General features: G+C 37.2%; 1 protein-coding gene across 1 annotated transcript; it reads left to right on the top strand.

Moving 5' to 3' along the window:
* Nucleotides 1-13,038: 13,038 nt before the first annotated feature.
* Nucleotides 13,039-48,868, top strand: LOC139129583 (E3 ubiquitin-protein ligase TRIM71-like). The gene is made up of 7 exons (XM_070695226.1): nucleotides 13,039-13,408; nucleotides 15,086-16,368; nucleotides 17,834-17,920; nucleotides 18,096-18,482; nucleotides 19,159-19,404; nucleotides 19,847-20,215; nucleotides 45,889-48,868. The coding sequence occupies exons 2-7, from the start codon at nucleotides 15,927-15,929 to the stop codon at nucleotides 46,680-46,682; spliced, it is 2,325 nt and encodes a 774-aa protein (XP_070551327.1). The 5' UTR covers nucleotides 13,039-13,408; nucleotides 15,086-15,926; the 3' UTR covers nucleotides 46,683-48,868.
* Nucleotides 48,869-64,411: the final 15,543 nt, after the last annotated feature.

The following is a 64,411-nucleotide window of genomic DNA, read 5'->3' as shown; positions in this document are numbered from 1 at the left end:
ATGTATAAGGCCAAGATAAATAAAAATTTAGTTTCTCATTGATTCATATTGCAAAAAGGATGCAGTGACAGAGTTTTTAGTCCCCACAGATAAAGTCCAGGGGGCTCATAGATTGGGTCATGTCAGTCCGTGAGTCCATCCGTTCATGCAGATATCTCAGACACTTTGACAAAATGTCATGTGACCTTGGTGACCTTTGACCTCGAATATACATATTTGTCCATAACTCAGTAACCACAAGTGGTAAACCTTTCATATATGGTCTGATGGGACACCCTATGACGCCACATATTGTACCTCATTAATTATGTGCATATCTAATTTTGAGCGAGCCAATAGAGCTAGAGGTCTGATTTTTGGTATATATGGATAACTTAGCAATACAATTTTTTTGACAAAATGTCACGTGACCTTGGTGACCTTTAACCTCAATATACATACGGTATTTGTCCATAACTCAGTAATCACTAATGCTACACCCTTCATATTTGGTATGATGGGAGACCTTATGACACCACATATTGTACCTCATTAATTATGTGCATATCTAATTTTGAGCGAGCCAATAGAGCCAGAGGTCTGATTTTTGGTATGTAGGGATAACTTAGCAATACAATTTTTTGACAAAATGTCAAGTGATCTCAATGACCTTTGACCTCAAATATACATATTGTGCATAACTCAGTAACCACAAGTGCTACACTCTTCATATTTGGTATGATGGGACACCTTATGACGCCACATATTGTACCTCATTAATTATGCACATATGTAATTTTGAGCGAGCCAATAGAGCTAGAGGTCTGATTTTTGGTATATAGGGATAACTTAGCAATACAATTATTTTGAAAAAATGTAATGTGACCTCAATGACCTTTGACCTCAAATATACATATTTGTCCAAAACTCAGTAACCACAAATGCTACACCCTTCATATTTGGTATGATGGGACACCTTATGACGCCACATATTGTACCTCATTAATTATGTGCATATCTAATTTTGAGTGAGCGAATAGAGCTAGAGGTCTGATTTTTGGTATATAGGGATAACTTAGCAATACAATTTTTTTGACAAAATGTCACGTGACCTCGGTGACCTTTGACCTCAAATATACATATTTGTCCATAACTCAGGAACCACAAGTGCTACACCCTTCATATTTGGTATGATGGGACACCTTATGACGCCACATATTGTACCTCATTCATTATGTGCATATCTAATTTTGAGCAAGCCAATAGAGGTAAATGTATGATTTTTGCTCACGTGTGAACACGTGAGCATATGTCGCAGCGATGTCTGTCTGTCTGTGTGTCTGTCTGTCTGTCTGTCTGTCTGTCTGTCTGTCTGTCTGTCTGTCTGTCTGTTGGTCCATTTTCTCAAAAACGGCTGAACGTATTTCAGTCAAATTTGGTAGACATCTTCAGAATTCAAATGGCTAGAACTGAAAAGGTTTTGGTGGGCGTGGCTTGGATATTAATGAAGTTATGAAAGTTTAATTTTCTGTTACGCCGCGTATGACAAGTGAAAACAATCGACTGTTTGAGGGCGCTGTGAAATGTGCTTGTCCAGGTGGCTACAGCTGGATAGCACTGGTTTCAACCACGGTCCCTCCGTGTTTCAACCTCGTATTGAACATTAAAAATATGATATTTTATTACTCATTCAACTCACTATTCAAGATAAAATATCGTTTAGCAAATTAGCTTTATCCTTGGTAATTGATTGTTTCCCTCGCTGTTCGATCGCCAGAAATGAGTACATACGTTCTCTACCTAGCCTCATGGCATGGAAGTGCTGATGAATAATAACTTTGGGTCAAAGGTATTGAAGTGTCCAATCAGGTTCGTGCACAGAGTCCAAGGCCATGACCTACTTCATGTACTTCTGCACTGTTTTGAATTTGCTTCGCCAAGAAACGTGTTCGTCACTGTCCATAGAAGTATGTTTGCTCTCCTTTGAGGTTGTTTGTGAAACAAATTCCGGGATAGGCCTTGGAATGCATACGATCGGCATCGTGGCAGTGCATGTAGCTAGCCCTACGAGTATGACGAGAGTGTCCGGCTTTGGCTACGCCGCCTCCCACCTCCGGTAGGCGGCGTAGCCAAAGCCGGACACTGTCGCCACACTCGTAGGGCTATGCATGTAGCGTACCATGCTTGTGTAACTGCCGAGCTCAACGTGCATTCACGGTTGATACTCGTGTACAATCATGATGTGTTCAATCTGATGAAGATTCATAAGTCTTACTTTTGCAGTCTTTTTTCCGTACGATAATCCCGACAATACGTGTTACTGTTAGACGAGGTGGCCATTTTATGATAAGTTTCAATACTGCACAGCTACATAGCGTCACTATCGTGTGATCGAGGTACAGCGTTGTTGAACGGGATACAGAAACTCTGCAGAGGGAGAAACGATCGTTGACATGAACAGTCAATGTACTTCAGCACGTAGTCCGCAGATAGCGGATCGAGAAAATAAACGTGTCCCAGTAAAATAACGGAATATTTATGTACATTAACTCGATATTAATCAAATTTCCAGCTCATCGCAAAAAAATGTATTGCAAAGATTAATTTGTCACTGACAAATACTGCACTGTATGGAAAAAACAACTTCAAGTGGTATTACCCGAGACAAACACTTGTGTTGTCAATTTTGATTTCATTTCATAAACTTCATACTTCATCGAGTATCGTGTATTTCAGCCTTTGTGAAGCCATTTTATTGATATTTTCAATTTTTGTCTTGGCTTTGTTGTGGAACATGTTGAATCGTCTCCGTGGACATGTAGGCAAAAGTGTGACGGGGTCGAAGTGACTTGGGTACCTGGGGCCGACCAAAACCAGTGTGAATTACTGGGGTCAAAGCGGACAGCGGCCGGGATGACGTGTTCCCCAAGCGAGCTACCTTCAGAAGTCTGTTTCATCGCAAAAAACGTCAACTTTTAAAACCCGTCATTTATTTACTGATGTTATTCTCAGCATCACAAACATATACGCCTCTGCTATGTATCAGCAAATAGTTATATTTGAGCGCCCCGTAAATGGGATCCTCGTTTTTTGCGAACCCGGAAGTGTGTTGCTCAATGCATTTCCTACCCACAGCGAGGGAAACTGCCCGCGTTCCCATGCTCCCATGCACCCTTTTCAATGCCAGTGCAACGCCATCTGTGCAAAATTTGTGGTGGTATGCTCCCGTGTGATGGAAAACCTCTCTTATTCTAACAATGACGTAGTTGACTTTGGACTTCGATTTCGTAAATGTGATGTCCATGCAGTGAGTTTGGGTTGGCGCGCTTATAATGCAATCTTCGCCCGCCTGCGGTCCGATATCCCGCATTTATTAGCGATATTTATCTGTTTTGACTTGACCAAAGTTGGCAAAACTTGCTATGTATATTAAAGATACTATGATACAAGATTATTGAAAGTCATTTGACATTTTTTTCAGCCAATTCCCAATATGCATATTTAATGAACCTTCCAAATTAGGGATATATACTGGCATTTACTTGATAAAATTTGGCGAAACATGCTGTGTACATTGATCATTATACCAGGTTATAACAGTATTGAAAGTCATTTTGCATTTTCATGTCAGCTAATTCATAATTTGCATAAATGGCTAACAAGCTTTCACGGTTTGGCATATAGAGCTTGAAGGACTTGACCAAAGGTAATTACACATGCTATATTGTGATACAATGACAGTACTCAAAGAAATTAATTATTTTTATTTCAGCTAATTACATATTTGAATACTTAATGACCTTTAGAATTGATCTGTGGTGAAATTCATTGTGTTGATCATAACACTTTAAATGTAGCAAAGCATGTAGCAAAGGTTCAAACTTGCACATAAATGCAATATATAATGAAACACGTGAGCATTTTCAGTTCATATCTGGTTAGTATATAGGGACAGACTATAGGATAGAAATTTTTTGACAAAATGTCATGTGACCTCGATAACCTTTTACCTAAAATACACGATTATGTCAATAAATAAGTAACCACAAGTGCTATGTCCTTTATATTTAGTAGGATGGGAGACCTTATGACAACACATGCTTTACCTCGTTAATTATGCCCATATATAATTGTGGGCAAGCCAATAGAGCTAGAGGTCTGAATTTTGGCATATATGGATTAATTAGCAATACAATGGGTTTTTTTTTCAAAATGTCACGTGACCTTGATGACCTTTGACCTTGAATATGCATATATATGCATAACTCAGTAATCACAAGTTCTTTACGCTTCAATTTTGATAGGATAATAGACCTTAAGATGTCACATCTTGTACCTCATTTATTATGCACATATGTATTTCTTGGCTGGCCAATACAGCTAGAGGTTTGATCTTTTTTCCCGATTTAGAACCATAACTTAGACATGCCTCTTGTCACAAATTGGGAACAACGACATAGACCTATGTGCCCATAGATCTCAACATGTACACTCCTGTGATACTTCTTAATGACCACATTTCCCTGCCCCATCAAGACTAATACTCCTATTACAAGTGGGGACTATGTCATTGTCAATGACTTGTTATAGGTTCCTCTGGATGACCTTACTATATGTCCCTGGAGATGAAATTATTAGAGGCCCCTAGAGACGACCTTATATATTAATACCCAAGAGATGACCTTACTGTAGGTCACTAGAGGTGACCTTATTATATATCCTTTGAGATGACCTAATTTATTTATGTAAACTATACCAATATTTCTACACTTTGTTTAAAACATGTTTTTCAAAAAAGTTCAGGTCACTTACCTTTCAAATTTGTGATGTAAATTCATGGGGATGATTTGAATCCGCCTTGTCCAAATAATGATGAAATTTACAATTTCCCCTTTAGGTCAAAACATCTTTTTTCTGGGAAGTCCCTTGCTTGAAAGTTGCTTCTGCTACCAAGGGATGACCTACTTAATTTTTGTTCAACAATGAAGTTTGCATATGTAACATGACAAAAACAGTATATATCTGTATTTGTTAGAGAGTTTTGTTAAAGATATGTGTAAATCAGTAACTTCAGCATAGAGGGGCCAATTGAAAATTAAAGAGCAAGTAGCGTTTGATTTTTCACAACATTTGTTTTACACCTCGATTGGCAAGTTCTTTTTCTACTCCCCAAAGCATGTTGAAACACTAGTGTATTTAGTTTGTCAACACAGTGTCTTTATATGTGAGATGCACTCACTGTTATTTTTGCATTTTGATTCTGCTTCGGACCAGAATTCACTGAGTTGACAAGCTGAATACGATGCAGTAAATGTCAACATGCTTTGAGGAGGGAAACTTAAGTGAGACTGAATACAACAGTGAGAAAAAAATCATCAAAAGGTACAGCTACAAGTCCACTGATTGTTGAAAATGTTTATGCTTACATGAACAATGCTTAGGCTCAGTAAATTCTCTGTTTTGCTAAATCCCTACCCTAAGACAGATATGAACTGAAAATGCTCGCATGTTTCATTATATATTGCAGTTATGTCTAAATTTGACTTTTGCCACATGTTTGCAACTTCATCGAAAGTATTAAGATCAACATCATAAACAATATTCACCACAGATCAATTCTAAAGCCATATAGTATATAATATGTAATAAGCTGAATTAGAAATACTAAAGGTCTTTGAAAGCTGTCCTTGTATCATCACTTTATATAGCAAGTGTAATTGCCTTTAAGCTATATATGTCAAACTGTGAAAGCTCGTTATGTATACAAATTATAAACTAGCTAACATGAAAATGCAAAATATCTTTCACTAATACAACAGAATTGTCTCATCAATATACATAGCAAGTTTCATAAGCTTTTTAGAGTGCTAACAGTCTTATATCGCTTATTGGGAAAGTTTATAAATATGCAAATTAGCAACTTTCATTAATATTTAATCATATTCCTCAATTTTCATAGCAAATTTCATCGACTTTCATCAAGTCAGTCCAGGTAAATCCCTAAATAGAAAAGTTCATTTTACAGGATCAAAACTGACGTATGGTAATATTATATCATAGCATCTACAATGTAAATAGCAAAATTAAACTTTGGTCAACTTTCAAGTCAATCCCGATATAGAAAGAGAGACAGACTGACAGACAGAGACAGACAGGGGGAGAGGGGCCAACTTACAAACATGTTGAATTTGTGGAGTCTGACTGCTTTACTTTCTATGTTCATCGACTATTGAAAACGAAATGAAAAACAATAAATGTTGTATTGACATTGACTGCAAGTTCCCTGTCAAGGTTACTGAAGAGGTCAGTATGTGTCATGCCGTGATATCTAAATGTTTATGAACACTTTCTCTGGAAAGGAAGATATGCCATCCTCTGTAGCTTACATTCTACAAATTCTACAATTACTTACAATGAAAGTTGGATTTTTAACGGACTACTGTGTCGTCATTCTTTTTTCTGACCTAGAAACTTGCGTCACATGTTGTATTGTATTGTGTATATGTTGTGAAAGACACCCGGGCAATTTCGCGCAACAAATATATTTTCCCTCAAAGTCTCTTCATCAGTACTGTGCATTTTCACCCTTGTCACCTTTGCGGACAAAATCTAGTCCACAATGCTTAACTCATTTATAGAGCTTAATATTACGCACAGGTCACGAACAAGGTGCAATATCCTCACATAATTGTGAGCCTGGTAAACTAGTTGTTGGCATATGACGTATGCGTTCATTAATCAATAGGATTTTGACCAAGTTATGCAATTCCAACATCTGTAATTGTAAAATGAAAAGTATGACGTACCAGGTGAATACGTGGATTAGATGTACCAATAATTGATGGAAAAAAGTTGCATTGTCCCTGTGAGAGAAACACTGGCAGTAAAGAATGGCCAGACTATAATATGGGTAACATACAATAATATCACAATCAATTAATCAATCAATCAAGTATTTATAAAGCGCCGGTATCCTATGTATCCATAGTACAGCGGCGCTTAACAGTTACGAAGCAATCAATGCTTGGTATTGGCTGCATGGGGATTATCTCAGAAGGCAAGACAGCTGGTTAGAGGACACCCTTATCAGCAAAGTCTTTGTCTACGAAATAACATGTTGATTAGGCCCTACATAAATCACATGCATTGCGACATCTACGCTTGGGATGATCCTGGTTTGATGGCGAGCTTTTGACGTGGTAACTGTGTGGGTAGGTGTTTTTTGGATGGAGTCAGTCGCTATCCGCTTCAATGGCGTTGAGAAAAAATTGTAAAATCAGGGTGATTAAAAGTTTAGAAATTGTTACGGGTAATTAATGTGGAGAACAATATTTCGTAGTCTTATATCACTATGCGGAGTGTAGTTGTGTGCTCGATATTTTGATTCTTTACTTTGTTTGGACATATACTCTTGGGATTTTGTGAAAAGGGTGGGTTTTTAAGCGGCAAAATACCACAAGGTATATAACTAAAGTGCGAGCACGTCTCCGAGGTGATGTTCTCAAGCTTTGAACGCTCCTATAGCCTATTATGAGAACGTTGCATGCAAGGCACATATCTTTAATGTCAATGCATGCCCTTCATTAAACCAAAGTCCAGCTGAGTAGAAGCAGAGGCAGTCCAATGACGTCAACGCAAACACAGCATGACCTCACAAGACCTGTGCCCTTAATCAGTGGTACTGATAACGTGGACATGCAACTGTTGCCAAACTACCTTATCATAAAAACGGAACATCATAATTTACATATAACCATTCTTTGTCGATACTTTGTCTCTCATGATTTTATAGTGAGCTGTTTTACAGAATTGTACGTACTGGCTTCCTTAGTCAACGCCAGAAATCCCTTTTTTGATGTTGTTTTCATTTAAATATGATAAAAGTACTTTATCAACCGCAGGTTGTCATATTTTCGACTTAAATATATATAAACAGAGAGTCAGGGCGACAGACAGAAAGAGAATAACATGTTGTCGTAAAATAGTTTTACATAAATTTTCAACATTTCAGGGTTACCTTGTTTTCGAGAGTTTGTATGGGGGTCAGGGAGAAAATCACCACTTTTTCAGTATTTTCCATGAGGGTGTTACACATAGTTACACACTTTATGATGCCTGCAAAAATAAGTGCCGCCCGAAGGCCGAAAAAACTGACCAGTCACCTTGTGCTATCCAAAATACTTACTTAAGTGTTTATTGAGGACAACATGTACCGGTATAGCAGTGTGCACGTCGCCATTGGCAATAATCCAACTCTACGCAGGGTCTATTGATGACGTGATAAACAGAGCTATGTGTCAATAGTTTGTTGGCTTTACTATCGATCCGCTCGTAGATATTCCATACTTATCGTTTGCATTGCGATTCTGTTGTCGTTAAAGTACATCAGCTACGGACCACGAAATACAAGCAGCTCTTTGTGTAGTGAGTTGCTACATCACATGAATACTTACAGCTTGGGATCAATCGAAGTGCTTGTAATACATTCATTATGCAAATTGTATGAGTGTGCATTAGTATGCAAATTTTATGATGACGAATCATATCAATCGAATTGTATCATTTGCACTATGTGAAACATTCGCTGTAATTAACCATGTTTGAACTGTTGAGAATTTTAACTGTAATTAAGACGTTTGAACTGTGAGAGAATTATAAAGCTATAGTCGCACTTTCAATTTGGACATACACCGAATACAGCATTTTTTTTTCAAGAGTTCGATTTAAAAGGGCATACAGGAATGACATAGAGCTGCTGCTAACAAAACTTAAGTACAATATGTATATGTTTCGATGTTTATTTAACAATAATAAAAATGCGTTTTATTGTGTTTTTTTTGTTTCACTTTTTTATGAGCATCGCCGGAATAGGACAATCATTAACGTTGTATGGCATACAAAAAGGCACATCGGTCGGTTCAATAGAAGTCAAATCAATTTCCAAGGAGACTACGGAAGAAAATTTATAATAAACAACTAACATTGTGGTTGACTCTATCGTACATTTGTTTGTAACTTTATCTTGCTCACTTTGTTATTTCTTAAACATATAGAGTTCTCGTATGTGTTTTTTTTATTTTATCGTACTTTGCAATTTATTATCAAACTTGTGTGAAAGAGTGACTGAACATAAGTGAAATAAAAATAGGTAATGTCCAGGCCAAACCGGCGTAAGACAACCTGTGACAATTGACACAGTAATTTGCATTTTCACAAGGGCTCTAATACCGCAATGTGTTGCTTTATTTCGCACCCTTGGGATTTTTCATGCAATGCAGGCCATAAAAACTGCATTTTGTGTATTTTGATTTTCATTAAGATATCACCAACCATGCTGTCAGATAGCTGCAGTACAGTAGGTCGAGGTTTTGCCTGAGTGTTTGGTTTTGCTGTCCGACCCAAACACCCAGGCAAAACCTCGACCTACTGTACTGCAGCTAGGCGCCAGAGTACCTGGGACAGGCTACTTGTGGAATGCATTCATGAATGCTCATTGTTCAAATGTAAACCGCCCCAGACGCGAGTCATGTGGACCGGCTTCAATGTGACTCGGAACATTTTGTTTTCTGGAGAATTCATCAACATTGAAGGGAATTCATTTCACAAAGTCTATCACATTGTCCTCATGCACATGGAGCACAGTTGCATACCACGTGTTGGTATATCTTTCTTAATTAATCAAGTCCTCGTAGTTTTCAGTCACCTCTCCTCACGTATTTAACACCCCTATTATGAAATGGATGAGACTGATATGTTAAAGGTTGAAACCTGGCAATCTACCGGTTGTCGATCGTCATATGAGCACGAGAATCAGGTTTATCTACCCCTTGCTGTTCTTCTTATTTGCCTTTTAAAAATCGACTTGTCCGTTCTCATATTGACGCTAAAATACCAAGTACATCTCGGTTAACAAATCGATTTCAAATGAGTGTTACCTTGCAATCATTTCAAATTCGTAAATACGATGGATGCACTTTACTCTGATGAATTCTCACAAATGTGTCACAAGTCTCTGCAGACTGGTATGTAGTAACCATACGAAGATGTATGCATGCTTGGATCTGTGTCAGGAGCCAATGATAGCAGTTGATTCTGCTGATTAATTGCCGTTTGCCGATCCGAGTGAATATCAGAGCTCGAATAAAGGGACGGTTCTCTCGGACAGGGAAGGAATGCCCTGTCATCGGAAAGATTCTCCTGGAGACTGGCCAAAGACAAAGTGAAGATTGTCCTACATACACTAAAACACGTTCTTTGTAAGATAACAGTTCTTAACAGAGCATCTGTGGTCCATATTTCAAAAAACACAACAACGTTATTGAATCCGAAATCAACGAGAAAATCTATAAACACACAAGTATAGTAATAATACTGCACATCATATATCTACTTGTCATATTTGTCTACTTCTCCCTTTCTAATCGAACCCTGAACAAAATTTTTCCCCATCTATCGGAGACACATGCTTGAAAGGCAATTAATTATTTAATGACAGAAAAACACACCAAAGGCAATGGTGGGATCTTTGATTTCCTGTTTAACATCGCTCAAATGTAAGAAATGTTTGCCTTGCGTCTATATGACAAGACATCTAGGAAATACGATGACTAATGAGCGAAGATTTGAGTAAGGTTTCACGCTTTCAAAGTTTTTACAACGGTTGTAACGTACAGGCAGATCAGCCAGGGAGTATAGCCATTCACCAGCGAAGTCTTTTTGTCAAATTTGGTATAGTAGTCACTTCCATCCTACATAATTCTGGTAAAAGCCCGGACTAAAACATCTACCACCTATACAAAACCAGGCACTTGCACATCCTGCAACAAATGCAGAGCATGTCCCACATGCTGAAAACAAAACAAAAGTCCATAACCAACCAACTCACTGGAAAATCTCAACCTCTTGCCGGACATGTAACATGTAATACACGTAATATCATCTACGTCCTTATATGTGTAAAGTGTGAAAAAGTATACATTGGCGAAACGAATCGCACTCCATATCAGAATTTATGAACATTTATACAGTTTCAGAACTCATAAACTCTAGTGGCCCACCACTTTCATCAACCCGATCAATCATTTTCGTTTCTCTGGTCTCTGCAAAATTTAATTTATTCCAAAGCAGATAAAATCTGAAAACAACTTGGACTTCAGTTTATTCATAATCTTGGTACCCCCACCTGTCAGCCAACGGTATTAATAAAAGTAAAAAAGTTCCCATAGCTTAACACATCGATATCCGTTTCACATACAGCTAGGAGTTTAATCTTCATGTCTGTAAGTTGTTTTACCAGGCAGCCCTCCCTTTGTTTTGTTTCGCCATTGGCTTTGTAAGATCACGCCAGTCAACATCGCCACTTTTAGCCAGGGCAATTAATGGTTATATGTTCTGTAAGTTCATTTTTTTGTTTTTGTAAACTTGCTTTTTAGATCTCTGATTCCTTTTATCGACCGTCACTTCAGGTTTTTTAAACGTGTTTACTCCTTCACTCATTTTCTTTGTTACTAGTCCAATCTTTGCTGTAATTGTGTTGTTTTTTAGATTCCTGATGAAGATTTCCTGTCACTATAGAGAAAAAGTGCGTGACTAGAGCGAGAAACTGACGCTTTCTCGAAATTGGTGAGAATCTGTTCTTATTCTCACTGCTGTTGGTGAGAAAATTTTAATCTCCACTGGAGATTGGTGAGAAATGCACTCCGTGGCGAGAATCAACTGTGAGAACAAATTCTCACCGGTGAGAATGGAAATTCTCACTAAGTACGGCGAGAATTGAAATTCACTGGCGAGAATCATCAAGACTCGCCGTTCGGAGTCTTTATGATTCTCGCCAATGAACGGCGAGTTGTGATGATTCTCGCCAGTGAATTTCAATCTCGCTGTACTTAGTGAGAATTTCCATTCTCACCGGTGAGAATTTGTTCTCACAGTTGATTCTCGCCACGGAGTGCATTTCTCACCAATCTCCAGTGGAGATTAAAATTTTCTCACCGACAGCAGTGAGAATAAGAACAGATTCTCACCGATTGCGAGAAAGCGTCAATTTCTCGCTCTAGTCACGCACTTTTTCCCTATAGTGTGTGTGGAATCGACACGTCAAAGTGTTAGAAACAAACTATATTTGAAACAGAGTCTAGTTTTTATCAGCTTGTTACTTATGGCGAGCGAACATTTTCAGGAAATACTTAGGGCAGGAGATATTCCACTCTCATCAGTCCTCTCGCCTACGATGACAATCTCTTTACCCATTAAGTAAAGCCAACAACAACAACAACAACAACAACAACAACAATTACTAGCACCTTAACCACCACCACATCATCATCTGACATCATCATCATCATCATCATCATCATCATCATCAGTAGCAGCAGTTGCTACAGGATCAACTTGTTTCGAAGTGTACATTTTGATTGTGCTAGACGTTGTTAAGGAATTTGTTCGCCTATTTAGACCATTTCATCCCTTCAGCTTTCATGTTTGTTTGTCCATGCCGTCAATATAGTAAAACAGTACCTGTAGTTTCGTTCTGCATAATACATAATACGGCTATAATGGGGTTCGAACTCACAACATACGGCAGCCAGTCGCCTAGCGGAGAGGCAAAAGACGCTCGGCCAAATCCCACACTCTCAAAAGCAGTGGTTCAATAACCGGGCTAAGTTTTTACATTAAGGTAGAGAATAAGAATAATGTCGTAGTGTGGTCTTTTTGTACTTTTGTCATCGAGATATAGAGCTAAAAAGATAAAAGCTTGTCGACAAGTAGTGAACTGCAAAGACTGCCAGACACGGCGATTTGAATGAGCATTTACGTTTCATTCGAGTTACACGCTTTCCAATTATAACAGGTAGTATTGCGAATGAAAAGCGACCATACGGCACGGAACCACCTCTCTTATAATATTTTTACTTACAATTGCAAGTTTTATTTTTATTTAATATACTTGAGCCAAGCTGGAATATTCGACCAAGTCTATTTTTTTTTCAATGCTGAGACGCGGACGCGGCCATTTTGAATGTTCTTTCTTAACCAGTCATAAATATTGTGTAAACATTAACTTCAGATGACGTAGTTGTAACCGTTCACTTCTCTGCAAACAAGAACACTACATAGCAGCACACCTGCGTGTCGCAATCTTCGAAGCGTTTTCAAGAATTATAATTAGCACAATGTCGAGTACACAGCATACCAGTCGTAGGGGAAGCACTGACGGTCAGGACAGTGCCAGTGGCCATGAATACACTGACGGTGATCGTCAGCGAATTTCTGCTGAGACCGACGCCTCCATTGCAAACGTTCGTGCCATGGGTCCTTCCGCATTCGCAACAGGTCACCTGCCCGACGACAAGGACGACGAAGTCAAGCCAAATACTGACCAAAGTTGGCAGGATGCTTCCAACTCTTCTGTCGAGAAAAACAAGCCAAAGTAAGTGCATTAAAATCAGGTAAATTGAGGTTATTAAACCAAACCTCAGGCGATAGCTGCTCGCTGTACCATGACAACTGAAGAATGTATGAATGCAGATTATGTTCAATATGCCTTATCGGTTTGCACCGTGGCTGGTATTATCAGATGTACATACGTGCCCTTTATATGCTGAACGATTGTGTTCGTTTTAGTGTTTGACTTCTCCATGTCATGCTGACTCTGGCGGACTCTGCTTAAATATTCATTTCAGAGAACAGGGAATATATTTCAAAAAATAAATCGTTCTACATAACTGAAATTGATTACTTCATACACTGGGAGGGAGTAATAGAACCGACAGCAGGGAAGTCAACAAACAGTAGCTACTTCATCAACAATATTTGCACAATGTATCTAAGAATGCGAAAAACTATTGTATATGTCAGGAACGGAACAACACTCTGCATATTGACGGGGTAAAATTTAGGGCCATTGTTAGACAAATACATTTTTGAAATGTTGGAAGTTGACAATGAAATAATAACGGGCATTCCACTGTTGAACGAATACAAAACACCACAATACACAACGAAAAGCGACACCAACGTGTGCGAGTCAAAAGACTTTGGTTTTCGTCTTTTTACTCATTCATGTAATTTTGTATGTACGCCTGTCCATTTGTATTCTCATGTGTGAAACTAGATAAATGTGTAGTCATGAGTTGAAATACGATTCACCAATTATCCTTTGAAATCTAAGGATGCAGGAAGTTTGACGTTCACAACTTGATCATGTCCTTTGCTAGTATACGGATTCTCCACCATCGCAAACAGTCAAAAGCTGTACAGTCATTATACGCTGAAGAGCAGTGTCAAACATTACATCAATAGAAAGCCACTGTCGACGCCGAAAGCGTTTGCAATGCAATAAATGATTATTAGACGTTGAATGAATCGCAATAACTTATTATTAAGTGTTGAATGAATTATTATACACGACGTCTGGAAAATACGTTTGGCTTTCATTACATTCACCTTTTGACCTTTCACCGGGTAATTAGCATCAACACACTCTTCTGTTTTGTTAAAAAGTTTATTTAAACATTTTCTTGTTTGTCTAATGCAACATGTTTTGAATTCAGTCCGACAAAATCATGTCATTTGTGATATGTTTTGAGCAGAGTTCTTATACTTCCACTAGCAACGCATTCAAGTGTCTCGATGACGTAGATGTGGCTGAAATGACATATAGCCTTGCTGTCTTCATTTTAGTTCTCGACAAGTTTTGCTCTGTACTATTTACTGATATGGGCCTTATTCCCCATGCAACGGCAGCTTTCCATAGTTGTGTTTCTGTTGAAAATCTTGTTCAGTTTACATATGTTGGAAATGAAAATCAAGATATCACAAGGGTATTCTGCGGAAGTTCAATTCCTTGTATTATATTGTACCTCTTTTCAATAAGCCAGACACGCTCTTCATGACAGCACCTCCTCAATCAGCCCTGTGTGCTTCACACGATGGACCTATCAATAAATGACCAAACAGAAAGATAGTCAATGGATATCTACATCCAGGACAATGGGTCCAAACGGACTGAGCAACGGCGTGCCTTTATGCATACATTTTCACTGCGACCTTGCTCTCTAACATTAGTAAAGTCCTTCTACATATAATGCTTTGTTTTGTTTTTCAGGAAGAATATGGGAAATAAGGCGTTGATAGTCAACCATAGTTGGGGAGGTTCAATCAAGGAGGAGTGACTGATTCAGTTCATCTACTAATCCGTCTACTTCATAAGCTGGGTTTATCGGTCTACTGCACCACCCTCACGGCGACAGAAGCAGAAATCAAGGAAGCCAAAGCATTTGGCGTTGAATTGATAGTGCCATCACCGATTCGAAAATTCAAAGCCAGAAATGATACACCTGATTCTGATTGGCTGTATCGCCACAAAGAGTACTTCACAGATTTGAAAGAGTTGGCAAACGTCAGATTCGTTTTTGGAATTGGAATGGTAACATCAGAGGCGGCCTTCGAAATTGAACGAGACCTCTTCCCGAGAGCAGCATTCTACTTGATAAATCTATTTGACAGTAATCGTGTCACCCCTATCATTGCTAACTGCTGTGAGTCGGACCTTGACCTTCGCTTGGAAGACTTAACGAAAGAAGGACAAGATGCCAACTCTGTCTTTTCTGTTGGAGGCAGTGTCTTTTTGAAGTACGAAAAAGTGTACCGCTCAGCAACCAAAAACATAAAACACTTCAGATTATCGCCAATGGTAGATAAAAATGACTTTAAACTTCCTTCTCCGGAAGCCCTCGAGGAGGACGAAAACTTCCACATTTTGTCCGTGTTCCAAGAACATGAACTAGGAAACCTTAAGAGTGACAGCGTTATTGTACAGGCCATGAACTCGGTAGCTGTCTCCTTTTATGAATATGGGAAATCACCACCAACATGGAAAATTTTAGGAGTTCCAAAGCGATGTGAATCTGAACTTCGAAATCGTTTGAATTTACATTCTAAATTAGATGTTGTGCTTGCACGAATGCCTTCAGACAAAGGACTTAAGGATGAGCTTTGTCAGTGCCACCTTGTTCTTGTTCTATCCTCCATCATCTACACATTATGTCAATTTAACACTGGCAGCAATGTGCGCTGCTGTTCCTGTTATTATCCCCTGGGGTTCTCTTAGCCATGACTTAATTCAGCGACATTTGCGTGACCATGAAAGTTGGCTTGTTGTCGATATGAACGAGTCTGACACGTTAAGGGAAGGTATCATGAGATTCCTCAGCCAGTACAATGTCGCACTTAATAAAGCCAAGAAAATTAAGGAGGAAGTGTGGAATACAGTTGGGCTAGAGCTGGAAAACATCAATGAAACATTCCTTAATGTGGTGAAAGAAGATGCAGAGGCCATACATGGCGTTACCTTACGAAGACAGCAGTCACCAGAAGAAAAGCAAGAGGGTATTAACTATTCACATGTTTTTCTCTTACTGCCAAGAATTTGAACAACCCTAAATGTTACCTAAGAGACAAATTTACCCAATATTTCAAGAGAGGAAAGGAGTTTAGTGATAGGTTTATATATCCTGTCCTTTTAGTTCATTTATTCCCTATGAAGTTATTGTACTGATTACTGCATGTAAATGTCACCAACGTCGGGACTTTATTGACACTTTTCTGAGTTATACTTGTATCTGTCTATGCATTATATTTGATATCCTCATTATGGTGTTTTAAATCTAAACAAGCGACCTAACGACCGATATAGCTCAGCTGTGTTATGTAGAAAATGACTACTTGTGACACATGTGTTGGTGGAGTTGAAAACCTTTGCTAGCTCATTTCAGGTTGGTCTGATAACAAAATGGCAAAAAACAGAAATACACAATTGCAGATTTCATCAGAATTTGAATATGTCTCATTAAGATCATCGCTAAGAACATGTCTACCAAATATCAAAGTTCTGAGAAACAATTTTTTGACAAAAATGGCAAAAATTACTCCTATGCAGATTTCATCACAAATTCAATATATCACATTTAGTTAAAGGCATGTGTTGGCACCAGATTGTCTCATCAGAATATTACCGACCAGCTTACAATTTCAATGGAAAACAAAAGGCTATCACACCTCCATAATCCTCTCACAGACTAGAGCAAAGGCGATCCCAGGGATCACGAACAGCGCCTTTAATCCGTAGGAACTTGTACACCAAATACCAAGCTATCAGACGAGTAGGTTTTGAGAAACAAATATTTTGACCAAAAATTGCAAAAATTGCCCTAAAATACAAAATTGTAGATTTCATCATGATTATATTTTGGTCACCCTGAATGAACCTGAATACCAAATATCAAAGCTATCAAACGAGATGGTTTGAGAAACAAATATTTTGAAGATTTTCAAAAGATATTTTGACCAAAAATGACAAAAATGACTTAAAAATACAAATTCACATATTTCATCACAACTTGAACAAATCAAAATAAGGTTTTTCCTAGGCACCTGTATACCAAATATTAAAGTTGTGGTACCAGCCGTTAATGAAAAAATAAGTTTTTGCCCAAAATTGCAAAATTAGCCCCAAAAATACAAATTTACATATATCATAACAATTTGAAAAAATCTGATAAAGGTCATCCCTAGTAACCTGTACTCCAAAAACGACGGGAATCAGACTTTTTTGAAGACGAAGCTTTTATTTTTTTAATGTAAAAAGTTGATCGACGCCAAACGATGGATGTTGGATGGCGGACGCCGGACACCGCCACATATCTAGCTATCATTTAAGCACTACGTCACTGACAGCGGAGCTAATATGACATTGAGTTTAGAAAATAAAAAAAGTATTGGAAAGATACGGCTTTGAATATCATATTTGATGAACAAGCAGGCATATAATTAATTGTTATTCGTACTTTTACAGGTCGTGAAGACGACAAAGAAAAGCAAGCGTCACAAAACGAATCAAATATAAGTCCAAGGAAAAGGAAATGGCAAGGACGTGATCCAGGTATGAGTAGAAGGAGTGGATTTAGATAAGGAATATTACATTTGGTACTCTTATGTATAATTTTTCTTGCTAAGCGTCCGTATAACAATGGTTGTTAGTCTTTTGTTGTCAAAAGACCCTGCTCCTCCACCGCTATTAACATAACCAGTGTATAAATTTGCTTCAACCTTCGTAGGTGACATGAAAGTGAAGATGGAAGTGACCGAAGTAGTACCAGAGAGAGGAAGAACAGTCCAGGAAGTTGAGAATGATTTTTATGAAAGTGATGAAATCAAGAAGAAGACGGAAGAAGTCGGTCAGTCCCTTGATGGGCAACATGATAAGATGAACGTGAAGGGCGTTGGGGATGGAAGTATTTCTTATACAATGTCCTGCCAGTCGCTAGATGCTCTAGAATGCCTGGTGGGACAATATGAGAATGGGAAACTACAGGATCTGATGGAAGATGAGTTCCTGTCTGATGAACTTCTCGATAAAATTGGGGCGTATTACCTAGCGATTGATGTAACCATAGACTATGAGGAGTATTTGATGTGCAGGAAGGAGCTAATCGAAATATCTGGTAAACAGTTATTATTGCCATAAGACGTAGCCTATACATTCGCATCTTTGTCTACACCCTCCCTAAACCATTGAAAATACTTTCCTTGCAAGGAGATGTCTCATATATTTCAGCGGTTCGTATAGATTGTACAACAATCAATATGCTGTTCTAATTTGATGGCCGTGTCTGGGTCTTCAACTCTTCTGTTAATGCTCAGACTGCATCTGATATCTACATATTTTGGATTATTTAATAATGTGAACTTAAAATAAGCATGCAGAACCATCGCACATTGTATTTCACATGTGTATTTCTTTTTCGCCCAAACGACTGTAGCCACATTTGGACAGTACATGTACTTTTGCACCCTAAAATAAGGGATAACTTTCGCAGCATTAGTCTGAAAATAATCCGTAGCCAATATCATGAATCGTCATTTTTGAACAGTACCCTCCTTACCGGTTGTAGGAATTTGTAATGTCAGAAATTTCCCACGATTGTGCAATATGACTTCCAGTTTGAATGGTAACACGTTTGAGTGCTTCTTTGCCCATTACATATGTCAACATTTGTTTTTCTTTCTTTAAAATCCATAATATATAAATTCCAGCGACATACAAATTTATTGATTCTAAACGAAATTGTGCAGGTTTGGTATTTACAGCCCTGTGAATGTCTTTTCATATGAATGCAGGACTACCTTCTCAGACAAATGAGCAAGAACAAGATACTGACAAAAGTCGATCTATGGAGTCACAGGAGATTGATGTCGACAATATACCCACCAGAGTAAACAGAGCCAGAGACCTTCTGAAAGAATTTGAAATGGAGGGAGACACGGTGACTGAGACACAGATAAATACGCTTGACAAGCTTTTGCAAGAAAAGGCAAAGAGACGACAGTTGGATCACCAGCAGAGTTTACAAGATTCTGCAAAAGGCAAGTGAGAAAGACAGGAAGAAGCAGAACTTCGTGACAAATCATTATGATTACTCACACACTTATGGATACAGACATTAATATGATCCTAAATACACACCTACTTAAACATGTAAACACTGAGTTCATAGACTAGGGCATTGGCTACATAAATATACAGATAGAAGATAGATAGACAGTAAAACATAGATATATAGATAGATGTATAGACAGACAGACAGACAGACAGATCGATGGATCGGTATATGGATGGTTTGTTGGATGGGTAGAGAGATAGTTGGGCTGATGTGCAGAATGCATACACCCCATCCAATCTAAAACATCCCATCCATACATCTAAGCACCAACAAATTCATCTCACGGTTTTTAAAATCTTGTCTTGAAGCAGATACCACTCATGAGTTTAAGCAAAATCAACTTACAGATTCCTCTTACTTAACAGAAGTGACTGGTGTGCATCTGCTGACAGACGAAGAGATAACGGAGAAGAATGAAGACCTCGAGGCAAAGGTCAACGAACTGTCCATAAGTAGTGGGATAATAAGATCACAGAATAGAGACAGGGGTCGTGGAAGGGAAATTTTACAATCGGTGGTGGCTGAGGGAGACAGAGTAGAGGAACGTAAATTAAATACTATTTTCAGTGAGTTTGTAGGTGTGAAAACGGAGGCCCGAGACTTGGAGATCAACCATCCTGAAGTGGTAATGAAAGCTGAGAAGTTATCAGCGTATGCAGATCATATTGTCCGTGAAGCAGAAATCCCTGAAGAAACAAAAGAAGTGTACCTGGATATGAGACGAGTTGAGAAAGGTTGGTTAAAATCTTGTTCATATTGTCAATGTAATCGTTTCTGTATCAGCTACGCATCGTCATATCAAAATTTGCAAGCGTCCGCCGTCAGTTACTACAACTTTTGTCATTCAAATTGCGTTAAAATCATTGAAAAAAAACTGTTTTTGTGAAGCATGATTGACTTGAACTGTATGAGAGAAATCTCTGAGTGGTTAACCATCGGGGCTTTTGCTGACTGCGCAGTGTATATAGCACTCGTGTATCTTCAGGATGGTATTAGCACTTTACACCCAAAGTCGGTAAATATCCACTGTCTGGATTAGATTTTAGTAAAGCTCTCATCATGTTGGGTTATCATTGTTCAAATCTATGTAAACTTCGATTCAATTCCTGGTCTCATGAGTTTTAGTTTTGCTCTGTTGAGATGAAAAGGGTAACGTTGTAAACAAAAATGTTTCGTGACAAAACAGTTTATAAAGAAAATTCATATTGACCCAAGAACTAATGTTAAATTTGTCGATTCACTATTAAAAGAAGCCTAAGAACACCACCATTGACCGACCATCATCAAAATTAATCACATGATATTGTAGATGGCAAAACAGTTGACCTAAAATTTTCGGAATTGCTATGAAATGATATTGATAACATCGTAATGCTCACACTATGGATTTGCATTTGGCCCCCCCCCCCACCAATGTACTTGTAACTTGCAACTTTATTACTCAAAGTCAATGCATCCATAAATGGATTTTCATGCATTGAATAAAATACATGCAAATACAGAATAAAAGTAGGTAAATTACTCAATAAAAACAGTAGATAAATAAATATAACATAGGGCCAATGTCCCTGAAGCTACTATAGACATTGATGGTACAGAGGACGTACATAGCATAATACAAGATATAGTGAGTGTAGAGGTCCTTTGGTAATATTCTTATGGTACAAGAACTGTAACCCCTATATACACAGACATTCATCAATAGCCTGTATGTCTAATCCTGTGTATAAGTTTCACTTGGTTTGGCTTGCCACCATGCTGTGACGATTTAACTAATGATCAGACAGACGTGTGTATGTTGATTTAACACAGTTGGAACTAAGATAATACTGGAGTCTGTATTCCAGGTAGGGTGCATCTTGCTACGTAGAATTCATTAGTTTGGGTTTCCTCCATTAAATATTTGCATAAGTTGGTCCACTTTATAAAAAATATCCTTAGATTTGTTTCCTTGATCAGTTTTCACTACGAATTGAATCAAAATATGACTACACTACTTTAACAATTTTTTAAAAATACCGTCAATGATCCTGTAGCTTCTCCAATGTGTGGCCAGGTCAGATAATTGGTTGTTGGCATGGAGCTGTTGGCAAATAGTTGATGATGTAGCAGCATGAGAAGGATATGGACCAAAAGAACCCCAAAGATGATTAAATATATAAATCAGAAAAATTCTAAGCTACAGTGTGGAAAGAAGTTAAATAATTCAGAAATAACAAATAACAATCCGGAAATAGAAATGACGCACTTCTCTGCTGACCTGAGTGCATGTGAAATACACAAGCTGGCGTCTGTAAATTAAATGTATACCAAGTGCAATTTCCAAAGAGTCCTTAAAAAATGATGAAAAATGCTTATTTGGGCTTTGTGTTTGGAAAACCTCACGGCCAATAATGTCATAGTATAGAAAAAAAATCGAAAGTGATAAAATTACAGTTTTTAATAGGCATATTTTCCTTAAAATACATGACTGTGTAAAGAATATATGCTAGAAGTGTTGAAAAGTATTTTTTTTAAATAATTTCTTCTGTGACGAAGGATTTTTATTCTTTGAGTTTAACATATTCAAACATTGCAGTTTATTCAATGTTGTGCAGTGCAAAATTTATAAAATGACTAAAAACTACAAATTTTGGCAGAATTACAGTCTTTGTGATTGTGAGTTGACAGAAAAATAATGATGAATGTGTTTGAAGTACTACTTTACTATGATTTAAAAAAGAAAAGCTCATGCAGAATAGGTAACATATATTGTAAGCAAATGTAGTGTTAATTTTGACTTCACTTCAAATATGCCTTTGCTGGATACCAAATATATAAGGCAAAATATTAAAGTCAGTCAATGTTCAGCAAAATCCTCACAAGAGCATTGATGCTTTTTTGAAAGAAAACAGTCCTTGCATGTCGGAGTTATGGCTTGAAACATAAAAAATTCGACCAAGATGAGCAACTGACAGCCATATTTGATCATTAAATAATTCTATCTGCCTATGTAAGTCACAAACTTACATTGTATTGTGCCAAGATTGAAGTAAGTCAGACAACTTGTCTGAGTGATGGCTTTAGACGTGGAAAATGGAAACAAAATGGCTGCCCGGCAGCCATATTATATCACATCGAAGATCAAATTGGCCTACGTACCGGAATGTATGTAAGATTGTATTACTCTTGTGTCAAGTTTGAAAGAAATTGACCTAGACATGTCTGATCATGAGATAGCTGTGTCGGGAGCCACCGACAGACAGAGCCTAATCTTAAGTCCCCCTGGACTTTGTCCACAGAGATGAACATAATAGGCGAGCGGCGCCTCCTCAAAAAGAGCCTTATTTAAGGAGTTTAAGGTACCCACCTTACATACGGCCACATCATACATCATTTGAAAGCCTATTATCTCTACTTTAAGAAAATTGACGATGTGGAGCTGCCAAGTGGGGCCATAACCTCCAAATTTGCATAAGTAACAAGGGTATCCAATTTGCATAATTGCGATATAATATTTGAAATTTATTGTTAACTTCTCTAACGATACGTTTAAACTATCGAGTGATATATCAAATGAAAGGTCTTTCCATTTAGAATACAAAATGGATATTCAAAGAGATATTGAAATTGATTATACTGAAATATTTTCATGTTTATATGGAAAACAATATTTTCCCCTTTTGAATAACAATATTTTAAAAATTGTAACACATACAGCCATAACACACAGCCACATCATACATCATTTGAAAGCTCATTATCTCTACTTCACGAAAATTGACAATTTGGAGCGACCAAATCGGGCCATAACCCCCTTATTTGCATAATAAACACGCATACCCAATTTGCATAAATGCGATATAGTATTATATATTTATAGTTAACTTTTCTAAACATACATTTAAACTCTCGAGTGATATATCAAATGAAAGGTCTTTCCATGTAGAATACAAAATGAATATTCAAAGAGATATTGAAATTGATTTCACTGAAATATTTTCATATTTATATGGAAACAATATTTTCCCCTTTAGAATAACAATATTTTAAAAATGTTAACACATAGAGTCCTATCATACAGCCACATCATACGTCATTTGAAAGCTTATTATATCTACTTGAAGAAAATTGACAATGTGGAGCTATCAAGGAAGGCCGTACCCCTTTATGTCCATAAATTACACTGGTAAGCAATTTGCAGAAATGAGATAGAAAATTAGAAAATTCATTGTTAACTATTCTAAACACACTTTTACACTATCGAGTGATATATGGTCTGTGGTAATGGTATTTGCATGTAAAACACAAAATTGATATCAAAAGTGATATTTAAATTAATTTACGGAAATATTTTCATATTTCTGTCGAAATAAATATTTCCTCTTTTTAATAATGGTATTTTAAAAAATTAACTAAAGTATCAATGCAACAAAAAGATCCACACGAACGACACTATTGTAGTTGTTGAAATGTATGTGTCAGAGTAAGCTGCAGTCAAAGTAATGACATGATTCATGATCCAAATCATTCATGTCATTTCCAGTAAATCTAGTAATTGTAGGAATTCATCATCCTCTATTTCACCAGCATTGTCATGAGTAAAAGGGTTGCCACATTTATCGCTGCCTCGGCAGGAACAAAGGTCTGTGCAGGGAAGATTAATTCGACAGCAGACACAATTGGTGACATGTAATAAGAGAAAGCAGCTCCGCAAATCGTTCATATCTTAGTTGTTTGAATTTTGTGTATGGTACATGTGTATATTGTAAGTGTATATTATGTTATGTTTGGCCATTTTATGTATAGTGTTGTTTTGCCATGGCGAGACGTAACCCTAATCTACGTGTTCTGCCCTATGGGGTAGCAAGACTAATGTGACACTGCGATATCCTTTGACGCTACCTTTCGAGAATAGAGTTGTCTTCATCAGTCTTTCATTTTTTTGGTGAAACATGTGCACTGATTGAATGATTGTTGGTGTTACCAATCAAGTTGTTCCACTGAAGTTCAGTTTGTTCAAGTACGGAAGCTAGGATGTCTACTGTTCGTTCAGGCTGTATCTTAGTCTGGCAGAGACCCTGCGATTCGCGTTCTTCCCTGTTGGAACGCGCGCGCCCTTCAGAAACGCGACGCGAATCCCAGGGTCTGGACGTTCTTGCAAGCGACCGGTCGGATTTCTGCTGATCCGGGTACTTTATAGAACCAGACACATCTGTTAATCAAAACAAAAACGACACGTACCATAGCCAAATAAAATGAAAAATGAAAAATAAAAACATACCGCGTATATAGGTTTACTAGCTACTAGTATACATTCTCTCCGCCAAGTTAGATAGGTGTTTGTTTTGACATCACTACCCTTATGAATATTCATACCCTTGCAAAAACGGACAGTCGCTGTGTCTAGCAGCGCGTGCTCACAGCTGCACAGCGTAGCCTTCGAATGCAGGCCCACCGTGGGCGCGCACAAAACAAGGCACAGCGACTGTGGAGAGTCTAGCTGTATCTGTGTACGCTCATTTGAATCGGAGATCCGACTGTTGTAGGTTTTGTGAAGTTTGGCATCATCGTAACGCTTATATTTCCGTTTCTTATGTATGTGATTAGGCTACGCTCACAAATAACGGTGAGAGGCAGAGGAATTCGGGTTGGATTCGAAAATTTTTGGAGATTGTAGAGGGGTACTTGGAGATTTGATCTGCATATGGGGGACCTGAAAATGTTTTGGTTCCCTTTTACTATTTACGATTCCAAGGTTTTGAAATTAATTTAATGAAAATTTAATAACATTTAAATGTCATCCGATTGTCCAAAGTTAGTAATAATTAAACAAGATTTAGAATCGTTTGGTCGCATTTCATTACTTTTATCTCGAAAATATCTTGTATTCTCTATTGCCTTGTTGTTGCATGATTGTTCTAAATTAAATGTATCGTAATGTTTCGCGTTTAACAAGGCCCTTGAATGTTGCTGTTGGTTTCGTGAACCGCAATGTATCTGTTGGTTTTGTGTGTGTTTTGCAGTCGAGAATGTTCTCTTTGTTCCACCGATGACCTTTATAGATAATGAGGTCTAACGATATGATTTCTTGAGAAGAGCTTTCGAAAATTTGAAAGTATGATGCATTTGTTCTTGTTTGATATGAATTCATTAAGCTCGTGTTGAGTTCCAATGAGAATCATACATCGTTTCTGAATCTCAGTCAGAGCGATATTTGTTCAGTGTGTTGCTGAATTATTCTCATTTTATCTTGTTAAATGCAATGTCGGGAATTTCTGGTAAAACTTGAGATCTCGTACCGCACCCAAATACATGACGGTAAAATTCACTGTTGACTTGAAAGTGTTGTTTTTCAAGATTATTTTCAGCATAACTATCAGTGTTGCCGCCATGACGCGCCCTTGCGACAATGTCCCCAAAACGGAACCAGTTGTCCTGCACTCTTGCGTACTGCGGGTCACCTCGGGCGCACTCGTGAGTCGACTGTGATGGGTGTATAGTCTAAAAGTAATATCTGTTACTGACGATTATCTTTGTTTTACATAATTCTTGTGAGGCTTACACAACGTACTTTCGGAGCTAGCTATATGATTAAAAGTAATTGAAACGCTGTATGTATGTATGTATGTATGTATGTATGTATGTATGTATGTATGTATGTGTGTGTGTGTGTGGTGTGTGTGTGTGTATGTATGTATGTATGTATGTATGTATGTATGTATGTATGTATGTATGTATGTATCAGTGTTGCCGCCAGGACGCGCCCTTGCGACAATGTCCCCAAAACGGAACCCGTTGTCCCGCACTCTTGCGTACTGCCGGTCACCTCGGGCGCACTCGTGAGTCGACTGTGATGGTGTAGTCTAAAAGTAATATCTGTTACTGAGGATGATCTTTGTTTTACATAATTATTGTGAGGCTTACACAACGTACTTTCGGAGCTAGCTATATGATTAAAAGTAATTAAAACGCTGCACTTGATATCATAATTTGCTTGACTGTAGTCCGTCTGAGCTCTGATTTGCGGCAGATATGGTATACTGCTTCAATTGCCTGAAATTCAAGCATAGTGACGCAGTCCCGGTATCTTGATTTTGTTCAATGAAACTAATGTGCTACGAAATAATGCAAATTTGATGGTGTAGTCTAAAAGTAATATCTGTTACTGAGGATGATCTTTGTTTTACATAATTATTGTGAGGCTTACACAACGTACTTTCGGAGCTAGCTATATGATTAAAAGTAATTAAAACGCTGCACTTGATATCATAATTTGCTTGACTGTAGTCCGTCTGAGCTCTGATTTGCGGCAGATATGGTATACTGCTTCAATTGCCTGAAATTCAAGCATAGTGACGCAGTCCCGGTATCTTGAATTTTGTTCAGTGAAACTAATGTGTTACGAAATAATGCAAAATTTGATTGACAACTGCTTGTTGTCCCCAAAATGAACAAAATGTCCCCAAAAATAAATGGTAGTGGGACACAGTGTCCCCTGATCTAAAATTCCTGGCCGCAACACTGAACTATCATGTATTTTGTTGTTGGTTGTTTGATTATGCAATCATTTGATGATCTTTCCTGATTTAATGCTCTGTCGACTGATTCCATTGCTTCACTGTGCGTTGTATTAGTGTACATTGAAACAATGTCTAGTGTTACCAATGTCGCATTGGCCGGAACTTTTATTGTCTCAATTTTCCGTGTAAAATCAGTCGTATCTTTGATGTATGTTGTTTATTTCTTCACGATTTATTTGAGAAAATAGTCAATGAATTTTGATCTATGAAAGGTTGGACTGCATCATCCACTTATAATTGGGCGGCCCACGAACTTTCCTCGTGGGCGTCATTTTGTTCACTTGTATTTTTAGCATAAGGTACCAACTTGTAAGTGGTGCTAGTATTTTACTCTTAACTAGAATAATCGCCATGGCTAATTAACACTTTATATAAAACAGCCAAACATAATATACACTGACAATATACACAATATCATACACAAAATGCAAACAACGAAGATATGAACGGTGTGTTGAGTTGCTTTTCCTTCATTATATAACAATAAATACGATAAATGAAATATGGTGCCTTCCGTCTACATATTCCACATAACTGAACTGAAAATACAGATGTAACACAAATGTAGTAACCAATGATGTCTCCATCAAACAAGATTTCTAGAGAAATTGAAACAAAAATGACATCAATAATACAAAAGGGTCATTCAACACACAGCTATTTATAACAAGATTGGAACTAATTTGGGATAATTGGATGGTGAAGTAATGTCGGTTTAATTTGCAAATTTAAGCTCATCTGCTTTTCTTTTTACTTGTTTTCAAGAGTAACTTGTTATATTTCAACACTCAACTATAGAGCACAAAACACGCTTTAGAAAATTTGCAAAATATGAAGACCCAATTATCCCAAATTAGTTCCAATTGGTTTTATGTATTCTTGTTGTTCAGCTATATGGGAATTAGACAGGAAAATGTTCCAGTCTGCGTATCCTTATAAACAAAAAATCAATTGCAAAACAAATTCAGATATTTATCCCCATAACTTTAGCATTATTCGTTATTAGTACACAATATTTTGAATATTAAAAACTAGTCAAGATGTTTACGATTTAATTGAAAATATTCAATAAGAATATTTTGAATACACGTTTGGAGTTCATGATTCTATTCTACATGCAAATACCTATCATTTGATATATCACTTGATAGTTGAAAAGTAAGTTTAGAGTACTTTACAATTGATTTTTGTAATTTTATATTGTATTCATGCAAATTAGGTACCCGTGTGCATTATGCAAATTAAATCATTACAGCCCTATTTGTCAGCTGCATATCGTCATTTTTCATTAGGCAGAGATAATAGGCTTTCAAATAACGTTTGATGTGGTTGTGTGATGCGGTTCTATGTGTTAAAATTATTAAAATATCGTTATTAAAAAGGGGAAAGTATATTGTTCTACATTAGTACGAAAAATTTTAGTAAAATCATTTTAATATCTCTTTGGATATCCATTTTGTATTCTCCGTGCAAATACCTTTCATTTGATATATCACTCGATAGTTTAAAGTATGTTTATAGAAGTTAATAAATTTCTAATTTTATATCGCATTTATGCAAATAGGGTACCCATGTAAATTATGCAAATTAAGGGCCACGTCCGTACTTGACAGCTCCACATTGTCAATTTTCTTGAAGTAGAGATAGTAAGCTTTCAAATAACGTATGATGATGCTGTAAGATTTGGCTTTTTGTATTAAATTTTTTTAAATATTGTTATTGAAAAGGGGAAAATATTTTTTCAATATAAATATGACAATATTTCAGTAAAATGAATTTAAATATCTTTTTGGATGTCATTTTAGTATTCTACATGCAAATACCTTTCATTTGATATATCACTCGATAGTTTAAAAGTATTTTTCGAGTAGAGAATAATAAATATCTCATATTAATCGCATTTATGCAAATTGGGTACCCGTGGGACTTATGCAAATTAGGGGCTACGGCCGTACTTGACAGCTAAATGTTGTCTATTTTCTTCAAGTAGAGATAGTAAGCTTTCAAATGATGTATAATGTGGCTGTATGATGTGGCTGTATGTGTTCAAATTTTTAAAATATTGTTATTCAAAAGGGTAAAATATTTTTTCAGTATTAATATGAAAATATTTCAGTAAAACCATTTTAAATATCTTTTTGGATATCAATTTTGTATTCTACATGCAAATACCTTTCATTTGATATATCACTCAATAGTTTAAAAGTATGTTTAGAGTAGTTAACAATGAATTTCCTAATTTTATATCACATTTATGCAAATTGGGTACCCATGTGAATTATGCAAATTAGGGGGTTATGGCCCTACTTGGCAGCTCCACATCGTCAATTTTCTTGAAGTAGAGATAATAAGCTTTCAAATGATGTATGCTGTGGCTGTATGTAAGGTGGGTACATTAAGTGTGAAAAATAGGTGAGCCTGCCGCTCGCCTATAAAAACAGTATTAAATCACAAAGACACATGATCTTGCCTTGTACATCACTTAGATTTTTGACCAGATGTGAATTGAATGTGTTCACATGGTTTACAACACAGTCAGATATCTGTTGGATCGGTATTGGCAGGCGATTTCATCAAATTTGGTGCAGTTTAATTTTAATTTCATGACTAATTACAAAACGTCACTAAATATGCAAATGAGCTACTTATTAACTTGACACTACTCAATGCTTCTCAGTACAATTAGATATCTATCAGATCAAATTTGTGGCAAGTATCTTGAAATCTGGTGTAGGAATTTCGGAGTTATATCACTAATTACAAAAATTCATTAAATATGCAAATGAGCAGATAATTGACATGACACTCACAGTATCATCATGATGTTCTGATATTGTCATTTGTGAAAAGTTTCATGAAATTTCGTTCAGTCTTTCTTGATATACATCAACACTGTAATTACTGTGGAGACTGCATAGTAAAGCTCATTATGTGAAAAAATGATGTTTTATGTCTTCATTTTTATGCAAGCCACACTAACCAAAATCTAATCAGACCTTGCCATAAGCGTGTGGTACCTGCTACCAAATCTGACTTGAATCTGTTGAGGCGTTCTTGAGTTATTGTGTAGACAGACAGACAGACAGACAGACAGACATTGATCGCTACGAAAAAAGCTCATATGTGTGAACACATGAGCTACAATGGATTCAGATTAATGTCACAATCAAAACAAATTATTATTTACCAACTTCAACACCACCTAAGACCTCAGTGTAACGGTATGTCCTAACCACATTAACAAGAGAAAAGCAAATAGGAAAGCTAGATCTACCTGAAGATTACAGGATACAGATTGCTGCCACCGTAATTGCAAGTATGCCACTATCATCATGTCCAGCTGAAATTCCGATGACAGCGAGCACACCTGTCATCAACTGTGAGTGACTCCTCTGCCCCTTCCACATAAGCAACTCTCCATATCGATGAATGGTTCCAACCCATTTCCAAAGAACCTCCACCATAGTATCAACAACACCCATTCTCGTTTTAAAATTGTAGTGTTTTTCCATAGACCTCATCCATGTTTAGCGTCAGTTGTTTTTCCAAAAGATGGAAAACCCTTGCTTCAGTTTCTGAGTTGGATAAATCATATATTGAAATTACTTTTTCAGTTTTTTTTATCAAGACATGGATATATTTGTCTTAATTAACACATCCATGACAAAATCAACATCGTGTTCATGAAAAAAGTAACAGGTTCTGGTAATGCAAGCACACCTTCTGGATAAGAAAGATTTCATGACATTTGCAACATTGACTGTGTTTTGTCTGTAAAAACGTTTATTTTGTTGCGTAGCACAACAGAGAGTCTGCGCTGACTTTATTTTCACTGTATTTTTGCTTGTATTTGTGCAACTTAAAGATGCAAGAAAATCTGTATCCTGTTTCCATACTTCAAATTTGGAAAACTCAGACACTGTGATCTTGAAAGTATGCATGTCATTTATAGGTGGTACCTCTATAGCTGTAGTCATTATGACATTGGCCAACAAACGGCTGTGTACAGCAGTACTGAGTGTCTTCTAATTTCCCCAATTACAAGGTTTAAATTTTTAGGGCGCCATGCTACACATTCCGGATTCCACTTTCCATTTTCCATATTCAATGTTTCTGGTAATTCCACCCATTGTGATTCAAATCCCCCTCTAAACCATGACGAACAAGTCATTCATATGATATATGAGTTCCCGCTTGGTTTATACATGGGGAAACCATTGATGGAAATCATCTAGTTAAAAATTGGTCAAAGCTTGTCAAGCAAATGGATGAGATAACGTAGACTTTTTCATGTGCATGTGAACTGTATGCACAAAGTACACATGGAATTACAGTTGAACTATAGTTGTGTAATAGTTGGATAATAGATGTAGCTGTAAGTTATGTTACTAAGTAGCATTCTGTTGATAGTCCAAAACTGCCAATTTTCCTATGCACGCTTTCGTTGATCCTTTTTGAGATAAGTTAGTAAGCTAAGGGGTATCATTCTGTGATATCAAAGGCTGGGGTCAAAGGCTATTGGGTTCGCTTTAAGGGCAAGTTACACTAACCTTTTGATGATGTTTTTGATTATTTTTTATTTTGTATGTCAATTACAAGTTCTAATTCTACTCCCAATGGAGTATTGAAATACCCCTATTTTAAGCTGGTAAACATCACAATTATGTACTATGTGCATCTGTAAAATGCATTGTTATCATTTATGTTTGAATTAGGGTAGTCCAGAATATCACTTGTCAATGATAACCATACAGTGTACACATGTGCAGGCAGACTCGACAAGCTGAATACTTTGAATATCAAAATACTTTGGGTATTAGCTACAAAAACTCTAAAAAATCATCAAAAGTTAGCATTATACTGGCTAGCCCTGCATACCATGCTGTGTGTTCCCGGCATGGTGGGGAGGCCGTATAACGCTGGGAACACACAGCACTAGTACACAGGGCTGTATACTGGCCATCTAACTTTACTATCACAATGAAAATGTTGTAACAAGCTGGCTTGCCTGACCCGAGACAAGACAACCAAAGACAACCAAGGCCCTTTTGCCTTGAAATGATGATCAGAAAAGGACTCTTTTGCCCCTCCATGGTCCCCTCTTCACAAAACATGAAGAACAAGTCATTGACAATGACATAGTCCCCACTTGTAATAGGAGTATTAGTCTTGATGGGCCAGGGAAATGTGGTCACTGAGAAGTATCACTGGAGTGTATATGTTGAGCTCTATGGGTACATAGGTCTATGTCGTTGTTCCCAATTTGAAACACATGAGGCATGTCTAAGTTATGGTTCTAAATCGGGAAAAAAGATCAGACCTCTAGCTGTATTGGCCAGCCAAGAAATACATATGCGCATAATAATGAGGTACAAGATGTGACATCTTAAGGTCTAATATCCTATCAGAATTGGAGGGTATAGAACTTGTGGTTACCGAGTTATGCATATATATGTATAATCAAGGTCAAAGGACATAAGGTCACGTGACATTTTGAACAAAATTTGTATTGCTAATTAATCCCTATATGCCAAAAATCAGACCTCTAGCTCTATTCCCTTGCCCAGAATTAGATGTGTGCATAATTAATGAGGTAAAGCGTGTGTTGTCATAAGGTCTCCCTCCCTACTAAATATAAAGGACATAGCACTTGTAGCTATGTATTTATCGACATAAACGTATATTTCAGGTCAAAGGTCATCGAGGTCACATGACATTTGGTCAAAAAATTTCTATCCTACAGTTATCCCTATATACCAAAAATCAGACATCCAGCTCTATGGGTTTGCTCAGAATTAGATTTACGCATAATTAATGAGGTACAGTATGAAGCATCATGAGGTCTCCCATCATACCATATATGAAGGGTGTACCAGTTGTGGTTACTGAGTTATGGACAAATATGTATATTTGAGGTCACTTGACATTTTGTCAAAGAATTTGTATTGCTAAGTTATCCCTATATACCAAAAATCAGACCTCTAGCTCTATTGGCTTGCTCAAAATTAGATACGCGCATAATTAATGAGGTACAATATGTGGCGTCATAAGCTCTCCCATCATACCATACATGAAGAGTGTAGCACTTGTGGTTACTGAGTTATGGACAAATATATATATTTGAGGTCAAAGGTCACAGAGGTCACTTGACATTTTGTAAAAAAAATTGTATTGCTAAGTTATCCCTATATACCAAAAATCAGACCTCTAGCTCTATTGGCTTGCTCAAAATTAGATACGCGCATAATTAATGAGGTACAATATGTGGCGTCATAAGCTCTCCCATCATACCATACATGAAGGGTGTAGCACTTGTGGTTACTGAGTTATGGACAAATATATGTATTTAAGGTCAAAGGTCACTTGACATTTTGTCAAAATATCTGAGATATCTGCGTGAACGGATGGACTCACGGATGGACTCACGGACGGACATGACCCAATCTATAAGCCTCCTGGACTTCATCCGTAAGGACTAAAAACTATGTCACTGCATCCTTTTTGCAATATGAATACGATGAGAAACTAAATTTTTATTTTTCTTGGCCTTATACATGGGAGTCTATGGACTGCCTTATACTGGTACATGGGAGTCTATGGACTGCCTTATACATGGGAGTCTATGGACTTCCTTATACATGGGAGTCTATGGACTGCCTTATACATGGGAGTCTATGGACTGCCTTATACATGGGAGTCTATGGACTGCCTTATACATGGGAGTCTATGGAGACTGCCTTATACATGGGAGTCTATGGAGGTGAAAACTAAAAAGTCCTCTAACACGGCTAAATTTGATCGCATTGTAAAACAAATCGACGTGCATCTGTATGGGGTAGGGTACTATCCTTGTGCAAAGTTTGAAAGAAATTGACCTGGGCTTGTCTGAGATATCTGCGTGAACGGACGGACGGACGGACGGACGCACGGACGCACGGATGCACGCACACACGGACAGACATGACCAAACCTAAAAGTCCCCCCGGATGGTGTCCGTGGGGACTAAAAAGCATTAAGTCCTTTGCACTAATATTGTATCAATATGACACACCGAGTGGTTTGCTTTGACGCATACATACTATACAATTTATCAAAATTCTTGAAACCAGTAAAACTGTGATTAAGAACATCTTAAGGGGAAGGAGTACTGCCCTTCCTACCACATCTGTTTATATTTTGTGAAACTTCTGCATAAGTGATAACATGTTAATGTTAAAAGGCCAGTAGCTGTAACTTTTGATGATTTCTTTACAATATATCTTAGTAAATGTCAACTTCAGTGTTATTCACCTTGTCAACTCAGCCTGTACATGTGTAGACTGCTTTGCTATTGCTGACAATTGAATTCTCGACTAGACAAGAATTCAAATGTAAACAATAACACAATAATTATTGCATTTTACATATAGACGATGTACTGCAAAACGCTAGATAGTAGGTGTTTCAACATGCTTTGGGAGTAGAACGAGAACTTGCAAAATGAATACAAAACAAAAATAGTTAAGTCGTCAAAAGTTATCACAACTGCATCGCTTGGTTTTTGATTGTGCTTTTTTAGACATTTATCATGTCAATATTTGCATTTCCCTGTGATGATCCGATTCAGGAAAGATCATCAGTATTTGCTATGTATGTCTGAATGACTCCACTTAGACTCTCTCACAGCCCCTCGCCTGCTTCACCTCTGGCCATAATATCGCCCTCAGATGGTGAGCCGAGCAAAGCTTGGCTCATCGAGCCGGCGAAGCGGGTATAACCCGGCTGGCTCGGTGAGCCTTGCTTGCTTGAAAGACCGTTGAGGGCGCATCACCATATGGTTGAGGATAGAGCTGCGTAGCGGACGAGGGGCTGTGAGAGAGTCTAGACTCCACTGAACTCCATCTCACATCACTACCACATAAGTATACCTGTCATATAGAGAACTCTTGTGTGTGTACTTTGAAGGATTATTCAAGAACTGAGACCATTTCAAACCAAACTACAGAGTGGGTCACTACCCCTTTAAGGTTAGTACTTAAGCCACTATAATTACCATGGTTCTGAGTTTTGGAATAATACGCCTCACGTCATGTATAAATGACACTCTGAATTCAGCTTCTCATTCCCTTATCATCTCAGTGCAATGTTTAAGTTTTCTGCTATTAAATGTTACAAACAAGTGAAAGTTGATTTGAAAATGTCAAAACAGCGTACAGGTTAATGATTTGGGGTCCAGGCAGTCATTTGGGAAGTGTGATAAAATTCATTTGAAAGGCACTGTTCGCGATCCTTGGTCTAGTCTGTAAGAAGATTATGGAGGTGTGATAGCCTTTTGTTTTCCACTGAAATTCTAATCTGGTGGGTAAATTTTCTGATGAGACAATCTGGTGCCAATGCAGGCCTTTAAGCCATGCATTGACAATGCTAGTACAGAGGATGACTTTGAATATGATATTGAAAAAGTATATCACTTACTGTACAGAAGTTAGTCGCTGGTGCATGTAGGTATAAAACCAAACATGCACAGAGTGCATGTTGGCCAAAAATCATAATCTGTTAACAACTAAAGCCATGATTAAGTAATTTGAAAAATATTTAAGCCTTAAGTCCTTTGTGTACTGGGTAAGCCTAATTTAGTAATTGTCCTTCATGTATTTGGTATGTATGTGCTATGAAACATTATGAGCATCTAGGGGCTCTAATTGGTGACATATCTATACTTCTGTGTTGTGAGACGTACAGTCAATATACAAGTTTAAATTTTCAAGAAACATTGAAAATGTGAAATTTTTGCAAGTTAAAATGACTGAAAACAGGATTTGACATGATAAGGTAAAGATCAGCATACACACTGAGTATTTATTACTACATGCAAAGCATACAGGCAATCTACATTGTACATGTACCTGTACTATGATAAGGGACTGGTCAGTTTCTTTGGCCGGGGGGTGGGGGGGGAGGGGATGGATTCATGGGGGTCACCCTGTTTTTGACTTTGGATGATAGGGGTCTACATGTTTTTGAAATGCCCAATGGGGGGTCAGTGTGTTTTGGAATTTCAACAAGGGCTCACTTGCCTAAAATGCATCGTGCCAGCCACAAATGTTGTTGTTCAGTTGCATTTTTCGGCGCACCCTACGGGAGAGTGTCTTTAATAAGAAGACTTATTTTTCAGAGCCCCCTCCAAGCGAAAAACTTTTAGAGGTTATAAACGGCAAGCGAGGGTATTTGGTTGTGGATATAAGACCTCTGGGGTGAAAATTAGCATATTTGGCGCGAAATAATCACCGAGCGAAGCGAGGTGATTATTTCACCCAAATATGCTAATTTTCACCCCAGAGGTCTTATATCCGCAGCCAAATACCCGAGCGCACCGTTTATAACCTCATTATAATATGTTTAAGTTAAAAACAAGTGGACAATGTTGTTATTTAGGGCCGAAGTTTTAACGAGAGTTCAGGAGCGCCCAGCCGCATACAAACTCTAAAAAAGAACGTTTCAGAACGCGCGCGCGTGCACAGTTGAATTCATAAAATACGGTTACGCAACGCATCGATATCGCGATTAGACATCGAACTTGAAGAATTTTACTTCAAAAAAACGCAAAAAACTTAAAAAAATTATGTTGTGTAACATAACCTCCACTGCTTACAGAAACTCTTCATTTGTTGGTTGGTGACAAGCTGCACTAGACTAAAATTTAACAATCAAAATCAATCTGAAGCCATAGACTTGTTCGACACTACGGGCGTTGAGCTCTCAAGTTGACGTTCGAAATTTGCGCGAGCTCAAAAATGTTACGCGGTGCGCAGGTCTTCTTGTTGAGAATATAAACCCCGGCTCCAGCCAATCAGATTGCCGGATTCCAGCAAAGCATATTATAATAATATATCAGACACATATATCAGAGATATCTGTATGTTTAAAATTTTTCGGCACGCCCTTTGGGCACAGTATTTTAATATATCAGAGATATATGTCAGAATTATCTTGATGTCTGTAAATTGAAAGTCTGTTTTGCAAAGTGAACTAATCATTATGAAATCTGCAGTTCATATGAAAAGCATGACAAGTTCATGACACTTTTGTTTTCTCTATGAGAATTCAGTATCAGAAAGCAACATGCACTAATATTTCACAATTCACAATCACATTTTTCTTCCAAAAGTTCTTGACATCTGGTTATGCGTAAAGTATACCCTAAAAATATTATATATATATATATATATATATATATATATATATATATATATATATATATTATATATATATATATATATATATATATATATATATATATATACTGAATTATTTAATTTATTTATATTCAACCTTTTGTCATGCATGGGGGGGAGGTCACCCTGTTTTCAAAAGTTGGAAATGGGGGGGGGGGGGGGTCAGCCACTTTTGACATTGGTAAAAAATTTCCAGCCCAAGGGTGAAGAAAGTGACCACAACTAACATTGCAGGGCTCTAAATTAACTTTTTTTCTCTGGTAGTCCACTTGGGCTGAGTTTATGAAATTGGTAGCCCAGTGGCAATGGCTGGTGGCCCATGGATATTTTAGTTCAAGAAAAAGCTATTTTCAAGATTTTGCCCATGGAGTGAATTTTCTAGTCATTTGATGAGAATATTGCACACCTTTAATACCCAAGGAAACAGGTATAATGGACAATAGTGATGCTCAAAAGTTTGGTGACCTATTGACAACCCGTTTCATTCTCAGAGTTGTATGCAAATTTTGATAGTCATCATAACAACGACACCACCTCAGCACTGAGACATACTGCAGCAGGGCTAAAAATAGACATGGGCTTTCTGTAGGGAGGAGGCATAATTTCTGTGTAATTGTGATTGATACATTATGATCAAAATTCAATGAAAAATAATCGCAATTATACCCTGGATCCATAATCCGATAACACTACAGTAGGTCAAAATTCGTAATACAATAGTTGTTAACATAGACACAAAACAGCACAGAACAGACAGTAATTCACCGGTACACACAACAAAGTCAAATTTATGAAAGAAAGATATATGGACCTCTGAAAATGCGTTTTCATTGGCCATCATTTCCTGTGCCTGTCATTCAAGTACAGATATTGAAACTTTGTTGCAAAGTTTCACCGCAGGGTCGTCTTCGTAATACAAAGTGATAGTCTGGCGTTTCTGTGTCCAGCAGGGTTATGTGCATTTAGCTCGTCCCAAAAGGACAATCCGGACATGGCACACCAAGTACTGACTGAATTTCAGGTCCCAGGCTTTGGTAGTCCGTGTGGGCTACCATTTCATGGATTTTGGTAGCCCCAGGGAAAAGTTGGTAGTCTGTGGACGCGGGCTACCGCTAATGTATTGACCTGCATAGTGCAGCGTGCACCTGGTACTTCAAGCCCTTGGTACATGCATTGTCTTAGACATACTTGTTCTCACTGAACAGTCTCAAAGGAAAGCATGAATGAAGTATGGTGTCATTGCTGCAGACAAGAACATCTCTCTCCAACAGCAGTATTGGTCATCCCTATGATAAACAATGCAGTGTAATTGCATTAACACCAAAGCTGCAATTAATAATTAAAACCTTAATCAACATTGCATCATAATTCCTGAAGGCTGAACATTGTCGTGCCTAATCCAGGGACTCTACCATATAGAGGACGTGTCTGTAAGGGGTTATGATTTGAGACAAAAATATTTTTAAATTAACACCTGAACTAAAACTGAAGCAAAATTGTCTATTTTCTGCTTTGCTTGGATATACACATGAAAAACCTTGTCAACAGCTTGTGAAAGAGTATGATTACATGTGTCATAGATTAAAAATCTGACAAGCTAAGGGATTCAACAATTTGTGAAACAGTAAGACGTCAAACAAAATCTAAGAAGCTAGGGAGTCAAAAGTTTGTGAAAGAGTGAGACATATGCAGTACCATAATGAACAAGTCATTGTAAATGACATATTCCCCGCTTTGTCGGTAAATTTTGAAACCATCATGGTGGTGTGAAAGTGGTCAATGCATATCTGGAAAATGATAAAAATTAAGTATGAATAGAATTGGTTATGCTAGATTTATGTAATAGTTGGGTAATAGATTTGGCTAGTATACGGTATATGTTGTGAGAGTGGATATGGAAAAGTCTGAACAAATTGGCTGCTTGGAAGCCATATTAGATTGTATCACAAAGACATTTGAAATGTATACCGGTATGTAACAATATATTGTCATTGTGGTAAGTTCAAAGGGCATTGATCTAGGCATGTGTGAATAATGGCTTTGGCCATAGACGAATCATAACAAAATGGCTGCCTGGCGACAATATTTGCTCATATTGTCGAAAATATTAGATGTGTACATGTACTGCTATGTCATGGTGTGTTGTCCATGTGGCAAATTTGAAAGGAATGAGTCATGATATGTTTGCATTATGGCTCTAGAAAAGTAAAATTTGGAACAAAATGTCCACCTGGCAGCTACATCGGATCGTAACATGAATTCTATATGAAATGATTCTGTGGGTATGTAAGTCACAGTGTATTGTCTTTGTACCAAGTTTGAAAGAAATCAGTCAAGGCATGTCTATAATTGACAGCTTTAGACATCAAAAAATGGAAAGAAAATGGCCTCCTGGTGGCAATATTGGATCGTTCCAAATAAACCCAGATTGATGTGCATACGTATACCAGTGTATTATCCATGTGCGATGTTTGAAAGAAATTGACCTTGGCACATCTGAGATATCTGTATGGACAGACAGACGGATACATGGACTGAAAACATGCACCTGGACAGACATACACGGAATGAGCCCAAGTCCCCTGGATATGTCATTGTGTGTTGTCCTCTTGGCAGGTTTGAAAGAAAACATACATGACATGTATTTGTAACGGCTCAAGACATGTAAAAATTAGCGATCATATTGGATCATACAAATATAATAATTCCACGTGCCTATGATATGTAAGTCATAGTCTGTTGTCTCTTAAATTTGCAAATTAGTTTGAAAGAAAGCAGGCAAGGCATCTCTGAGTAATGGCTTTAGACATGAAGAAGTGGAAATAAATCGCTGCCTGGCAGCCACATTGGATTGTTTCAAAAGACAAAATGACACGCATTTGTATGTCACAGTTTGTTTTAAATGTGCCAAGTTTGAAAGAAATTCATCTTTTCATATCTGATATATTCGCATGGATGGATAGACAGATGAACAGATGGACACACACACAGCACGATCTAGAAGTCTCCCTGGACGACTTACAAGCTAAGAAGGTTGGGAGTCTGCACTTTGTAGAAAAGTGAGACACATGTCATAGAAAGACAAGTTGCGAAGCTAGGAAGTCAGAATTTAGTGAAAGAGTGAGATGTGTGTCACAGAAAAACAAGCTAGGAAGCTAGGGAGTCTGCAAGGAAGGAGCACACATGCAATAGGATTCAGCATATGTCACTCAATGCTACAGTGTATTCTTGTTGCATAAACATACCATAGATGACATGATGTAGTAAACACAGATGTGTTATTTAGGATGTCATCAGTGATATTCCTGGTTGACCTGGGAATGACTGAGCAATGATTCATGCTTTCTCAGTTAGTTTTGCACAACTTAGGGGCTGCATATTTTAGATGTGAATTATTTGTCCCACTTAAAAAACTGATTTTGTTGCCATGGTGTAAGGTTTTATTTGTGGTTAACTTTTTCCTCAATCAGTTGAAAGTAACTTGCTTTCATTTGAGTTGATGAAAGACAAAGGCAAGGTCAATTTCTGCATCTTAACGGGACATAAGCTGTAACTTAATAATGATATTTATTTTATTTATTTTATTTCTTGCAGAAAATGTAGGGAAACCACAAAACTTGTGGCAAGTTTTTCAGTATTATTCTTCTGTATCAACTACCGTGTCTGACCCTAATCCGTTTGTCATGCTGAAATTTCGAGTATTCTTTTTGTCAACACAGCTTGTATATGTGTAAAATCTGAAAGTAACAAAAAATAATGGATGGAATAAATAAAATATTGACTCTGACTGTTGGTCCACTAATATTGTTCACAGAATTGTAAGATTTAGCAAATGACACATGCCTGCAGTGCTATGCGTCGCGGTGCAGTCTTGTTACCAGATCCACACCTGTATATAAGTTGATTGTCTTGGTAAACTGTTAAATATGGGTTCTAATGTCACACTTACCGGTACCTTGATTTGTTGCCAGCTTTTTCAGAAGTTTCTTGTGACATGGACGACAAGAAACTAGATAGTGCAGACCTAAAATCTGGAAATGATATACAATTCACAGCAAAGGTGTTTGAAAATACCGGTAGTCTGAAAAGTCTGAAAATGAGTAGAAAAGTAGAAAACGATTGACTTTGGATCACACTACATAATATAGAATCTGAATTATGTTCACAGCATATCAGTACCAGATTTTCATAAACAACTGGGCATGGGTACATCAATGCATTTTGCCACTTTTGCACAAAAGTTTGAGTTTTGATGGACAAGTACCAAATTTACATAAAACAATATTCGATATCAAAGTAAAAATTATCATGTAATCCTTATGAATCACAGCAGTCTTTCATATTTTAGCAGAATATTCACAATATTTTGCTTCATATATACAGCAAAGTAAAATTAGCAGAGTCATTTAAAATGTATATTGATATGTTGTCTCTGTCTCTTAAAAAACAACTGCCTCCTGTACATTAGAGACCACAGTGTTCGCGGTAACTTTTTTCTCCTCATGTACGGCATATGCATTTAAGTCTACTCAAATTATATAATTGCTGTATGTGCATGCATAATTTCATTTCCGTGTTCGATTGATGAAAAAATTGACTAAAGAATACAATGAGCTGTTCAATAAATTTACACTGCAAATTTGGATTGTACTATGTACATGTGGCATTATTTTAATGAAAACAGTTCAATGAACAACTTGAACAACTGGGCTGTGTTTCAAACATGCTGAAACGTACCAGCAAAGAGCATACATGTGACCGTCAAAACACATTGGGCAACCCAAAGGTTAGAGTTATTGCAGCTAATCCAGGCACTGGCAGTGTTCGAAATTTATACATTTAAATTTACATGTAAATTTATAAATTTATACAAAAAAATGTAACCATGGATATTCAGTCTCCCACTGCTCTTGGTAGCCTGTGAGTGGTTGTGGATGGGATTTTTTGGTAACCGGTGTATCATCATCACGGCTCACGGCTTCACCGTGGTGCTGATCCCCTGTTGTTGTATTGGCGACAACAGGACAATACATTATGGATACCGACATGGGTTCAATTTCACTGCCTTTCTCTGTTCTTCATGTTGGGTTGCCCGGTAGTGTCTTTTGATTGACCCTCTGAATCATTTGTTTCATGGACTAGTGGAGCAAAGTTGATTAAATTTGGGAACAGCGAGATGCGATGATCGTGCACGGCTGGCATTTAATTTGTTGCAACATTTCTGTCAATCACTCACTTTGTGTCATCAGTTTCAGGAACTATCGCTCACCAGAAAATTAGCAACGTACAGTAGCTCATAGGCACAGCTGACATGATAACGTGCCTTGAACTAAGATGCCGATTTTTCAGACTTCGCCCAGAGAATCCGAAACTTTCCACATAAAATTAGTGATTGACAGAAATATTGCAACAAATTTAATGTCAGGCGGGCACTCATCTCGTCTGGTTGTCACCTAAGTTCAGTCACGGGGAGTGCTTTCAGAAACATTATACCGTTATCCTTCGCGTATAGAAAACGCATAACAATGAAAAAATATGTAGAGAGTCAATTTTAATGCGTAAATACGCATTTTGTTTGCGTAAATGCAAACACTGGACCATGTATACAATTCAAACCTACAACTTACCTATTTCAGTTAACTTTCATCTAACTATAAAAGAGAAACAGAAAAAGTAAGATTATCAGTGAATATAAACAGAATAAAAGTTTATAAATAAATAAATAAATAAATAAATAAATAAATAATAAATAAATAAATAAATATATAAATAAAGACATAAATAATAATTTTGGTATCCGGTAGTTCTCTTTTTGGAGGATGTGATGGCCCTGAAAAGGGCCGTTTGGTTTGTGTGTACAATATGTACACGATATAAAATTTCAGGCTCAGTTGAACCCAAAAACATCTTCAGCATTCATTTCCACATCTGGGTTGGGAAATGACATCTCCATTGCATTATTCATCTGTCTTCATGTCTTCATAAACTCTGACATCTTCAGTGTCACTGGATGTGTCCAAAATGCTGAAACTATGGTGGAGTTGTTGATCTTTGTCAGGGACATCACCTCCAATTCTCTCAGCCAACCTAATTTCACTGTCATATTTTCAGTAATCTGACTGAAAAAATGTCTTCAAATACCTGTGTAAATGAAAGGGTAATGTGAGCTAGTTTCAATGGAAAAAAAATGTGCAAAATGAATTGAAAAAAGTTGGGCATGTAAAAAATGGATTGCTTCAATGGATGGCAAAATCAAACACGATTGGAACTAATTTGGGATAATTGGATTTTCATATTTTTCAAATTCCTCAAAATTGTTAGGTGTCGGATAGCTGAATGTTGCAATATTGCAAATTACTCATAAAAATAAGTGTGTAATGTAAAAAGAAAAGCAGATGAGATTACATTTGCAGATTAAATCGGCATTACTTCACCATCCAATTATCCAACATTAGTTCCAATCGTGTTATAGGTTGTTTAGGGTTTACATAGGAAATAAGCAGAATAAGCTTTCATTTTGTAGAATTTTGCATAGCATCATTTCATTTGAGTAGGAAAAAGGCCAAGAAAAGAATTATCCACAGCCATTAATGATTTGAGGATCCCCTGTACAGTCTACATGAGGCAAATCTGGTGACTTAAAATCAACAGTGAGATAAATACTGGGTTACTGGTGAAGAAGCAAGTGTACCCCGAACTACACAACGCACAAAATACTATAAACAGATAAAATTGTTCAAAGAGCAAGCTCAGAAGACTGTATTGTCTTGAATATTAATTAAAAATCAGGACAAAACAAAGAGACAACAAACATCCAAGTATAATTATGTTTTATGACAGCTGCCAAACTGTAGCTGTCAAAGCTTTACAAAAATCAACATAGTCACTGAACAATAGAATGTATCATAATAGTGTTTTGGGTGTGTGTTGATCTGACAGAACAATTACAAAATGTGTAACACACATAATTCACAATTTCCAACATGACAAAGAAAATGAACAATCCCAAATAAGTAATTAAAATTATCATGTTCAGAAAGGATGACAAAATAAAGACTTTACACTAAAAAAGCTTGAAATATTAAACAATTAAAATTACAGCATGGCCTGAGCAAAACAACAAAAATCACAAAATATGATAACATTTGTTTAGAAATATACCATTTGAGGACAGAGTTCATTTGGAGGAAATTTTGCATAGGTATAGAGAAAAGAAGTGTTGAATTTCAGTCAAAAGAAAGTTTGAGTGTGGCTTTGACCATAAACCATTATACAAGAGAATTAATTTTTGTTATCAGGTAAGGAAATGTAAAAGAACTGGGTCATAGGTTGACAATATGTCGAAAGAAATTAAAATGTAAACAGAATTTCATTTTAGTATGGCCTTTATAACCAACAAATGTAACACTGTTTAAAGCATATCATCAATAGATGAGTCAACCTACTCCGGGATTGAAGGTGAGCGATGCATATAAATATTGTGAACATAAAAACTGAGAGACCCAGAACATAACAAGAATAAATTTCAGTACGGCTAACACAAACAACAAAAACAAAGCATCATAGAATGTAAAGTTAGGGCCATGGATTAAATCAAAAACAAATCAGATGCAGAATAAAATTTGCAAACAAACATGAAAAATATGTACACACACGACAAGAAATCATGGAAACTTTGATGAAATTTTTGGGGAAATAAACTTGAAAAAACAAACAAAATAAAACAGACTGCATTGTGAGTACAACAAAACAAATCAGCAAAGGTATGCATTTCAAAAAATGAGACAGACTTTGAGACAAGGGTTTTTGCAGGACAGGGAAATTTGGATGGGAGACTTTTGATAAACAAAAATAATTTGAAATTAAAAATACCTTGATTAAAAATTTTGTCTGAAAAATTAAAAAATAAAACTGGTTGGTATTGATAACAGTAATGCTGAAAAAACAATTATAAAACACACTGTACGTATCGGTGACTGATATCAAAATACAACAAAACAATTTACAACCTGGCAACTCTATTGTAAAACATGAGCTAATCAGCAATACAATGACTTACCTTATGGACTGAAAATTACATTTCCATCAATAAAATGCAAATATGTTGCCATGGAAATATGTGAGTTACATCAACACATATTTGTAATTGAGGTCAAAACAAAACCAAAACAATTTACAACCTGGCAACTCTATCTGCAAAACATGACCCAAACAGCAATACAACTTACCTTATGGACTGAAAATCACATTTCCATCAATAAAATACAACTATGTTGCCATGGAAACATGTGAGTCACATCAACATGTATCTATGATTGACATCAAAACACATCAAAACAATTTACAACCTGGCAACCATTTGTAAAACATGAGCTAATCAGCAATACAATGACTTACCTTATGGACTGAAAATCACATTTCCATCAATAAAATGCAAATACGTTGCCATGGAAACACGTGAGTTACATAACAATGTAAGGAAGTTGTTCCTTTAAATGTTCCATGTGTTTGTGTAAACAAAAGAAGTTTGCATTCAGTCAAAATTTGTGAGATCAGAAAATGTTTGACTTCATAGAAATTGTAGTTTGCAAATTGACCTTTGACCTTTGTTTATGTTTTTGTTTTCCCTAGGCCATCCGGTCAAGGGGAGTGTCCTTGAAGTGTTTGGGTCTGGATCAATGCCAGGACAATTTAATCGGGCCGAGGGAATATACATCAAGAAGAACGGTCAATGGGTTATATGTGATATAAACAATCATAGAGTTCAGGTTATTGATCCAATCCAACTCTGCTGTGATCTCATCTTACAATTCCATGCATTCCCAAAGTCATTTAATCCATGGAATGTCACAGTGGATGAAGACAATGACCAATACTTTATGAGTGACCGAGGGAATGGTCAAGTTGTGGTGAGTTCTGGACAAAGCAAGATTTTAAACTGTTTTGGACGCAAAGAAGGAATTGATCCAACCGGTATCTGCTTGAGTCCTGATGGTTTTATATTCATTGGTGACTGGAATGGATATGTGAGAAAATATAATAAATCTGGTGAACACATTGCAAGAACTGAAAAAGGACAAGTCAGTAAACCCTGGGATCTGATTGTGAATAAGAAATGTATTTTTGTATCAGATTATGACAGGAATTGTGTTCATGTTTTGAATCACCAGATGCAAAGTATAAGAGACATTGGCAAGGGACACTTAGAGGGACCCTGGGGTTTGTGTTTTGATCACCAACAAGATGGCATATATGTTTGTGATCTCACAGGGAATAGAGTGGTTCACTTCAATTGTGATGGTGAATTTCTCAGCTATAAAGGTCAAGGTCAGTTAGAGAAACCCCATTACATTGCACTGTGTAAGGATAATCCATACAGATTAGTTGTAACACAGTGGAACTGTGTTAAACTACTGTACATATAAGCAGACATGACACCACATCATGTCAACTCTGCAGGGATATCTCTAGTGAAAATCTACAAATTTTCTGACAAATTTTACACAACTCTTTGCAACTGGCAGGCTGTAAATGTGTACTTTTTGCTGTCGTTTCAGAAATTTGCATATTTAATGGTAATTTTGGATCAAACATCAACGTATCACTTCAAGGAACTGTTTTATCAAACTGTTTTGTAAAATACTGTCAATTATATATTTTTTTGTATATTTTTAGACAGCAGCCTGTTGCAATATTTTGTGAAATATTTGTCAGAATAATTTTTTGACTTTCACAGATGTGTGCATGAGTGTACAGAAACATACATAGAAGCAGACATGACAATATAACATGTCAAGTCTGCAGGTATATTTCTGGTGAAAATCTACAACTTTTCAGACTAGTTTTACACAACACGATGCTACGGATGGGCTGAAAATGTTGAATGCTTGCTGTAAATTTGAAGTTTTAGGTTTTTTCGGTCGATTTTGGATCAAACACAAAGATTCTTCCCTTACATGACTAAAATAGTTGATGCTGATGTGAAAAATTAACAATTTTCACATTTTCGTGTTTTTGACGATAAATCCAGCAGCAGATTTCACATCGTTCGTTACACAGACAGCCCGTTGCACCGTGTTGGCAGAAACCTCTCCGAAAAATTGACGATTTTTCACAGAGATGTGTGTGCGAAAACATACCTGGACATTCCAGTGACTTTTTTGTATGTAGCGACGCCTTGATTACTTCAAAGCGAGTATAATATCCGCAGTTTTCATGGATTTCATGGGGAGCGCGGACAGCGACCATCAACACAGGTCGCCATGTTTCAACTGAATGGCCTAGTCAACCGAACTCGAGTTAGACATCGTATCGCAAGAGGGCGCTATGACCAATAATGCTATCAGAGAATATTTACCAACATCAAAACACGATCTTCTTGGTGAAGTTCTGAAGTACAATGAAAATATTAAGAATGAAAGAAGTGTCCTCTTTTTATGGTCAAAGAGTAGAATTTTAAGGCTTAAAGACATCTGGAATGATAACAGAAATGACTAGTTTGAACACTGGGAAATAATTTCAAAAATAAGAGGAGGTACAAATAGACATGTGCAACAACAAATTAAGAGTAAGCTTATGAAACACTCAAGATTCCTAGAAACACATCATCACTTCAAACATGCAAAATGAAGAAAACTATGATATTTTAGACAAAAAAATGATGTCAAAACCAAGTCACTTTATTTATTGGAAATTGGTTGATAAGAAATGGCATGCAGTCAAAGGTCAAATTGGTCAAAAATGTGCTGAGAATCTTACTCTCATTGATAATTGTAAAGATTATTTATTCAGTCGTCTTAATTGAACAGGAATTGTCAGTAATTCAGTAAATGATTTAAATTTGAAGATTTTCATAGAGGCCTAGTCACAGGAAGCTTCCCCAAAACTTTTAATTTCAGCATAGCCAGTAGAGAAACTATACTGTCTATGATTAAAGTGATGGGAAATGCCATATTTGTGACAAGAAGAAACACTGGAACACATCGTTTTTGAGTGTAAATATGTGACAGAAATGTGGTAGAAATATATTTATTTGTCAGAAACACAATTTTGATATCAATGTCAATATCAAGAGATTAGCAATTGCAAGAATTGTAAATGATAATAATGCAACATCAGACATTGTATACTGTATTACTTCCTTTGTAAAATACACAATTTGGAATATTCGAAATGCAGTTACTCTTGATGGGATTAAAGTTTCCCTTCAATCCTATCTTATGCAATTAAAATGTTATCTTTCCTCATTGATGAATAGGCCATATTTGACTTATAAGATGATGAACAAAGCTGAGGATTTTATCACAAAGTTTTCAAACCTTGTAAGACTTGAAGAAGAAGGATTCGTCCTGAATGACTTTATTTTTTAATTATTTTTTTTCAGACACGTTGAATTGTAATTTTGTTCAAACGCTAGACACATTCACAGTTATGTAGATTTGTTTTATTTGCCACTTTGTTGGAATAAACTTATCTTTAAAACAAAAAAAGGTGCTGGGCACTGGCAATGAGCAAAGTATGCTGGTAGTGGAACAGCAAACTTTAACGAGAAATATGAAACGCATTACAAGATAAACCTCGTTATCAAAGATTTTATCCATTCATACTTATTGCACTAGTAGATTTTGTATCACCGATTTGAAGTTGGATATTTAGTTCCATTTTCTATCTTTCTCCGAGAATAATACAGGGTAAAGTATTCATTTTCCACAGTTATGTGTTAGATAATCTTTCCCAATATCATTACAGGAAGATTTTATTAATTGTATTTTTTTTTTATCAATTACATGAACTTGAAGTTGGAATTTGATTTGCATTTTCAGATCTAGGTAGCTTTAATGTAAGCAGGAACAATGTCACTTCTGAAAAAATAAAGTAAAATAAAATGAAAGAGCGTTGGCGGGGCCCAAGCGGATAACATGGTTAAAGATCTTGCACTAATGATATTATGTGCAAAATTCGATCTTGGAAAAGTATGATTTTGAACATCATCTCATAGTTACTGCACGTGTCAATGGGAATTGCATGTTTTACGAAAATCCAATATGGCGGCGAAATATGAAGGATGTAGCACTTGTGGTTACTGAGTTATGGACATATACTCATATTTAAGGGCAAAGGTCGTCGAGGTCACGTGACATTTTGTCAAAAAAATTGTATTGCTAAGTTATCCCTATATACCAAAAATCAGACCTCTAGCTCTATTGGCTGGCTCAGAATTAGATATGCACATAATTAATGAGGTACAGGATGTGGTGTCATAAGGTCTCCCATCATACCAAATATGAAGGCTGTAGCACTTGTGGTTACTGAGTTATGGACATATACGCATATTCAAGGTCAAAGGTCATCGAGGTCACGTGACATTATGTCAAAAAAATTGTATTGCTAAGTTATCCCTATATACCAAAAATCAGACCTTTAGCTCTATTGGCTGGCTGAGAATTAGATATGCGCATAATTAATGAGGTACAGGATGTGGTGTCATAAGGTCTCCCATCATACCAAATATGAAGGCTGTAGCACTTATGGTTACTGAGTTATTGACATATACGTATATTCAAGGTCAAAGGTCATCGAGGTCACGTGATATTTTGTCAAAAAAATTGTATTGCTAAGTTATCCCTATATACCAAAAATAAGACCTCTAGCTCTATTGGCTGGCTCAGAATTAGATATGCGCATAATTAATGAGGTACAGGATGTGGTGTCATAAGGTCTCCCATCATACCAAATATGAAGGGTGTAGCACTTGTGGTTACTTAGTTATGAACATATACGTATATTTAAGGTCAAAGGTCATTGAGGTCACATGACAATTTGTCAAAAAAATTGTATTGCTAAGTTATGCCTATATACCAAAAATCAGACCTCTAGCTCTATTGGCTTGCCCAAAATTAGATATGTGCATATTTAATGAGGTACCGGATATGGCACCATAAGGTCTCCCATCATACCAAATATGAAGGATGTAGCACTTGTGGTTCCTAAGTTATGGACGTATATGTATATTTGAGGTCAAAGGTCATCGAAGTCATGTGACATTTTGTTAAAAAAATTGTTTTTCGTAGTTATCCCTATATACCAAAAATCTGACCTCTTGCTCTATTAGATTGCCCAGAATTAGATATGACTCTTACATAGGCCAGAATAAGCCATTTGTATAGCTTAGCTGCAGAGGTATAGGGGAGGTCAAAGGTCATTGAAAAATCAGAAAATAATACTTTAAAAATTTTCTTCTCAAAAACTGCCTGGTTAATTTCCTTGAAATTTATTATATAGCATCTAGTAGTATGGCCTATTAAGTTTGCGAAAAGATTTTGGTGTTAGTTCTGAAGAAGAAGTTTTTGAATGATTAAATTGCGATTTTTGGAAAATCCAATGTGGCGGCCAAATCATGTGACCGATCCAAATGTCTTTCGCAAACTTAAAAGAGATCACTCTAAGGATGACATGAGTAAAATTTCAGTTAAATCTGTGTGTTTGTTCTGGAGAAGAAGATTTTTAATGATTAAATTGCGATTTTCGTAAAATCCAAGATGGCGGCCAAATCATGTGACCAATCCAAATGTCTTTCGCAAACTTGAAACAGATCACTCTAAGGATGACATGAGTAAAACTTCAGTTAAATCGGTGTGTTTGTTCTGGAGAAGCAGATTTTTAATGATTAAATTGCGATTTTCGTAAAATCCAAGATGGCGGCCAAATCATGTGACCGATCCAAACGTCTTTCGCAAACTTGAAAGAGATCACTCTAAGGACGACATGAGCAAAATTTCAGTTAAATCGGTGTGTTTGTTCTGGAGAAGAAGATTTTTAATGATTAAATTGCGATTTTCGTAAAATCCAAGATGGCGGCCAAATCATGTGACCAATCCAAATGTCTTTCGCAAACTTGAAACAGATCACTCTAAGGATGACATGAGTAAAATTTAAGTTAAATCGGTGTGTTTGTTCTGGAGAAGAAGATTTTTAATGATTAAATTGCGATTTTCGTAAAATCCAAGATGGCGGCCAAATCATGTGACCGATCCAAACGTCTTTCGCAAACTTGAAAGAGATCACTCTAAGGACGACATGAGCAAAATTTCAGTTAAATCGGTGTGTTTGTTCTGGAGGAGAACATTTTTAATGATTAAATTAGGATTTTCGTAAAATCCAAGATGGCGGCCAAATCATGTGACCAATCCAAATGTCTTTCGCAAACTTGAAACAGATCACTCTAAGGATGACATGAGTAAAATTTAAGTTAAATCGGTGTGTTTGTTCTGGAGAAGAAGATTTTTAATGATTAAATTGCGATTTTCATAAAATCCAAGATGGCGGCCAAATCACGTGACCGATCCAAACGTCTTTCGCAAACTTGAAAGAGATCACTCTAAGGATGACATGAGTAAAATTTTAGTTAAATCGGTGTTGGTTCTCGAGAAGAAGATTTTTAATGATTAAATTGCGATTTTCGTAAAATCCAAGATGGCGGCCAAATCACGTGACCGATCCAAACGTCTTTCGCAAACTTGAAAGAGATCACTCTCAGGATGCCATGAGTAAAATTTCAGCTAAATCTGTATGTTGGTTCTGGAGAAGAAGATTTTTAAAATTAAATCGGTATTTTTCGAAAATCCAATATGGCCGCCAGGTCACGTGACCAATCGAAATTTGTATACCCAGGTGCACGAGATCTCATAGGTACCTATTAGCCCTGCAAGTTTCAGAAGTTTGCGGTAAGCGGTGTTTGAGTTCTAGGTCGACAAAAAAAGAGCGGAAGAAGAAGAAGAAGTAGAAGATTAAAGCTGCAAGCAGCGTTGGCGGGGCCCAAGCGGATAACATGGTTGAAAGATCTTGCACTAATGATATTATGTGCAAAATTCGATCTTGGAAAAGTATGATTTTGAACATCATCTCATAGTTACTGTACGTGTCAGTAGGAATTGCATATTCTACGTAAAATCCAATATGGCGGCGAAATATGAAGGATGTAGCACTTGTGGTTACTGAGTTATGGACATATACTCATATTTAAGGGCAAAGGTCATCGAGGTCACGTGACATTTTGTCAAAAAATTGTAAAGCTTAGTTATCCCTATATACCAAAAATCAGACCTCTAGCTCTATTGGCTCGCTCAGAATTAGATATGCGCATAATTAATGAGGTACAGGATGTGGTGTCATAAGGTCTCCCATCATACCAAATATGAAGGGTGTAGCACTTGTGGTTACTGAGTTATGGACATATACGTATTTTCAAGGTCAAGGTCATCGAGGTCATGTGACATTTTGTCAAAAAAATTGTAATGCTAAGTTATGCCTACATACCAAAAATCAGACCTCTAGCTCTATTGGCTGGCTCAGAATTAGATATGCACATAATTAATGAGATACAGGATGTGGTGTCATAAGGTCTCCCATCATACCAAATATGAAGGGTGTAGCACTTGTGGTTACTGAGTTATTGATTTATACGTATATTCAAGGTCAAACGTTATCGAGGTCACGTGACATTATGTCAAAAAAAATTGTCTTGCTAAGTTATCCCTATATACCAAAATCAGACCTCTAGCTCTATTGGCTGGCTCAGAATTAGATATGCGCATAATTAATGAGGTACAGGATGTGGTGTCATAAGGTCTCCCATCATACCAAATATGAAGGGTGTAGCACTTGTGGTTACTGAGTTATGGACATATACGTATTTCAAGGTCAAAGGTCATCGAGGTCATGTGACATTTTGTCAAAAAAATTGTATTGCTAAGTTATCAACATATACCAAAAATCAGACCTTTAGCTCTATTGGCTGGCTCAGAATTACATATGCGCATAATTAATGAGGTACAGGATGTGGTGTCATAAGGTCGCCCATCATACCAAATATGAAGGGTGTAGCACTTGTGGTTACTGAGTTATGGACATATACGTATTTTCAAGGTCAAAGGTCATCGAGGTCACATGACATTTTGTCAAAAAAATTGTATTGCTAACTTATCCCTATATACCAAAAATCAGACCTTTAGCTCTATTGGCTGGCTCAGAATTAGATATGCGAATAATTAATGAGGTACAGGATGTGGTGTCATAAGGTCTCCCATCCTACCAAATATGAAGGGTGTAGCACTTGTGGTTACTGAGTTATGGACATATACGTATTTTCAAGGTCAAAGGTTATTGAGGTCACGTGACATTTTGTCAAAAAAATTGTAATGCTAAGTTATGCCTATATACCAAAAATCAGACCTCTCGCTCTATTGGCTGGCTCAGAATTAGATATGCGCATAATTAATGAGGTACAGGATGTGGTGTCATAAGGTCTCCCATCATACCAAATATGAAGGGTGTAGCACTTGTGGTTACTGAGTTATGGACATATACGTATATTCAAGGTCAAAGGTCATCGAGGTCACGGACCTTTTGTCAAAAAATTGTCTTGCTAAGTTATCCCTATATACCAAAAATCAGACCTTTAGCTCTATGGCCGGCTCAGAATTAGATATGCGCATAAAATCCAAGATGGCGGCCAAATCACGTGACAGATCCAAACGTCTTTCGCAAACTTGAAAGAGATCACTCTAAGGATGACATGAGTAAAATTTCAGTTAAATCGGTGTGTTGGTTCTGGAGAAGAAGATTTTTTAATGATTAAATTGCGATTTTCGTAAAATCCAAGATGGCGGCCAAATCACGTGACCGATCCAAACGTCTTTCGCAAACTTAAAAGAGATCACTCTAAGGATGACATGAGTAAAATTTCAGTAAATTGGTGTGTTGGTTCTGGAGAAGAAGATTTTTAATGATTAAATTGCGATTTTCGTAAAATCAAAGATGGCGGCCAAATCACGTGACCGATCCAAACGTCTTTCGCAAACTTAAAAGAGATCACTCTAAGGATGACATGAGTAAAATTTCAGTTAAATTGGTGTGTTGGTTCTGGAGAAGAAGATTTTTAATGATTAAATTGCGATTTTCGTAAAATCCAAGATGGCGGCCAAATCACGTGACAGATCCAAACGTCTTTCGCAAACTTAAAAGAGATCACTCTAAGGATGACATGAGTAAAATTTCAGTTAAATCGGTGTGTTGGTTCTGGAGAAGAAGATTTTTAATGATTAAATTGCGATTTTCGTAAAATCCAAGATGGCGGCCAAATCACGTGACCGATCCAAACGTCTTTCGCAAACTTAAAAGAGATCACTCTAAGGATGACATGAGTAAAATTTCAGTTAAATTGGTGTGTTGGTTCTGGAGAAGAAGATTTTTAATGATTAAATTGCGATTTTCGTAAAATCAAAGATGGCGGCCAAATCACGTGACAGATCCAAACGTCTTTCGCAAACTTGAAAGAGATCACTCTAAGGATGACATGAGTAAAATTTCAGCTAAATCGGTATGTTGGTTCTGGAGAAGAAGATTTTAAAAATTAAATCGGTATTTTTCGAAAATCCAATATGGCCGCCAGGACGCGCGACTATTCGAAATTTGTATACCCAGGTGCACGAGATCTCATAGGTACCTTTTAGCCCTGCAAGTTTCAGAAGTTTGCGGTAAGCGGTGTTTGAGTTCTAGGTCGACAAAAAAAGAGCGGAAGAAGAAGAAGAAGAAGAAGTAGAAGAAGAAGAAGAAAGTTGAATTCCTATAAAACCAATAGGGGCCCAGCCGGTCGGCTTGGGCCCCTAAAGAAGAAGAAAGTTGAACTCCTATAAAACCAATAGGGGCCCAGCCGGTTGGCTTGGGCCCCTAATTAAAGCTGCAAGCAGCGTTGGCGGGGCCCAAGCGGATAACATGGTTGAAAGATCTTGCACTCATGATATTATGTGCAAAATTCGATCTTGGAAAAGTATGATCTTGAACATAATCTCATAGTTACTGTACGTGTCAGTGGGAATTGCATGTTTTACGTAAAATCCATTATGGCGGCGAAATATGAAGGGTGTAGCACTTGTGGTTACTGAGTAATGGACAAATATGTATATCCAAGGTCAAAGGTCATCGAGGTCACATGACATTTTGTCAAAAAAATTGTAATGCTAAGTTATCCCTACATACCAAAAATCAGACCTCTAGCTCTATTGGCTGGCTCAGAATTAGATATGCGCATAATTAATGAGGTACAGGATGTAGTGTCATAAGGTCTCCCATCATACCAAATATGAAGGGTGTAGCACTTGTGGTTACTGAGTAATGGACAAATATGTATATCCAAGGTCAAAGGTCATCGAGGTCACATGACATTTTGTCAAAAAAATTGTAATGCTAAGTTATCCCTATATACCAAAAATCAGACCTCTAGCTCTATTGGCTGGCTCAGAATTAGATATGCGCATAATTAATGAGGTACAGGATGTAGTGTCATAAGGTCTCCCATCATACCAAATATGAAGGGTGTAGCACTTGTGGTTACTGAGTTATGGACATATACGTATATTCAAGGTCAAAGGTCATGAAGGTCACATGACATTTTGTCAAAAAAATTGTTTTGCTAAGTTATCCCTATATACCAAAAATCAGACCTTTAGCTCTATTAGCTGGCTCAGAATTAGATATGCGCATAATTAATGAGGTACAGGATGTGGTGTCATAAGGTCTCCCATCTTATCAAATATGAAGGGTGTAGCACTTGTGGTTACTGAGTTATGGACATATACGTATATTCAAGGTCAAAGGTCATGAAGGTCACATGACATTTTGTCAAAAAAATTGTATTGCTAAGTTATCCCTATATACCAAAAATCAGACCTCTAGCTCTATTGGCTAGCTCAGAATTAGATATGCGCATAATTAATTAGGTACAGGATGTAGTGTCATAAGGTCTCCCATCATACCAAATATTAAGGGTGTAGCACTTGTGGTTACTGAGTTATGGACATGTACGTATATTCAAGGTCAAAGGTCATGAAGGTCACGTGACATTTTGTCAAAAAAATTGTATTGCTAAGTTATCCCTATATACCAAAAATCAGACCTTTAGCTCTATTGGCTGGCTCAGAATTAGATATGCGCATAATTAATGAGGTACAGGATATGGTGTCATAAGGTCTCCCATCTTATCAAATATGAAGGGTGTAGCACTTGTGGTTACTGAGTTATGGACATATACGTATATTCAAGGTCAAAGGTCATGAATGTCACATGATATTTTGTCAAAAAAATTGTATTGCTAAGTTATCCCTATATACCAAAAATCAGACCTTTGCGAAAAGATTTTGGTGTTACTTCAGAAGAAGAAGATTTTTGAAGATTAAATTGGTATTTTTTGAAAATCCAATATGGCGACCAAATCACGTGACCGATCCAAATGTCTTTCGCAAACTTAAAAGAGATCACTCTAAGGATAACATGAGTAAAATTTCAGTTAAATCGGTGTGTTTGTTCTGGAGAAGAAGATTTTTAATGAACAAATTGCGATTTTCGTAAAATCCAAGATGGCGGCCAAATCATGTGACCAATCCAAACGTCTTTCGCAAACTTGAAACAGATCACTCTAAGGACGACATGAGTAAAATTTCAGTTAAATCGGTGTGTTGGTTCTGGAGAAGAAGATTTTTAATGATTAAATTGCGATTTTCGTAAAATCCAAGATGGCGGCCAAATCACGTGACCGATCCAAACGTCTTTCGCAAACTTGAAAGAGATCACTCTAAGGATGCCATGAGTAAAATTTCAGCTAAATCTGTATGTTGGTTCTGGAGAAGAAGATTTTTAAAATTAAATTGGTATTTTACGAAAATCCAATATGGCCGCCAGGTCGCGCGACTATTAGAAATTTCTATACCCAGGTGCACGAGATCTCATAGGTACCTATTAGCCCTGCAAGTTTCAGAAGTTTGCGGTAAGCGGTGTTTGAGTTCTAGGTCGACAAAAAAAGAGCGGAAGAAGAAGAAGAAGAAGAAGTAGAAGATTAAAGCTGCAAGCAGCGTTGGCGGGGCCCAAGCGGTTAACATGGTTGAAAAATCTTGCACTAATGATATTATGTGCAAAATTCGAGCTTGAAAAAGTAGGATTTTGAACATCATCTAATAGTTACTGTACGTTTCACTTGGAATTTAATATTTTACAGAAAATCCAATATGGCGGCCAAACCACGTGACCGATCGAACCGCCTTTTGCAAACTTGAAAGAGATCACACTTGAGATGTTACATGTCAAGTTTCAGTCGAATCGGTGTGTTGGTTCTGGAGAACAAGATTTTTAGAGATTAAATCACGATTTTCGCAAAATCCAATATGGCGGCCAAACCACGTGACCGATTCAAACGCCTTTAGCAAACTTAAAGAGATCACACTTAAGATGTTACATGTCAAATTTCAGTCGAATCAGTGTGTTGGTTCTGGAGAAGAAGATTTTTAAAATTAAATGGGTATTTTTCAAAAATCCATATGGCGGCCAAACCACGTGACCGATTCAAACGCCTTTCGCACACTTGAAAGAGATCACACTTAAGATGTACATGTCAAATTTCAGTCGAATCGGTGTGTTTGTTCTGGAGAAGAAGATTTTTAAACATTAAATCACGATTTTCTCAAAATCCAATATGGCGGCCAAACCACGTGACCGATCAAAACGCCTTTCGCAAACTTGAAAGAGATCACACTTAAGATGCTACATGTCAAATTTCAGTCGAATCAGTGTTTTGGTTCTAAAGAAGAAGATTTTTAAAGATTAAATCACGATTTTCGCATAATCCAATATGGCGGCCAAACCATGTGACCGATCAAAACGCCTTTCGCAAACTTGAAAGAGATCACACTTGAGATGTTACATGTGAAATTTCAGTCGAATCGGTGTTTTGGTTCTGGAGAAGAAGATTTTTGAAGATTAAATCACGATTTTCTCAAAATCCAATATGGCGGCCAAACCACGTGACCGATCAAAACGCCTTTCGCAAACTTGAAAGAGATCACACTTGAGATGTTACATGTCAAGTTTCAGTCGAATCGGTGTGTTGGTTCTGGAGAACAAGATTTTTAGAGATTAAATCACGATTTTCGCAAAATCCAATATGGCGGCCAAACCACGTGACCGATTCAAACGCCTTTAGCAAACTTAAAGAGATCACACTTAAGATGTTACATGTCAAATTTCAGTCGAATCAGTGTGTTGGTTCTGGAGAAGAAGATTTTTAAGATTAAATGGGTATTTTTCAAAAATCCAATATGGCGGCCAAACCACGTGACCGATTCAAACGCCTTTCGCAAACTTGAAAGAGATCACACTTAAGATGTTACATGTCAAATTTCAGTCGAATCGGTGTGTTTGTTCTGGAGAAGAAGATTTTTAAACATTAAATCACGATTTTCTCAAAATCCAATATGGCGGCCAAACCACGTGACCGATCAAAACGCCTTTCGCAAACTTGAAAGAGATCACACTTAAGATGCTACATGTCAAATTTCAGTCGAATCAGTGTTTTGGTTCTAAAGAAGAAGATTTTTAAAGATTAAATCACGATTTTCGCATAATCCAATATGGCGGCCAAACCATGTGACCGATCAAAACGCCTTTCGCAAACTTGAAAGAGATCACACTTGAGATGTTACATGTCAAGTTTCAGTCGAATCGGTGTTTTGGTTCTGGAGAACAAGATTTTTAGAGATTAAATCACGATTTTCGCAAAATCCAATATGGCGGCCAAACCACGTGACCGATTCAAACGCCTTTAGCAAACTTAAAGAGATCACACTTAAGATGTTATATGTCAAATTTCAGTCGAATCAGTGTGTTGGTTCTGGAGAAGAAGATTTTTAAAGATTAAATGGGTATTTTTCAAAATCCAATATGGCGGCCAAACCACGTGACCGATTCAAACGCCTTTCGCACACTTGAAAGAGATCACACTTAAGATGTTACATGTCAAATTTCAGTCGAATCGGTGTGTTTGTTCTGGAGAAGAAGATTTTTAAACATTAAATCACGATTTTCTCAAATCCAATATGGCGGCCAAACCACGTGACCGATCAAACGCCTTTCGCAAACTTGAAAGAGATCACACTTAAGATGCTACATGTCAAATTTCAGTCGAATCAGTGTTTTGGTTCTAAAGAAGAAGATTTTTAAAGATTAAATCACGATTTTCGCATAATCCAATATGGCGGCCAAACCATGTGACCGATCAAAACGCCTTTCGCAAACTTGAAAGAGATCACACTTGAGATGTTACATGTGAAATTTCAGTCGAATCGGTGTTTTGGTTCTGGAGAAAAGATTTTTAAACATTAAATCACGATTTTCGCAAATCCAATATGGCGGCCAAGGTCACGTGACCGCATGCGATTTTATTGGCAAATTCTTAAGACCTTAGGCCATGCTTGCTATACAAAAATTTCAAATCGACTAGACCCCTGGGTCTTCTGGAGAAGCCATTTTTAGGTTTTTGGAAAATCCAATATGGCCGCCAAGTCACGTGACCAATCGAAATTTGTATACCCAGGTGCACGAGATCTCATAGGTACCTATTAGCCCTGCAAGTTTCAGAAGTTTGCGGTAAGCGGTGTTTGAGTTCTAGGTCGACAAAAAAGAGCGGAAGAAGAAGAAGAAGTAGAAGAAGAAAGTTGAACTCCTATAAAACCAATAGGGGCCCAGCCGGTCGGCTTGGCCCCTAATTAAAGCTGCAAGCAGCGTTGGCGGGGCCCAAGCGGTTAACATGGTTGAAAAATCTTGCACTAATGATATTATGTGCAAAATTCGAGCTTGCAAAAGTAGGATTTTGAACATCATCTAATAGTTACTGTACGTTTCACTTGGAATTTAATATTTTACGGAAAATCCAATATGGCGGCCAAACCACGTGACCGATCAAAATGCCTTTCGCAAACTTGAAAGAGATCACACTTAAGATGTTACATGTCAAATTTCAGTCGAATCGGTGTGTTGGTTCTGGAGAAGAAGATTTTTAAACATTTAATCACGATTTTCTCAAAATCCAATATGGCGGCCAAACCACGTGATCGATCAAAACGCCTTCCGCAAACTTGAAAGAGATCACACTTAAGATGTTACATATCAAATTTCAGTAGAATCGGTGTGTTGGTTCTGGAGAAGAAGATTTTTGAAGATTAAATCACGATTTTTGCAAAATCCAATATGGCGCCAACCACGTGACCGATCAAAACGCCTTTCGCAAACTTGAAAGAGATCACACTTAAGATGTTACATGTCGAAATTTCAGTCGAATCGGTGAGTTTGGTTCTGGAGAAGAAGATTTTTGAAGATTAATCACGATTTTTGCCAAAATCCAATATGGCGGCCAAACCACATGACCGATCAAAACGCCTTTCGCAAACTTGAAAGAGATCACACTTAAGATGTTACATGTGAAATTTCAGTCGAATCAGTGTTTTGGTTCTGGAGAAGAAGATTTTTAAAGATTAAATCACGATTTTCGCAAAAATCCAATATGGCGGCCAACCATGTGACCGATCAAAACGCCTTTCGCAAACTTGAAAGAGATCACACTTGAGATGTTACATGTGAAATTTCAGTCGAATCGGTGTTTTGGTTCTGGAGAAGAAGATTTTTGAAGATTAAATCACGATTTTGCAAAATCCAATATGGCGGCCAAACCACGTGACCGATCAAAACGCCTTTCGCAAACTTGAAAGAGATCACACTTAAGATGTTACATGTGAAATTTCAGTCGAATCGGTGTTTTGGTTCTGGAGAAGAAGATTTTTAAAGATTAAATGGGTATTTTTCGAAAATCCAATATGGCGGCCAAGGTCACGTGACCGCATGCGATTTTATTGGCAAATTCTTAAAGACCTTAGGCCATGCTTGCTATACAAAAAATTTCAAATCGACTAGACCCCTGGGTATTCTGGAGAAGCCATTGTAGGTTTTCGGAAAATCCAATATGGCCGCCAGGTCACGTGACCAATCGAAATTTGTATACCCAGGTGCACGAGATCTCACAGGTACCTATTAGCCCTGCAAGTTTCAGAAGTTTGCGGTAAGCGGTGTTTGAGTTCTAGGTCGACAAAAAAAGAGCGGAAGAACCAGAAGAAGAATATTGAACTCCTATAAAACCAATAGGGGCCCAGCCGGTAGGCTTGGGCCCCTAATTAAAGCTGCAAGCAGCGTTGGCGGGGCCCAAGCGGATAACATGGTTGAATGATCTTGCACTAATTATATTATGTGCAAAATTCGATCTTGGAAAAGTATGATTTTGAACATCATCTCATAGTTACTGTACGTGTCAGTGGGAATTGCATGTTTTACGTAAAATCCAATATGGCGGCCAAATATGAAGGATGTAGCACTTGTGGTTACTGAGTTATGGACATATACTCATATTTAAGGGCAAAGGTCATCGAGGTCACGTGACATTTTGTCGAAAAAATTGTAAAGCTTAGTTATCCCTATATACCAAAAATCAGACCTCTAGCTCTATTGGCTAGCTCAGAATTTGATATGCCCATAATTAATGAGGTACAGGATGTGGTGTCATAAGGTCTCCCATCATACCAAATATGAAGGGTGTAGCACTTGTGATTACTGAGTTATGGACATATACGTATTTTCAAGGTCAAGGTCATCGAGGTCATGTGACATTTTGTCAAAAAATTGTATTGCTAAGTTATCCCTATATACCAAAAATCAGACCTTTAGCTCTATTGGCTGGCTCAGAATTACATATGCGCATAATTAATGAGGTACAGGATGTGGTGTCATAAGGTCTCCCATCATACCAAATATGAAGGGTGTAGCACTTGTGGTTACTGAGTTATGGACATATACGTATTTTCAAGGTCAAAGGTCATCGAGGTCATGTGACATTTTGTCATAAAAATTGTAATGCTAAGTTATGCCTATATACCAAAAATCAGACCTCTAGCTCTATTGGCTGGCTCAGAATTAGATATGCGCATAATTAATGAGGTACAGGATGTGGTGTCATAAGGTCTCCCATCATACCAAATATGAAGGCTGTAGCACTTGTGGTTACTGAGTTATTGATTTATACGTATATGCAAGGTCAAAGGTTATCGAGGTCACGTGACATTATGTCAAAAAAATTGTCTTGCTAAGTTATCCCTATATACCAAAAATCAGACCTCTAGCTCTATTGGCTGGCTCAGAATTAGATATGCGCATAATTAATGAGGTACAGGATGTGGTGTCATAAGGTCTCCCATCATACCAAATATGAAGGGTGTAGCACTTGTGGTTACTGAGTTATGGACATATACGTATTTTCAAGGTCAAAGGTCATCGAGGTCATGTGACATTTTGTCAAAAAAATTGTATTGCTAAGTTATCCCTATATACCAAAAATCAGACCTTTAGCTCTATTGGCTGGCTCAGAATTACATATGCGCATAATTAATGAGGTACAGGATGTGGTGTCATAAGGTCTCCCATCATACCAAATATGAAGGGTGTAGCACTTGTGGTTACTGAGTTATGGACATATACGTATTTTCAAGGTCAAAGGTCATCGAGGTCATGTGACATTTTGTCAAAAAAATTGTATTGCTAAGTTATCCCTATATACCAAAATCAGACCTTTAGCTCTATTGGCTGGCTAGGAATTACATATGCGCATAATTAATGAGGTACAGGATATGGTGTCATAAGGTCTCCCATCATACCAAATATGAAGGGTGTAGCACTTGTGGTTACTGAGTTATGAACATATACGTATTTTCAAGGTCAAAGGTTATCGAGGTCACGTGACATTTTGTCAAAAAAATTGTAATGCTAAGTTATGCCTATATACCAAAAATCAGACCTCTCGCTCTATTGGCTGGCTCAGAATTAGATATGCGCATAATTAATGAGGTACAGGATGTGGTGTCATAAGGTCTCCCATCATACCAAATATGAAGGGTGTAGCACTTGTGGTTACTGAGTTATGGACATATACGTATATTCAAGGTCAAAGGTCATCGAGGTCACGTGACATTTTGTCAAAAAATTGTATTGCTAAGTTATCCCTATATACCAAAAATCAGACCTTTAGCTCTATTGGCTGGCTCAGATTAGATATGCGCAAAAATCCAAGATGGCGGCCAAATCATGTGACCAATCCAAATGTCTTTCGCAAACTTAAAAGAGATCACTCTGAGGATGAGATGAGTAAATTTCAGTTAAATCGGTGTGTTTGTTCTGGAGAAGAAGATTTTTAATGATTAAATTGCGATTTTCATAAAATCCAAGATGGCGGCCAAATCACGTGACCGATCCAAACGTCTTTCGCAAACTTGAAAGAGATCAATCTAAGGATGACATGAGTAAAATTTCAGTTAATCTGTATGTTGGTTCTGGAGAAGAAGATTTTTAAACTTAAGTCGGTATTTTTCGCAAATCCAATATGGCCGCCAGGTCGCGCGACTATTCGAAATTTCTATACCCAGGTGCACGAGATCTCATAGGTACCTATTAGCCCTGCAAGTTTCAGAAGTTTGCGGTAAGCGGTGATTGAGTTCTAGGTCGACAAAAAAAGAGCGGAAGAAGAAGAAGAAGAAGAAGAAGAAGAAGATTAAAGCTGCAAGCAGCGTTGGCGGGGCCCAAGCGGATAACATGGTTGAAAGATCTTGCACTAATGATGTTATGTGCAAAATTCGATCTTGGAAAAGTATGATTTTAAACATCATCTCATAGTTACTGTACGTGTCAGTGGGAATTGCATGTTTTACGTAAAATCCAATATGGCGGCCAAATATGAAGGATGTAGCACTTGTGGTTACTGAGTTATGGACATATACTCATATTTAAGGGCAAAGGTCATCGAGGTCACGTGACATTTTGTCAAAAAAATTGTATTGCTAAGTTATCCCTATATACCAAAAATCAGACCTCTAGCTCTATTGGCTGGCTCAGAATTAGATATGCGCATAATTAATGAGGTACAGGATGTGGTGTCATAAGGTCTCCCATCATACCAAATATGAAGGCTGTAGCACTTGTGGTTACTGAGTTATGGACATATACGTATATTCAAGGTCAAAGGTCATCGAGGTCATGTGACATTTTGTCAAAAAAATTGTATTGCTAAGTTATCCCTATATACCAAAAATCAGACCTCTAGCTCTTTTTGCTGGCTCAGAATTAGATATGCGCATAATTAATGAGGTACAGGATGTGGTGTCATAAGGTCTCCCATCCTACCAAATATGAAGGGTGTAGCACTTGTGGTTACTGAGTTATGGACATATAGTTATGGCAT

Source organism: Ptychodera flava, chromosome 3, assembly GCF_041260155.1.
Source record: "Ptychodera flava strain L36383 chromosome 3, AS_Pfla_20210202, whole genome shotgun sequence".
Taxonomy (NCBI): Eukaryota; Metazoa; Hemichordata; class Enteropneusta; family Ptychoderidae; genus Ptychodera; species Ptychodera flava.
This window is presented reverse-complemented; position numbering and strand designations above follow the sequence as displayed.

Coding starts and splice junctions, on each gene's coding strand:
- LOC139129583 (XM_070695226.1), top strand. CDS start 15,927: ATGTTGTGCTTGCACGAATGCCTTCAGACAAAGGACTTAAGGATGAGC. Junction 18,483..19,158: donor GGAGCTAATCGAAATATCTG/GTAAACAGTTAT, acceptor ATATGAATGCAG/GACTACCTTCTCAGACAAAT. Junction 19,405..19,846: donor TTTACAAGATTCTGCAAAAG/GCAAGTGAGAAA, acceptor CTTACTTAACAG/AAGTGACTGGTGTGCATCTG.